Genomic DNA, 70,695 nt, shown 5'->3' on the forward strand with positions numbered 1-70,695 from the left:
GCGACCACATGAAAAGCATCTGCCGATTGCCTGTCTTTCTCCTACCTTATGTTTTCCTCCCTATAAAATGGGTAAAATTGAGCTTGCTTTCACACTGGAAACAAGCCCATAAGCTTCTCTGTGGATTTCAACACAGACAAAATGATGAAGTTTCCATTATTCAGGTGCCCCAGGGCAGCAAGGAAAGGAAATGCAGGGACGGGAACACCAGGAGCAGCAGCCCCACAGAGCAGCACGATGGAAAATGCAGGGTGATAAAAAGCCCCAAGGCTTATTTTCCTTCATCACCATAGAGTGAGAGACCAGAAATAATTATTGAGGAAAGCCTTAGTGCCTGTCCCCAGACACAGCCTGTGTGGAATTGCTCCCTGCAATCAGGTGCATGGCACTTCCCTGTTTTTTTTTCCTCCTCTCCCTTTCTGCAGCACTGCTAGAGGGCCAAAGGGCTGCTGCAGAGAGCAAATACCAGAGAACCAAGTGCACAATGAATGGAGAGCAAGGACAGCTTTCCCTTCGAGGAGCTTTCTACAGCACTGTTCTTCTCTTAACTGCTTCACAAGTGGCTGCTGGCAGCCTCCCAGACAAACGTGTCCACTGCACCGCAGCTGAGCTTTACCATTTAAGTTCCCTTGCATCACCTGAGCCTCCTGGGTGCTAACTCCAAGCACACATGGGACAAGACATGCCCTTGTAACCTTTTTTATTATGGTTTGCATGAGTTTGCCTTCCCTTGTGCTTGGAGGGAGCAGCAGGCACGCTGTTAGCCCAGCTGCTAAGCCTGCAGCCCAGACAAGCTGGTGTTCACACCACAAGGACTGATGGTTTGCCTCTCACACCAGTTTCCCTCCAGCCCAGGACCCTCGCAGGGCTGTGGCAGGACCCTGTCATCTCCACATCGCATGGAGCAGGCCAAGGAGTGCTGCAAAGCTGCACAGAAAACAGAGGAGATGCTCCTGCAGACCTACAGCTTCCTCACCTTCACTCCTGGCCACACATCAGGGATGCTCAGTCTTAACTCCCCAAAAAGCAGTACACAGAGGTTGCAAAAACCTCTATTCCTGCTCACTCCCAGCTGCTGCATGGTTCAGCCAAACCCACGAACCTGCCGGGAAGCAGCACTGCCAGCCCCTGATTGCAGCGAGGAGTTCATCGCATCCTCCCAGTAAATTAGGATGTTCTGGAGGACAGACGAGTAATTGATTGCTAAGTAACCTGCAGAGACATGAAACCGCTCAGCAGTTATCTAGTACTCACTAAGCAACACAAAAAGGTTATTGATGCAGTTGGGGAGTGTTTCTGTACGGCGTGCGCTCCCGTAACTCCTGACATCCGAGGCAGAGAAACGCATCACTTAGCATTTACAAGCAGCAAGCGATTCTTATTACAAAACCCAGCCTCCTGGCAAGGAGCCTCGCTGAGAGCCTGCAGAAACCAGTGGGAAGGGAGCGTTTACAGGAAAACCCTTTTTGTCCACCTGAAAGTGAAATTGAGGAGCCAGATCTCACAAAGCCCACACGTGGTCTGTGCCAGTATGATGACCCTCTGATATTACTGAGGGACACTGGTATTGAGTGGAAAGATTTATTTGGTCCTAACACAGTCCCCCAGCACTGAAAGCCTCCTCCTGGCTCCATCAGCTTGTCTGGAATTACTCACCTGGCAGGAGGGCTGGCCCCAGGGAGCTCCGTGCTTCAGAAATTGTTCTCTATGGAAGAGATTTGGTGTTTTCTTCCTCCCTGCTTCGCCTCCACAAGAATCTGAAACACCTTCTGTGATGTGATTGCCTAGAATTAAAGTTGCATCAATAGGATTTCAGTCTGGGAGCAGATTTCCCCCCCCACACACAGTGTGCAAACAGCATGCTGTGACCTGCCAGCTTCATTTCCCCAGGGAATTTTATTCTAGGGGGGTTGCTTTGTGGCTGCCTGGGATTTGGGGTCCAAATCAGGTATAAAGGGAGATGAATCAGGTCCTAATTATTTATTTTTGCCTCTCTTGTGGTTATTTCTGGCCCACATACTAAAACTATCCCCACCTTCATTTGCTTGGAGCCAAATGCCCATTACATCCATGCCCACGGGGTGCAGATGAGGAAGGTTGAGCAACTTGAAACCTCAATCCGCAGCAACGCCTTTGGGTGTATTTTTGTTTGTTTGGCATTTTACTACACACCGTTTCCTACTGAGGCTCGCCTCTGTTATGCAACTTTCATTTGCTCCATCTCATGCTGCAACTCAACGAGGATCACGCTTTCAAAAACTGAATTATCATTAGCAGGTATTTGGCTACACAAATTGCGATGCCCTAGTCAGGCAGGCACAAGCTGCTAAAATGAGCTGTAATAGATGATTTTCATTCAAAGCCGTGGAGTCAAGTTTGGCTACACTCAAACCCAGCCTCCTGCTTTTCCCTTTTTTTTTTTTCACCCCCAAATATAATTGATGGTATCAAGCTCGTAACCTGCTATCTTAGTTGACCTGAAGAGCATTCATCGAAAGGTGCCAGCTCTGTGCAATCACCCTGGAATACATTGTGCCAGAAGACAGATTTCATGCTTTTTTTTAAAAAAAAAATCTAAACAATGAACACTGTACAAAATATTAAAACATTTTTCTAAAACATGGTATTAACATGGAGATGAGTCATTTCTCTGTCATAACACCAGTGGGGAAGGGGAGCCGGAGTGAACAAAGCAAATTCATTCAGCAGCAATTTGCACTCCATAACCCTCCGATGATTAGCCTTTTAGGCCAGACGAGCTCTGCTACTTAAGCAGAAGAGGTGACACATTTCGCTGTTGCTTAGAGATATTGGAATATATTGCACAGAGCCTGCTCCCCAGCGAGCATCCCCAAAGAGCTTTGTGCTGGCTTTCTGCGGATGCATTAACCCCGTTGCAACGCCTGGGTTTGCGGCCACGCAGCTCTCAAAGCAAGACCTAGAGCGACAGAGGGTGACCTCCCAGAAGTGACATTTTAGATGTTAAAAAAAAAAAAAAAAAAAAAAGTGAAAGCAGCAACTTGTACCACCTAAAAGTGGCTCAGAGGCACCGAGGGCCATTAGCAGCTCTGCAATAAGTGGCTTAATAACAAGTAAATGAGGTACAGTTCCTGCACGGGGTGCTGGTGTGCAGTGTGGTACCAGCACGTGTGTCCCGCAGAACCCCAGGGCACCAGAAGGTGCCTCGTGGATGAGGAGCCAGGAGAAGAACAGCAAAACTCTGCTTCATCACACCCACTTCTTTTCCACCCATCGCTTAGGGCAGTTAACCTGCTTTTATTTCTCCTTCTGAAGTCATATTCAGGTCCTTTTAAAGTAGGATTGCTCCTTGTGCCTTGCTCACTACCTCTGCAAACCAAACAACTGTGCTGGAGAACCCCCAGGTACCTACTTTGTGCATATCTGCTCTGACAGCTGGGAGGAAAACCTAATCCTGTTAACTTTTCAGTGGTAATTGATAGGTTCAAGGGTTAACAGCATTCCAAGATGACTGTGAAAGCAAGCAATTAGCTGTACCCTGGAGCACCCCAGCACAAGGCACCGTCACACGATGTTTTTTTTTGTTTTTTTTTTTTGTTTTTTTTTACCTCGTGGGTACAGGTCCTGAAGCCAGCTTGCATGAAAGCCGTGACTCACATGGGCTGATGGAAGAAACCTGAGATAGGGAACAGCGAGAGCTCAAAGCCCAGAAGATAACCCCTGTCCTGCAGAAGATTTTGGGTTTATTAAGAGCCGTGAAGAAGCTCCTGGCCATGGCAGCCCCGCAGGAAGGTGCAGGCAGCTCCAGCCGCCCACCACCTCCCACTTCGGTGCCTTTTATCCCCCCTCACCACTGGCCCGAGCAAATTACTCACACAGCATTTATCTTAACCGCTCCCCTGCAGAGGCAGCTATGGAGCAGTTATTGATATATCACTCACCTGACAAGAACAGGCCATTTATAGGACTCATTACTCCTTTTATTTTTTTTTCAAAGCACCTCCAGTAGCGCTTTGCCTTCACTCCAGCTTGCGGCAGGCTGGATGTTGGTAGCTGCTGGATCCATCACAATCGGTATTCACCATTCAGAGGCACTTTCCTGACCCCCAGCTCACCAATTTCCCAATGAAGATGGCTGCTCCATCCCCCAGCAAAACCAGTACCCTCCACATGGCACCCAGGGATGTCCCACGAGGTGGGCACCATAACCCACCCAAGCCAACTTGTTTGCTTTGGCCCAGAAGGGATGGGAAGCTGCTGCAGATGTCCTGGCTCGTGGTCAAAAGGCAGAAACACCCAGCACATGGGTGATAAATAAACCTGGATTTCTCCTTTCCAGCTCACTCCACCACTCACTGACTGCTCCTCTACCAAGCCACTGCCACACAGAGGAGGAGCAGGAGGTTACTGGGGGTAATGGTGCCCAAACCCCACAAACACCCAGGCAGGGACCAGTGCAGCTCAGGACAAGCAGCTCCAAGGTGTCCTGCCATAAATAACCTCACTCTGTCATGGCTCACCAGAAACCATCCCTTACAGATGGTTTGACACAGTCGGTTTGGGGTATTAACCTGCAGTGCCACAGCATCTCGAATAAATATACAAATAAATCAACCTAATAACCAGCGTCTGCAAGACAGTCAGCAGAGAACATTTTGTTTTGGTGTGCAATCAATACGCTGCTCATTTGTGTCCTGGAGATGAACTTGACTCTTTGAAAGCAGCTGGAGCCCAGTGGAGCTGGATCCTGTCCCCATCAGTCCCTCAGAAGGGAATTGAATCCATCTTATCAGGTTGGGAACAGCCCCAGGACTCCTGGTGACTACAAGAGCTCCAGTCTCACCGCAGAGCTGCTGCTAGGCAAAAGCTGAGCCCAGCACTGCACAAATCCTCCTTCCAGAGGTGGGAAGTGAAGCTGTTCCTTCAGGTGTCCAGGAAAGCAGGAGTGACCCAAATCCACAGCTGGTCTGTGTGACTACACCCTCCCTGCAAGCCCCATTTTTTCCAGACACTTTCTTCATCATTTCTTCATCACTTTCTTTCCCTTTGCACCGCTGACCCCAGCTGCATGCTATCAACATGGGTTTCAGGAGTTAAAACCATCTCCATCACATGGATCTGGCAGGGCAGAAACCTTGTCCCTCTTGCACCATGCTGGTGACAGGGCTCCTTGCACAAGGCCATGTCCAAATAGCTCAGAGAGAAGATGCAGGAACTTTTCCTGCATCCTTTGTAGCAGGAACTTGAAACTGGTGCTCGGTTTCAGGGCTTCAGCACAAGCCAATTCTGAGGTAAGAGTGAGGAGAGTGAAAGGACGGCCCCTCAGCTCTCCCAGATCCCTGTGCTTTATGCTGGAAAATAGAAGGATTTTTACTGCAAACAATCTTTTGCAGTCTGAGGAACAGATCAGGATCACAACACTTCTTTTCAATAGCAACAAGCCATACCTCTGTCCTCACACCTCTCTGCATCACCTTAAAGTACAATTTTCAAGAAAGGAGGAAATTTCACTGGCCTCTTCCCTCCGGGGGATGTGGTCTGTGCGCAAGGGACACCCTGACCGTGCAAAGCGCTCACTGTGCAAACAGCTGCTCTAAGGTCAGACGGATAGCACGCACAAGATCCTCCGTATGGATTTTGCTTTGAAAGGCTTGTTCAGGCTGCCAGCCTCTTTTCTGGGAATTAATTTGGAGGCAAACAAGTCACGCCCTGTAAGAGGAGACGGTGACACTGGCAGAGCTGCGTCAGCTCCTCCGCTTCCCCTCCGTCTCCCGGCAATAATGGGGCTCCCCCTTGTCTTCACCCAGAGAGAATTATTCCTCTAAGCGTTGGAAATGAAGTGAGCCATAACTCGTAAGGCAGCAGCAAGTGCTCTCTAATGAGGGCACCACGTATCACAAGGAAGATCAAGGTCAGAGCCCAAGGAGTGGGACCTGGCTCACCCAAGCTCATCTCCAGGACGAGCTCATCCCCCAGGATCCCCAAGCAGCCTCGCCGTGCGGGTAGATCCAGCTCCCAGGTGACATTCCCACAGTGACAGCCTCATCTGAACATCAGCTGAACCCAAAGGAGCCCTGGGCATCCAGCCCTTACCTGCCTGCGCACGCTGAGCTCAGATCTGGGCAAGTTTCTGACAAGCTCAGGTTCCTCCTGTTAGAAAACATTTTTTCCCCAGAGAACCTCTGTGCAAACAGTAAATTTGACATTTCATTCTCCTGAAATTTTCTGTCTTCCTGGATTTATTTTTCTTTGACAATGACAACCGATTCCCCAAAATTACCTTCCCACTGCAGACCCATCCAAACCCAGCTTTCCTTACAACTGCTTACAAAAACTTCCCCAAGAGAACTCGAGGGCAGCTCTTGGGATCTGTGATCTGAAGTAACACCCCCATCATTGCTACGGATAACCTGTGGGCAAACTTCATTTTGTTTAATTTCACCAAGGTCTGATGGCTGATGGGATTTGGGTAGAGGCACAGAAAACATCTGCAAGGTCTGTACACCAGACAAGGTAAAAAAAAAAAAATAAATCAGTCTGCTGAAAAGTCAGTTATACCCCCGGCCTTTAAGGAGGTACTTCTGAGTGTAAAGTGTTTTGTTCATCCCAGTTACCGGTGCACAGAAGTCTTGCCAGAAGAGGATAAACATCCCCAGAAAAAGGAGTGAAGTCAAATGCAGCCCTTGGCTGCAGGGCTCGTTGAACCAGTGACTGTCTGGTTCAGGAACAACACTGCACGCTGGCAGGCAGAGCCCTGCTGGATGCCCACATTTCCTCTCCCCTGGTTCTAAAACAAAAGTCAGGCAGCCTCCAGCTGAGTGCTGCATGTAAAAGGCTAAAGGGAAACTAAAATCATCCTTGATTTCCTTTTTTCCTCTGTACAGGGACGTGAAAAGGAAGGGATCTTATGCTGTTCCTGGCTTTGTGATTTAACCTGAGTGTGTTTCTGCCGGGTTTTGCAGGACCCCTGCACCTCACCGAGCACATCCCAGGATTTAGCTGCTTTTCCAAGAGATGGACCCAGCTGGGGAAAGTCAGCTGAGCTCCCCCGGAGCAGCTGAAGCCAGCAGGGATCTGGCAAGGTATGTCTGTTTATTTGTTCATTACGAGCTCTGTAATGGTGTGTACCCTCCTCCCACTCCCTCCCTCCACACACATTTGTGCATCTTCCCTGGTTAAAAACAGCCGGTGCTCCCTGGTGAAACATTTTAACACACACACCAGCACTCCACACATCCCTCACTCAACCAGCCACAGCGTGACAGCCCCGGGTGCTGCCCGTGCACCCCAAAAACCTCTCCCCCATTCCCAAAGAGAGCCACCCTGGCGCAACGACTGCTTGCCAGCATCTCCCTCCTTCCTTCTTTAAACCACCCTGCGCGGACAGAACTTTCTCCCCCTCCTTTTCCCTGGTGAGAAGGAGTGCTAATTACCCCGACGTGCGATGCACACACAGGCACCATGTTGATATGATTGCAAGGACTGGTAACGTCAGCATCCCGGGGACCCTCCTCCGGCTGGGAGCAGAGGGAAGAGGCTCAGCCGTGCGGAGCAGCAGGTGCCGGAGGCAGCCGGAGCCGCTCGCCAGGTAAGGGGCACTCCAAGCCCAACGCTGCTCTTCCTGCTCAATCTCTTTGCCTTGCCACCAGGAGCAGAGCGAGGCACTTCTCCCTGCAGAGCCTAGGGACCAGTTGCCAAACCTTTGATCTTGGCAGGGGGTCGGCTCTTTGCTCGCTTCCCTGCGGAGGAATTCTCGGAAGCGTGGGTCAGGCGATAGCGGTGGAGGTGTAAACAGGCAGGGGGGGGTCTTGCTTTGACTCTAAAGCAGATTTGCTTTCAGGGTACTCCCCCCCACCCCCCTTTTTCAGTCTGGGTAGCCCTGAACTTTGGAGATTCACAGGTTTGTCTGCCCGTGCCAAGTTTTGTGTGCTGCCACAAATGCATGCGCTGAGCATAGCCTGATATAATAACCTATGCTTGATTTAAAAAGTTACTTTAAATGTGGGTTAAGCCTCTCTAAGTTTTGGAAATATTCCTTCAACTCTATTTTCCCCTTCTCTTGCTAGGGGACCCCTGGTGTAAGGAGCAGCCACACCAGAAACTCCCTCCCTCTGTGTGATCTCAGCTGGAGAAACATGTTTGAAGTCCCCAGCACAAAGAAAGGCACTAATTAAATACAACAACGCTTCTGCTCCGACATGGAAAAGAAAGCCCTGCAAGTGGGAGAGCAGCCAGCCCTCAAGTCCTCCGAGGGCTGAGAGAAGCCGGCCAGGCACAAAGCTCCCTCCCTGCCCTCCTCACTCCTGCAAGCCCCAGGACCTGAGCTGGGGATGGCTGAACGGGAGCCACTTCACCTCCCCAGCAGAGAAAAGCCACAGCTCACCTGCACGCCCTCCAAGAGAGGAGTTGTTCCACTTGCATAGGGAGATACAAGCCTTATTTGCTTTGTTCATGGAGCCCTCTGCATCATTCATTTTTTGTTTTCCCCTGCTCATTTCAAAAAATCTGACTTCTCCCATGGTGGCAGACAGAGGTAAGTGAGATTTACCCACGCTGCCTCAACTCACTTTTTGGAAATAATCTGATTGCAGATGATAGAGCAGCTTTTTAACTACATAGGATAAAAGGCTTTCCCTCCTGGGCTAGCAAGGCTTTCAGTGACTTTGGAGGGCAGCCTGTGACCAGCAGGCATGGGGAACAGCTCTCTCTGGGATGGTCTGAACAGCACCTGCAGCAGTGCAGGCAACAGCTGCTACCTGGACAGCAGCATGAGGTTCAACTTCTCCTTCCAAGAGCAAGCAGCCGATTTCTACGTTGTCCTCCCTGTGATTTACTCCGTGATTTGTGCTGTTGGGCTCACAGGCAACACCGCTGTCATCTACGTGATCCTCAAGGCTCCTAAGATGAAGACTGTGACAAACATGTTCATCCTGAACCTTGCCATAGCTGACGACTTGTTCACACTTGTCCTGCCCATTAATATTGCTGAGCACCTCCTGCACTACTGGCCCTTTGGAGAAGTCCTCTGCAAGGTCATCTTGTCCATAGACCACTACAACATCTTCTCCAGCATTTATTTCTTAACAGTCATGAGCATAGACCGCTATCTGGTCGTACTGGCCACAGTCAAGTCCAAGAGGATGCCACATCGTACGTACCGAGCAGCCAGGATCGTCAGTTTGTGCATCTGGATCCTCGTCACCATCATAGTTCTCCCCTTCATCATCTTCGCTAACGTCTACGTGGACGACCTGGAGATCAAGAGTTGTGGTCTAAATTTCCCCAAGCCCGAAAGGTTTTGGTTCAAAGCCAGCAGGATCTATACCCTCATCCTTGGCTTCGCCATCCCAGTATCCACCATCTGCATCCTCTACACCATGATGCTGTACAAGCTGAGGAACATGCACTTGAACTCTAACGCTAAAGCCCTGGACAAAGCCAAGAAGAAAGTCACTATCATGGTCTTCATCGTCCTGGCCGTGTGCCTCTTCTGCTGGACCCCCTTCCACTTGGCCACCATCGTGGCTTTGACCACTGACTTGCCCCAGACCTCCATGGTCATTGGCATATCCTACTTCATCACCAGCCTAAGCTATGCCAACTCCTGCTTGAATCCCTTCTTGTACGCCTTCCTGGATGACAGCTTTCGGAAAAGTTTCCGGAAGATGCTGGAATGCAGAACTTCTTAAGCACGGGGCTGGGACAACTTTGCAAACTTAGGGGAACACTTACTGAATGCACAACCCTTCTCTTTAGTTTACACGTAATGTATGTGTATGTCTGTCATCATTCCCACATTTTGTCCTGCTTACCTGCAAGTCTTGCATTTTCCCCAAACATCTCAGCATCGCATCGCTACGGTCTTATTTTTAATCACACCCCCCAAAGCACTAAGGACAGAACTTCCCTGTTAATGGTTTGCTTCTGCTCCATGGCAGTCCTTTATTGCCATCTGCTGTACAGCACGGAGAAGCTGAAGAGCAGCTCTCAGATTAAGGGGTTGTTCGGTTCTCAATTATCTGGGGGATGGTTTGATGCAGCAGAGCCAACACACACTGTCATAGCAAAACAGAGGATGCAAGATGAGTATTTGCAAGAGTATTTCGTGTCCATGTGTGCACAGGTATTATGGCCTTGGTTTTGACTGAGGGATGTATTTTTCACACCCACAGCCAGATTTCTTCTTTCCTGAACTGGCAACACAAGTTAAATTTAAACCAAAAAGCAAAACCTGTGTCTTAAAGTTGATACCCAACACCACATAAATATTTCAGCAACTGTAGTGATTTGTGTTAGAAGTTATTTTTAACTAATTGTTTCTGTTAAATGTCAAATATATATATTTATTTAAGAGTGACTGATGAAATAAACTTCATGGGGAAAAAAATGGTCCTTCTTTCTCTGAAGAAACCCTGTGCTACTTGTCCCACGTCATTGCTAGATGTATTGCATTTTATCTGCTGTAAAATCAGAAGTCATCAATTTGTAACGAATCAGGTGTTTTGTAAGCCACAAACAAATCAGGTGTTTTGCTGCCCTCACCATGGCTTTCCCCCAACCAGCTCAAAGCACAGGTGAATATCTCTCCATTTAATATCAAATACTTATAAATAGGTACCTCACTTGCCCCCAAATACCTCTAATCTCTTAGCTACGCTTCTAGACCCACACACTAGCTTACAGAAAAGTTTTTATGCATATTTGTGCACAGTGTTTCAGTGTTTCCCCCTGCTTAAAGGTCAGGGAGGGGACCCACAGGACCACGGTACACCGGGAGCAGCGGTGTAGCCACCAGAGCACCTTGTGAAGCGTGAGTGGAAGTTTCCAGCCAAAGCAATACTGAAAACCCACTGCACTCATTATCACCCTAAAAAAAACACCTGATACCAGCCCTGTGCTAGGGCAGCAGGCCCAGCTGAGCACAGCACTCAGAGTCCTGGAGGGCTGCAGGAAGGGGTCTGCCTGGGGCAAGCTTGGTCTCCCATCCTTTAACCTCCCTAGGAAACTATAATAACTGCCTTAAAATTTGCAAAAGAAGCTGTCCTCAAAAAAAAACCCTCACGTCTCATTTACAATGAGACACACTTAAGCTTTTTCTCCCCAGTTTTTCTTCACTTTCCCTTCTTCAGCTTGGGACAGGGAAAGCTCCCTGGCCCTAAAGGCACCAAGGTGGGTCCTGAGCTGTCTGCACCCCACCAGGGAGGGGCAGAAAGGGTGAAGCAAAAGAACAGGGGGCAGAGACAAGCTGCAACACACCTACCTGAGCCCATCCACGAGACAAGATACCAAGAACATCGGTTCTCCCAGAAAACAAGGACGAAGAGGAGGCTGCACCCCAAGGTCCATCTGGGAAAACGCACTAGGAAGGGAGGGCTCTGGTGGCAGCACCCAGCTTATAAAGGCTCCTGGAGAGGGTGGGGGCTTGGGGCAGCCCCCAGGTGAGGCTGTTCAGGGTGATTCAGGCCTGTCAGTGCCCTCAGGGTTCTGGCACCAAAACTAGCAGCCTTTGGTACATCACAAAGGCAATTCCATGTTTCCCTTTTAGAAAACCAGAAGAGATTTGTGAACACGAAGACATTTCTGTTGCCTTCTCCATATTAAAAGTGTTCATTTTGGAAAAAATTGGAGGGTTGGGGCAATGCAGGAGGCTGATTGTGGGCAAAAAGCTGGGGGCCGTGTCCCGACCATCTCCTGAAGGCAGGAGGTGGGTGCTGGCAGCAGCAGGGTGCTGGGGTGCCCCAAAGCCCCCTTGGAGCAGAGACTGGGCACCACAAGCACCTGGGCTGAGACAGGCACCCACCTCTTCAGCACGGCTGCCATCTGCTGGCAACAGGCTCCAGAGGGGGGAAAAAAAACTTGGGGTTCCCCAAAGTTGGCTCCTGGGGTGCCACCAAGCTCCTGGATTGTCTGCTTAGGTCCATCGCCACTGCTCATCGGCGTCAGGTCTGCAGGAAGGGCAGCAAAGCCTCTCTCCAGCTGAAATCACACTCGTTCAGACCTGAGCATCATTGATGGAGTTTTTCCCTTTTAATCTTGTGCCACGACCGCCACGGAATCAGCGTGGCTGAGGCTGGGGGCACCTCTGGAGCCTGACACCCCCGGCTCAAACAGCCCCTGCTGCAGTTTGCCCTGACCGTGTCCACCCCAGTTTTAAAGATCTCCAAGCATGGAGAAACTACAGCCTCACTGGGTATTGCACCACCCTTACAAAAGTGTGTTTTTTTGCTTTTTTTTCCTATTTTTGAATAGAATTTCCTGTATTTCAGTCTGCACCTTAGCCTCCTGTCTGAGCACCACCAAGAAAGGTGTGATCCCCTCTTCTCCACATCCTCAGCAGATATTTGGCTGAGCGGCCCCAGTGATCCCACGCTGTTGTCAGCGTCCTGCCTGCAGCCCTGCCTTTCTCTGTGCATTCAAGGCAGGAGCCTCAGCTCCGTTTTTCTTCCATGGGATGCCCCAGGGGAGGAAGGGGTTGCTCTGGCCGAGGTCTCCCCCAGAGAGGGGACACTCTAGAGGATGTCCTGCTGCCACGGGTGCAGGAGATGGTGATGTGCATGCCAAAAGGCACCCTGTGCTGCAGCAGCCCCGCGGCACTAAGCGGCACTCTCCGCTTCTTTTTGCAGCTCCGGCAGCTCCGCAGCACTGCTGGGCTGCACGCAGGGGAGCTGCTTGCGAGGCTGTGTGCTCGGGCAGAGCCTCTGAGCACGCACCCGGGGCCTGGCTGCTGCTGCTGCTGCTGCTGCTGGGAGAGCAGAAATCAGGGTGGAGGGGACCCTTCCCTGCTCTTCGCACAAGTTCACCCTGCAGGAAACCCTAATTCATCCGTCTCAATTGCATCGGGCTGGTTTGCTGCAGACAAGCTTTGCTGTGCTTTGAACACTGGAAGCAGGGAAATAAATGCCCTTAAAAAGTCACCTAATAAATCTGCTATCGCTCTGCAAACCCAAGCATCCTTCCCAGGGTCCCCAGGATCGCAGGGGGCTCCACCAGCGACCCTCCCTCCCTTCCAGCCCCTTCCAGCCGGCCGTGCATCAAGCAAGGAAACCAGCTCAGTCCCAAAGCCGAAGATGAGCTTCCTTCTGGGGTGCCTGAATGAGTGCAAAGGTGCTGGGCAACCTCACAGCTCCCAGGCTATGGCAGGAGCTGGGGGCTTTCGGCTGGGGGCTGCAGCATGTGGGGGAAATCAGGGGATCCTGCGTGTCCCCCACCAGCAAGGACATCAGGACATCACCTGCCCCTTGGGGACTGGGGGACTGTGCTTCGTCAGCCTCAGGAGATGGAAAAAGAGCCATTTTCCACCCCAGGAACAGGAATTGGGGCTCATATTCCCACCACAGACATTAAATGCAGGCACCTGAGACATGGAGCGGGGATCGGAAATCGCTATTGCTTTTAAGCCTTCATGCTGCAGCAAGAAATTCTGCTCGTCTTGGTCAATTGTGCCCACTGGAGTTATGTTGTAGCTCGATCCCCCACGAAGCTGTAATCCCCTGGTACCTGAGCAGCCTCGCGCCGTCTCCTGCTGCCGGTCACGATTTTGGGTGAGAAATGAAACAATTCTCCAGCGAGGAATGAAGGCCCAGCTCTCAAGCATATTTAGACGGAAAAAAAAAAAATGAGAAGAGAAATTAAAAATAGATGAGCAAAAACTCAATATAGAGGAATACAGAAGACATGAAGCAGAAGGGTCTGTAGCTGATGTTGTTAAAAGACGTATAAGAGAGAAAATTTGTCAATTTTCTGTACAGCCTGGCTTGTCCATAGCATATGCATTGTCACCCAGGGGATCCTGGGGGCTCCTGGGGGACATCTGGATAGGGACAAAAGGTGTTGATGAGCCACCAGCCCCCGATGCTCCCACTGCAAACCCAGGGAACCAGGGAGCCACCCAGGTTCTCCCCTAGTTTGGGGTGAAACGAGCCCAGTTTGCTGCCTTCAGAGGGTCCCAGCTCCTCGAAGCTTGGTGTTCCCACCCTCAGCTCACTTGTGCTGGGAGGGAAAGAAAAACACCAAGTGCAGTGGCAGTAAATATTGCCAGGAGTTTCTCACTGGCATTTGCTTTTGGTAAGCAAAGATGCAGAGAGAAAGATCAAAGCTGTCTGAATAGCTTTTAATTACGAGCCTCAATTGCTCTATTTTCTCTCAGAAAAGTATTACAATTATCTAACAAAGCTCTTCGAGTGGAATTAGGCACTAGCCTGAAGCTTCAAGAGCTGTTTAGCGGCTATTTTCCCTTTAAAAAAAAATAATATTTGATGTCTAGATAAAAAACAGGCACTCCTATAAGTGCCTAAAGCCAAATCCTGTGCTCGCTGCATAAAGAGGCAGCTGGAAAGCTTTCCCAGAGCGGAGGTGACCGTGGCTCTGGAAAGCCACCACCCCTGGCCTGTGTCCCCTCAGCACCTCCTGCATGGGGACAGGGAGTCCCCAGGGAGGGCAAAATAAACCACAGCTTTATCCCAGCAAAAGACAGCTCCCAGCAGGGACGTGTCTCCATTTTCAGCTCCTGGAGCTGGAATTTATTTCTCCCTCTTTTGCCAGGGCTTCTGTACATCATCATCTGCCCCTGCTCTGCGGCTTTCCCTGGGCAGCTCACGGCTGAAGAACAAGGCAGCTCGGGAGTTTCTAAAGCCCCAAACATCCCCCGGACAAAATTCAATAAGACAGACGAACAAGGAACGCCGAAAAAATAAGGATTCGGTTTCATAAACTTAACCTTCAGATGAGATCAGAGGCTGGTAATTAATAAAGTCAGATTTCAATGCAACGGAGCGTCCCGAGAGACCCAGCCTGCTGCTGCCTCATATCGATGCGATGGATGCGGGTGTAATTACATTTCTCTGCGCTGTGTGGTGGAGAAGGAGGGCAGCTCTGTGCTGCGGGCTGAGCTCAGCCAAGCTCCTTCCTTCCAGGCTGAGCAGGAGCCAGGCAGAGGAGGCTGGAGGAGCAGGGATGAGACAGGTCAGAGCCTCGCCACCAGGCTCACTTCCATCCCTAACACACGAGGTGGTTTTCCAGGCGAACGCATTGAAGCTAAACCCCAGAGAAGATGCCAAAGCAAACTGTGGGGAGAGCAGCCCTGCTCGCCTTTCCATCCCCACCGCCGCAGGAATGCAGGGAGCAGGGATGAATGCTAGCAGCCAGAGGTTGGGCTCGTTTTCTGCTCTTTTAAGCTTAATCCCTGGAGGCGCGCGATTATCTCCAGGAATTTTCTCTGTGGTTAAGCAAAGCAAGAACAGCGCAATGAGGAGACGAGGGGAAGTCCAAAAGCTGTGAACAAATGACCTGTGCGCGTGGAGAAGTTGCCATTAATGCCTAAAATTGAGCAAACGTTAAACAGCCGAGTCACAAGGCAGGATTCATTTCACATGGGGGAAAGTAGGCTGAAAAGCCATTAATCTTGATTACCTATTGACTGCATGGCTTGTGTTTTTGTTCCTCATCACTGAGTGAATCAGCATGGCAGGGTCCTTTCAGAGTACTTACTGCACATGGCAGGCTGAAAACACACACAAAAATCGATGTTTATAGCCTGGATAGAGCCGCTGCAAACTTTGCCGGGTCTCCTCTCTGCTGCCAGCAGAAAGGTGAGCTGATGTATCCAAGAACTAGATTGTGGGAACATGCTAATTCTGCCAGCGGTTTCCTTGGGAAAAAATAAAAATAAATAAATAAATAAAAATCAAGCTGCCTGCTTAGCTTCTTGCCAATTCATCCTTCACCTCACCGTGCTCAAAATCTGTTTGGCAGGGCTGGTGCTGCTCAGCTCTTGGCTCCAGAGCACACTGCCAGGCTGGGTGCCAGCGGTGGATGAGGGCAGGCAGGAGGGCTCCTCGCAGCCCCCAGCCCCACGGGAGCTACGGCCCCTTGCTCCAGTTACATGCACTGGAGGAAAAAAGCCTTTTGCTGCATTAATGGACAGGCTGAGTGCTGCCAGAAATTGGTGCCAGCACGGGCTCTGCAGGTCGGATTTGCCACCCAGCTCCTATATACTGCAGGAGGAGGCAAGGACTGTGGAGTCAAGCAGGAACAAGCAGCAAGGACATCATGGAACCACAAATAATGCAACCTGCACATTGCTCAGGAGCATCCCAAGCAGTGCCAGCACAGAGCAAGGGGATTTGCTTCCAGGGGCCCAACCAGCAGCTCAAAGACAGAGGAGCAAATACCCTGAAAGCCAAACAGGAGAGATGTTCTCCTAGGGCGAAGGTGGTCCTAGCTGGTTTGGGGTATTATTTTGCATTTTCCACTCCAAGGAGTGAGTTGTTTGGGTTGCTGAAGCAGAAATCTTGCAGCTGCTCACAGAGCAAGGCAGTGGAAAAGGCGACCTGGGTGCCCCAGGTTGCAGAGAGCCCCCATCACTCCTCTGCAGACAGCTGGGACTGCGCTGCTTTAAGGGAGAGAGAGAGCAAAGTCAGTTTACATGGCTGATTAGCATCATCGTTGCCAAGATACATAACCATGTTGTTCTATTTATTGATCATTTCATTCTGTCATGCAATTTATCCAGGCTTCGGGGTAGCGAGGAAAGGAACAAAGGGAGTTCAGGAGCCGTGGGGCTCCTTCTGGAGTGTACCCGCCTTGTAAGCAGTCCTTTTTCATGTCTCCTCAGTGCTCAGACAAATCCTGAAAGTCCTTCTTTCAGAATGAGTCGTGGCTTTAACCCGTATGATATTACGTGTTTGAAGCAAAGGAGGCATGTAGTCCTGGTTTAATGGGCAAGGCAGGGGCATGCAGCCACTCAAAATGGATGTGCATCAGCTCAGACATGGCAAGGAGGGGCTACAGATCCTCTAACATCACCTCCCACCCCCAAAAACCCTGCGCCAAACACCAGTTGGCATCACAGCTCTTATATCTTATAGCCTGTACATCTCTGCTCCTCACACAGCGCCGTGACTCTGGGGTTACTGGCTGATGCTGAAACCTCCAGACCTCATTTTATCTTCTCGCCCTTATTCCAGCCTCGGGGCATGGCTCAGAAGGTTCAGATCGGGGATGTGAAGCACCCCGGAGGAGCAGGGGCAAGCCCTGCACCGTCACGGCGATGGATCCACACGGAAACCTGGTGTGGAGGGGAAGGCACCACCAAGGTACAGCCCAGGAGCCTTCCAGAGGAGGTTCCCCTTGCTGGGGGAAGAATCCTGCTCACACATAAAGAGCCACAAAAATAGCTGAAGGGAAGCACGGCGAAATGAGTGGGGAAGCAAAGCAGAGCGTTTCTGGCAGAGGCTGCTTTGCTGCCAGGCTTCTTTCTGAGCAGGTAGCAAGGGCTGCGCCAGCACCAGCTGCTTCTGCAGACCTCCTGCATTAAAACACGGAGGCTGCAGCCACACAGAGCACCCATCTCCCCACAAAGCAGCACGGGACGAGAGGCGTCCTGCTCCCAGCACCCAGCCACAGCACCCCAAATACCCAGTGGAATATCAGAGCCCAGCTCCAGCTCCTTAGGGAGCTGACAAATCTTCCTCTGGAAAGGGAAAATAAATAAATAAATAGAGAGAGAGACATATTTGTAGTCTAGCTCCTCACGAAAACACTTCGGAAAAATAGCCTTGGCAACCTCTCAGCATTAGATAATGTCTTTATCAGGGTACGAGTGGCAGATGGTGAAGGGCTTTGCGGCTCCCAAAGGCGCTGGGCACTGGGAGGGTGACTTCAAGTGAACGCTGACCCGACCCAGAGACCCTCAGCCTCATCTGCAGCTCTGTAAAAGACAGCTCTGCCCTCCCCAGGTAAGTTCTTCCCGTGGCATAAAACCACCTGAACTGCAGCAAGGTGCAGATTCGGCACCTTATTGCTGCTTGTAGAAATCGTGATTCCTTTTTGGGGAAAGTTTTCAGCAGAACAGCCTGGACAAAGGCAAAAGGAGACGTGGTGCTGGCAGAGCGAAGCATCCCTCAAAAGCCAGAGCTTTGCCCAGAGGTGCCGGTGCCGTGCGCCAAGGGGAGTCCTTGGGGAGAGCTCAGCTCATCCCTCCCGGGGCCTCCACGGCCAGCAGCAGCAGGGAGAATGCTTAGGACATTAATAAATTCCATAATACTGAGTAAAGTGTTTTATTTTATGGCTTTGCCATAAGAACTCACTCCTGGGTACTTATAATTAACTGAACTAGAAAAGCAATAAAGATTTCAGTGTTGTTTTTTTTTTTTTTCTCACCAATTTTCTCTCTTTTTTTTTTTTTTTTTTTAAATATCCCCACTGTTAATAAAGAAACCTCTGCTGATATTTACCTGCCCGGGTAGGAATATTGATCTCCATGCAGAGAGAAGACGCTTTCCTTATTGCACATCTCACTAGATAATCCATCTAGTCAGGCTGCAGAATATTGCTTTGGCTTTGTTTTCGGAGCAGTGCTGTAATTCCCCGTCCTGCCCAGCCCTGTAAACCCAGAGAAGAGGCAGCAGGGGGTTGGGAAGGGCTTGTTCCAGCCCTAAACCCCAGCAGCCAGTGCCCCATGGGACCTGCCTGCAGTGGGGCTTTGGGTGCAGGCAGCTCGTGTCCCTCTCCAACCACCCTTTTTGTAGTTTCCTCACATCTTCTGCTTCCAGGCTGCCTCCAGACAAAGCCAGCGTAATAAACATCCCCTCTGACCTCAATAAAAAGGGACTGGGTGCTTCGGTGGTGTTGCATGCCCTCGGCAGTGCTTTGGGTGGAGAAATAAGCCCACGTGCGGGCACCCCAGCAAGCTGCTCCGTGCACTTCAGGCTTCCAGACTCCGCATCATTCCAAGTACACGGGGTTTTTATTTTCCTTTATTAAAGCGCACAAGTAGCCACCTAGGAAATTGTCACTTACACTGCGGTAATTGTAAAATCATATCAACACAACCATTTCAGAGGAGAATTAAAGAGCCTGTGCTCCAGCCGGCCAGCCGATCACAAGCCTTTAACTCTGTAGGCACGGTACAATAAAGCTTTTGCTTCCAGGTTTTGTTGTTCTTCTCATAACGAACTCCACTGAGCATTGAACAGAATGCCTAAACACGTTCACTGCAAGGGCCACGGAATTACCCAAAAGCTCAGTAAACACACATTTATTGGGTACTTGATTACGCGAGATTGTTGCAGCATAGTCATTATAACAAAATCCTTATAAAAAATGCCAAACACTGGGGTATCTTCAGAGGACATAAATCTATTTAAAAACGCAACCAGGAATTACGAAGGGAGTGTGGCTGCTGCTGAACCTGAACTAAGGAGCTCCCTCCTGCTCCTCCACAGCTCTGCAGGAGGAGCCCAGCAGCCGTGTCCCAACCCCACGTGCACCCAGCACCCCATGCCCAGGTGATGCTCCATGCTCATTTTATCGCAGGCACGGATGCAGCCTGCCAGCAGCGTGGTCCTGGGCAGTTTCCTTTACATACCTGGGGGCTGTACGAGATTTCCTGGTGAGTGCAAGGGGACAAACATCCATCGCAAAGTGCTTAAAGTGCCCAGAGCTCCTCCTCTCCCTTGGTTATTCAGGGGAAGTGCTACTTGTAAAGTTTTCTCTGGTACCCCTCCAGCTTCCCAATCAAACGCTAAACAGCGTGAAAATCCTTCCAGCTTGCACAGTTTGCAAGGGGTCTGGGTCCTATACATGGGACACTGGAATCGCATCTATATTTTATATTTTAAGCCCAACCATGGGGGAAACACTCTACATAGAAATATAACATCGGATTCTTTTGTACAGCATATATAAAGAACATGACAGCATCAAAATATTGGCAAATCAATACATTAAAAATACAGAATCTCATAGACCAGAGCACAAGAAATATATATTCAGGTGAAATCTGTACAGTTTGGCTGATGCTGCCGTTTCTTGCATTGGGGCTGACCTCCCCTCTCCATGCAGAGGTCGCTGCTTCACTCTCCCATCAGCACCACAAGCCACCACTCCCCAAGGCTTCCTGGGGCTGTTGTGCTACAAAAACACAAGTCTGCTGTCCCTGCCAGAGCAGAGGGTGCTCAGTGGTTAAACTGTTTGGGAATACTTCCCAAATTTCATTTTACAATGAAATTTTTCACCTTTAGGAGAGGAAAATCAGTCTGGTTGGGGGTGGTGCCTCAGCAGCGTTTCCCCAGCTCTCTCAGCATCACGTAAGTCATTTTGCTTAAAAAAAATAAACTGCTTTTTGTATGGTCTGTACACTGTTTATCTGACACAGAGCAGGTAGGACTGTTTTAGGCTGCCCTTCACACCAGAAACATCTGTGTCTCCTGGAGGAGCTGCCAGTGTAATGCTTTGAGCTGGCTTTCCCCTATACATAAGTACGTGTGTACATAAGCCACCTCATTGCTTTCCCCTCTCAGTGAGGAGGGTCACCAAGGCATGCTTGGCAAGCCAAAATCCTATGCCATAGCTGTACCCATAGCAATATTGAGATGCATATGCGTATATACAGCCATTCTGTCCATTATTACAATGGAAATACAGTGCTTAAAAAAAAATAAAATTATAGCAGCATGTAAACAAAGGTGTGTTCATTTCATCTGTCTTTTCTTCTTCTTCTTCTGAGCTGTGCTCGTCAGCTTTGGCAGCCCCTCCTCAATGCCCAGCTCGGGCGGAGGATTTTGCCGCAGAGCTCCGTCCCCAGGAGCTGCCCTTGTCCGCCTGAGGCTTTGAGCCCCGGCTCCTGGCAGCTTGAATTTCCCTTTCTGCCAGCTCTGCTCCCTCCTCTCCCTCCTCGCAGCCTTCCCCTCGCGGTGACTCATCCTGGAGATGATCTTGGGTTTGCTCCGACAGCCGTTGCCCGCTTTGGCTTCAGCGAAGTCTCATTTCAGAGCAGTGCCGCAGGAATAAAACCGCACACGAGCTACCTGGTGAGCCACGCGAGCCGAGAGTCTTAACTCAGGGAGGAGAAAAAGAAATGCAATAGTCTGCGTTTTGTCTGTCTCCCAGCAGCAGAAGCGTAAGGTGCAGGAGCAATGCCTGTTTTAAACCCTTAAATCCTGAATTCTCCGTAGTGTTGCAAACCGTCAGGGTTTCACAGGAATCAAAAGGCTGATTTTAGAGATGTTCCTCAGTGCAGCGTGCACCGGAATTAAAAATACATCAAACTGCCTTTTTTTCTTTGCATGCTCTTGCAGTGTCCAATTTTCCCAACCCCCAAAATGATTTCCTTGGTTTCTTGCCTCTCAGTCCCGAGGCCCTGCTAAAGGGCCGTTATCTGAGTTAGCTCTGACGTGGGGGTGGTTGGACTCTGCTGGGCGACAGCCACCATGGGAATTTCCATGCCTAGTCAGGCCGGATTGTTAGTCCCCTCCGAGTTCTTGCAGGCATAAGCCACATCCTTGGCGATGCTGCACATCCTGTTGGACATCTGCAGCTCCGTCCTGAAGGCGCTGGGGAAGCAGAACTTCTTGAAGCACGCCTTGAAGTTCTCATCCAAAAAGGCGTAGAGGACGGGGTTCAGGCTGCTGTTGGCGTAGCCCAGCGCCGTGCAGAAGCAGGAGATGGCCAGCTCGAGCTCGCTCTCTGCCTTGGCGCCCAAGCACTGGACCAGCACAAAAATCTGGATGGGAGTCCAGCAGATTATGAAGACGGCCACCACCACCAGGACCATGCGGGTGATGCGCCTCAGGTTTCGGTCCTTCTCCTTGGAGCCTGAGAGGACGCGGACGTTCTTGAGGCGTCGGATCATGAGGCTGTAGCAAATGGTAATGATCAGCACGGGGATCATGAAGGAGAAGAGAAAGACGCAGATGCCAAACACTGGATCCCAGTAATCCACGGGTGAAGGGAGCTTAATTAGACAATCAATTTCTGCAAGGGAAAAATAGAAAGGAGAGGAAGATCAGCAAACCCATGTCAGGAACAGAAACATCTGCACTTTCAGTTTGGTTCGGCATGCTTGATACAGGAAAAAAAAATAGCAGTGAGGCAAAGACAAAGAGGCAAGGGATAAAAAGGCTGTACAGCAAGGAGCTCAACCCACTGACTGCTCCCTCCAGTGCCTCCCCAACCCATGGCCTCTCCTGCCCACCACCATCAAACTCTCCCACCCCAGATGTCTTTTCACTGACCATTATTTTCATTTTCTGCAGATCCCATCACCATCGCTGGGATGCCAAAGACAGAAGCCAGTGCCCAGATGCAGACGTTCACCACCTTGGCCTTGTGGGGAGTGCGGATGTCCAGGGCTTTGATGGGGTGGCAGATCGCGATGTAGCGGTCGACGCTCATCATTGTCAGGGTGAAGGTGCTGGTGAACATGTTGTAGTAGTCTATAGAGATGGCAATCTTGCAGAGGACATTGCCAAAGGGCCAGAAGCCCAGGAACGTGTCCGTACCCTGGAAGGGTAAGGTCATCAGACACAAGGTATCGGCCAGAGCGAGGTTAAAGATGTAAATGTTGGTGGCTGTCTTCATCTTGGTGAATCTGAAACGCAGAAGTGAGCAAGGGTTAGAGCTCCAGCTGCCCTTGATGAGCGATGGGTAAGGCACCACGGTCTGATGAAGAGGGCACTCTGTCACGGTAGGAAGGAGACGTTGTGTTTTTCTAACAAATAAATAAATAAATAAATAAATAAATAAATAAATAAGGAAGAGAGATTGAACACTGCTCCTTCCTTTCTATTTCCAACGAGCTCATTCCCAGTTCCTGCAGTGATGAAAATGGTGCTTCCACACACAGTCTCACGGGCAGGAAAAGCTTATTCCCATAGACCGCACGGAAGGACAATGAAAGCCTGAGGCTGTCAACTCCTATCATGCTTTTTGAAAAATGACTTCAATAAGACTAATCTAGAATTTCATCACATATGGCTTCATTATCTTAAATACTGGTGAGAGCTTTAGCCAGTAAGCTGATTTGAAAGGCTTCATATGGCCCAGGGATAAGTTGATTAGCCACTTTGTATAGGCTCATAGCCAAAGACGATGGCTAACGTGAACTGTAAGACCTGGGTGAGATGGCCAGCCCTGGTGAGGAATGAGATTTGTATCAGACATCAAAATATCACAGTGGATCTTCCCAAGGAAAGAGACAGTTTGGAGATAAAGACTTGAGCCAAACTCCAAAGGGTTTTTGTCATTATTATATTGCTTTTATCGCATGAACTGAAGGCCCCAAAAGATTCACCTTGCTCTAACGTTGGTCATCTCCTTTTCACAGATGGGAAGTGATGCTGGGAAAGATGTGATCAGCTGCCCAAGGATGCATGCAGAGCGTGCAGAAATGGAAACTCAGCTGTGACTGAGCCTAACCTTTCAGCTCCAGGATGCTCATCTCACGGACACAGAGAGCTAAAACGTTGGCATATTTTAAAACTTCAGTTCATCCATCATTTACTATACTAATGGCCTTTGCAGAAGTGTTGCCAGACATGGCAGACAATGATATGTTATTAATCGAGGGCAAGTTCATTCGGGAGCAACACTGAAACCCATAAACTACTGCGCTATTTCCACTTCGCTAGGCACTAGAATATTACAGGGTCTGATTTGACCTGAAAAGCTTTTGGTCAAATTAAGCCAGGAGAGCAAAGCCAAGGAGCAAAGGAGCCCACCTTTGACCTTGAAAGCCAAGGGAAGGTTTTGGAGGGGGTGAACATTGGCAGAAGCACCTGATGGTCCCACGTGAGCCTGAGTCAGGCTCCTCCTGGCCCAGAAATCACAGCCGCCAAGCAGGTGATGGGTTCTTAGAAAGCCTCCTCAGATCAAACTAATTTATATAACCAAAAGCAGTAAAGGAAAAGTACCGGTGTCTTTGTTGTTGTGAAGGGATGACCAAGCAATACACTTTGCAAAAACAATTCAACCTGGAAGCTGCCAGGGTTTTAACACCTCGGGATTTCCTGTGCAATTCTGCTTTAGGAAGAAAGGAGCCTCCAGTGCCCCGTACCCCAGAGCAGCAGCACCAGGGTGGGTTGGTTTTGCTTTCTCATTTTTGGTATAAATGAGGTAATTTAAGTAGTGGAAACGTGATGGATCTGTGACTGGATTCAGACATTTTCCCTTCTGGGTCAGCAGCTTGTGTCAGTGGTGGGGGGAGAGAAATTAAATCATTTTTCTGTATCAGCACATAAAAATACATAAAAGTGTTGTCAGCTCAGGCTTCAGGAATTTATTCAGTCACCTAAGACAGTCTTAGCAAATGACTCCTAGGAGCTGTAGGCTGCCTCTTTGCCCTCAGACCAGGCTGATCTTGCCTTCCCAAAGGTCAAGCTTGTTCCAGTCCATCCTTACAGGATGCGAGGACAGAGGCAATTCATCACCACGCCTCTAACTCCGGCTTCTTTCACTGATGTTATAACTTACAGGAATAACAACTGCATTAAAAAATAATGATAATGATTAAAAAAAAGGCCCGCTTAAGCACATAGAGGGGAAAAAATTAAGAAAAGGAATTCTGAGCAACTTGAGAAACAAGCAACAATCCCTTTGCATCTACCACTAAGGCTGGACCCATCCTCCATCCACAGAGGACAACACTGTCCCCATCCATGCATGCCCCTGTCCCCATCACAACGAGAAGTCTGGGGCATCTCAGCCAGCCCTGTCCAGGCTGCAAACCTCAGCTCTCCATCCCAATCCCTCCACCCAGGAGGCCTCGCTGTCCCCTCCCTGCTGTCCCTGTTGTCACCCCCTCCTCAAGGTGACAGCAGAGCCACCTCCCCTGGCAGGGAGGATGTGCTGGGGGCAGCTGGCCCCACTGCTTGCCTCCTTCAGCTGACCTTCAAGTGGATTCTGAGCCCTTTTTTTTTTTGCTCTTAACAGGTGGAGAAATTAATTTACACCTAATTAATTACTTGTAGCTCCACTTCTCTCCGCACGCTGAGAGCCAACAGTCATCATCCCAACAAACCAATGTTCCCAAACATTTCCAGAATGTTCAGTACAAACAAAAATCAATTAATCATTTCTCTGTGGATTAACCTTCCTTTTCTTTTTCCCTGGGAACTGAGAGTGTTCTCTTTCTTAATCTGCACAAAAAAAAAATAAAAAATAAAAAATAAACTCTCAGGCTGTAGGAGGCACCTAAGACCCCCTCCCAGCACGGCTCTGACTTGGATAAGCCTCTGGCCCCCCTGGAGGACATCACCTCCCTGCTGAGCCACTTTCTTGCTCTTGGTCACAGAGGCAATTTCCTAATGGAGCATCTCCTGCAGGGCAGCCCAGCCAGCTCCCAGCTCTGCATCCTGCTCCACCTTTGCCACAGATGTAATCCCTTTTGCTCTGCTCTCGTGCTCTCCCAGCTATTGAAGCCGAAGAGAAAAAGCATGGAGACAGCAGCTCAGCGCTTGGTTTCCTCCTGCTTTTTGCTAAGTGAGCCCCCAGGCAGCGTTACACGGGGCAAATCCTTCAGGGGAGGGAACGAGGTGGGAAGGCAGCAGCTCTTCTATGTGCTGGGCTTTGAGGTCTTGTTTTCGGCAGGGATGGATGGATTCTGCCCCTGGCTGAGCCTCAGGGCAAGCTGCAAAGCTGTTGTTTTGGCATCGCTCCTCCTGTCCACCCAGCTACGGCAGAACAAGCTGCCCCTGATGCCCCAGGGGTAAGCACCAGCCAGTTGCAGCAACCCCAGAAGCTGAAACGGGGCTGCAGACACCAGGGTAGAGGGGACAGAGCAAAGCCTTCAAGCCCAGGGGAGCTGTGAGCATCACCTCCAGGCGCCCTCTGCCTCTTCGAGCCTTTTGGTGGTGATGCTCTAACTCCAGCTCATTGGGATGCAGACAGTGCTGTTCCCTTGAGCAGCTCCCTCCGTCCCCACCAGCCTTCGCTGCCCTTCCCGGACACGCAGAGGTCTGCAGAGAAGCAGGGAAGCAAAACACAGCAGAAGAGGCTCAGGAGGGTTTTTGCCGAGCTGCTCCAACCGTGACGGTGGAAAACAGCAGCGGTCCAGTGACAGCTCTGCTCCCAGCCTGCCCGCAGCCCAGAGGTTGTACAAAGCTGGTATTTGATCTGGCACGGACCATCCTGGTTTGTGTCACCCCTGCTGCACACCCACGCGGTGCCCTGCACGTCCCCGCCGCTGCGATCACTGCTTCAGAGCCAGCTCATCCTGAAATTCCTCCCCAAACTAAGCCTGATTGTTCCTACTGGTGCAACAGGCCACAAACAGACAGCAAATTTATGAAGCGAGCTTAAAGCGTTTTGGACTACGAAGCCAGATGCTCCCACAAAAGCAGCCAGCACCACTGGCACATAAAAGCCTGTTAATTACCTGGCAGGATGGTGGCTGACGAGCAAGGGGTTAAGGAGGCTGCCGCCAGCACCACGGCTTTGGGACAGGCGATTTTCTTGCCCTTTGAGTCTCAGCTTGGTGTCTGGGTGACAGCTTTGACAAATGAGCCGTGCTCCCCTCCAGGAGCCTCTGGGGAATGGTGTCAGGAGCCAGCACAGACGAGGACAGGGACACCGCGTGGCCCCAACTGGTGCCATGCCGAGGGCAGAGGCTGGGCTGCTGTAGCAAAAAAAATCAACTCTACAGCTCACCCAGGGTCTCACAGGGGGGCTCAGGGCTGCCTTCAGTTTCAGGAGGGTGTTTGCCAGTGCCTGCTCTGCAGCAGGATGCTCTCATCCCCATATGCAATCTGGATCCACCCCTGCTGCATTGCTTCAGCCCTAAATGCCACCCCAGCTCCTGGGAGCTGCTCAGTCCCTAAAAGCGCTAGGAACCAAGTCCCAAATTAAGCATCACTCAATTACTGTTGCACATGGGTGACTCCCTTCATCTCATCCCACCAAAGCCAGGGGAAAACAACAGCACGGGCCTTGAAGCTGCAAGCAGGAGATGGGGAGAGCTGCCACGAGCCTTGTGGCCAAGTCCCTGGCCTGGGGGACAATTTGCCCAGGTCCGTGGGGACCTGCAAGGCAGGGGACTGCACATCCATCCCCCACAGCCTCTGCCACGGGGACTCTCCCTCCCGCTCTTCCCATTCTGTACAGACCCCTCAGCACGGGTTTCCCTTCTCTGCACAGTGCAACAATTGTCTTTGTTCTGTTTAACCAGGGAAAACTAAAAAGAGGCAGCTCCAGAGCGAGCGGAGGTCTCAGATGGCCTCGCTGGCATCCGCTGGCTCCGCACCGCATTAAACACTCACTCAATTTCAGCTCTGAGACATGCAGCTGGTCAACGTTCTCCCATTAGAAAGCTTTCTATTAGGAAATCAGCGTCTCAGAAACCTCCTAATTAACTCCATTTTCCCTGTCTCATCACAACCAGCTGCCCTCACCCCCCTATTCGCGGGGATCGATGCAGGTTTCCAGCAGAAGAACGGATGGCGCAGCCCTGCCCGTGCTCCTCAGCATCCTGCAGCATCCCAGCCCTCATCCTACAGCCTCACCTGCAAGCAGTGAATAAAGGGTAGGGGTCTGAGAGCCCCAACCTGCCTAAAGAGCTGCCTGAACTGCTCTGAAACCACCTTCATCGCCAGGGAGAGCTGAGCAGCCCCAGTGCTTCGCCAAGGGATCTGGGCCCTGCTGCACCAGGAGGGAGCCCTGGCACAGAAGGAGGGAGCTGTCCTGCTCCACCCCATGAAGAACCCATGGCAAAGAGCCCTAGAAATGAGGCGTCACTCCCAGGGAGGTTGACCCAGCTGAGCAGATCCAGCACTGAGGAAGGGAGTCCTCCAGACAATCACTGCTGGGCATCGCAGCAATGGGATGGAGAGGGGACAAGAGGGCTTTCCCAGGCCAGCAGCTGCATGGTGGCCCTGCTCCTTTTCCCTGGCACACCAGGGGCCATGGAGATTTGGGGTCTTGGTCCCTGCACTACAACGCTGTGGTTGTCCTCATGCCCCTCGAGATGCTGGGCAGCTGGGTCTACATCGCCCCCAACCCATGGCCCAGCCTCAGCAGCACCACTGTGAGAACACCACGTCTCCTTCTTTTGGAGTCATCTCCATCTTTTCTTCCTGAAAACAAAGATCTTGGGCATCCAGCATGGCACAGCTCAGTTACGAGGGATCCCAGCGGCCTGTTTTCCCCCACTCCCTCCCCAAAACCCTACCCGTGCCGTGCTGTTCAACTCCTCGGTGCACGTTCATTAAAAGCAGCCCAGGAAATATATGCAGAAGAGAGCAGACAAACAGCAGAAGAAGGGAGGGAGGGGAGGCATTATCTCAACGGGCAAAGGAGCTCCACAATGAGCGAGCAGAACAAAGCCGCAGACGAGGCAGATTTCCACAATAGGCCCTTTACTGTCCAGGAAATTGTGCTCCTGACAAGGGCCCTTCTCGGTCTTATCCAATTAGTTCTTCAAGCACTAGGAGGGGATTGGCAGTCACATGGTGACTGTCACTACAAATTAATCATTCCAAACGTTAAACGACTCCAAATATAATAGAGATGTAGGTTGGCTTCTACAGCAGAGGGGAAAACCCAGAGGAGGCTTGGAGTTCTTATTTTGTCTGAAATACCAAGAGATTTTAAACTTTTCCCCGAGCTGCAAAAATCTCATTCAAGAGGAACAAACAAGCCTTCCTGAAGGCTCCAATTTTCTTGAGTGCTGATATTAGACTCTGTGTTTCCCTACTCCATGAAAAACAGGAAACAATTACCGTCTACATCACCAAATCATTCCATTTTTGTGGAGGATAACACGCCAGTTTCTTACAGCTTGGGTAGCGTGTTGAAGTCTTGTTATCACTGCTGAAAGGAAGGATGAAAACAGTTTTTGTAGGATCCACTGTAGTGGGTTTGCCATTTTTTCCCCATTAATGGAAGAGAAGATATTTTTGAGAATCCCCAATTCCCACGTTGGCTTGCCAGCAACCAGCTTTCAAGCCCAAAAGATGCAATTTAAAGCATGAAGCCCAGGAAGCACTCAGGCTCCAGTCCTGGGAGAAAACCTGTGCTTGAGAAGTCAGCTGGGCCAGCAGAAGACACGCACGTCTGCTAATTTGGCATCTCTGCATGAATTTACATATTTGACCATGGTTAAATTTGAGATACTGAGTTTGGTTTATCACATCTTACCCAAGGGTAAGGGCAAGGAAAGAAAAATCTTTTTCAGAGGTAACCAGAAGTGGCACCTACAGATGCTTTAGTTCAGTTATAACCTCCCCAGTACATGATTCAAGTGGTCCTTCAAGGACCACATAGAAATACTGGGGGGGGGGAAAAAACACAGATCAATACCAAAAAAGAGTAAATGAAGAGTTAAGTCTGTATATATATAGGATTGTACTGGGTAAAATGGAACAGGGAGTAGGGGAAGAGGCCTGGGTGGATGGGGGTGATTCTTGCCTTGAGTTTTACTCATTTTAAATGAGTAAAAACTGAATACAGAAGTTCCACGGGAAATTCCAGGGCTAAATTCTGCATTTTCTTGGTTTTGTTTATCCACCTGCAAGGCATCCAAGCCAACAGGATCAAACCTGAAGCCACCATTTTGAAAGCGTGGCCCTGCACAGGCACAGCACGCGTCCACCCTGACCAGGGTGCTGCTTTGGGACATTTTTGTTCCTGACAAGAGCGACCACAGCCCCAGAGCAGCAGCCAGCAAGGTCCAGCCATGGGGACCCTGTTCCTTAGGGGAAGGAGGGATTCTTCTCCCCAGGGGCCAGCACACACCCACGTTCACAGCCAGCAACGTGGCATTGATATTTGGGAACAGAAACCAGTGCCCAGCCCAATTCCACGAGGATGAAACGATGGTGGCTGCTTACGTCCCATGGGACCTCAAAGACTGTGAATAAATTTCTGCCAGCGCTTCTCCTCCTGACACACATCTGAGGTTTGTAGGTGCTCTGGGCGAGGAGCCCACCCCTTCCCCTGCCTGCACAGCAGCTCAGGCACCCCTGGGAGCTGCATGCCATGGACGAGGACTTTTCCCTCACCCAATCCCTCCGACTGCTCTCACATGTGCCCACTCGGATGACTTTACTACGGTAAACAACTACAAACTACCCAGATGTGGCACTGCTGCACTGCCAGCCTCCTCTGTGCTGATGTGAGCCCTTCTCCCTGCCGTGAACTCGTCCCCGGGAAGAGCTGACAGGCAGCCTGATGAGCAGGAACGTCCCTGTGCCCTTGTAGCAGAGATTTAGCCTCCATCCGCTGACCTGTGATCATCTTTGTGAAGGAGAAAACAAGTTTACCGTGCCTTTTCTGTGCTGGCAGCATCCACCTGCACCAGGAACCCGCTAAGATGTGTATACAGGATGGAAGCTGGCTCCTTAGCACACAGGGCACGGAGATCAGAGAAGGGTGGCTGGCATTTGACATAATCATAGCCCTGACAGTGGCAGGAACTCATTTTGCACTTACAGGGGGGAACAGGGTTTCTGATCCCAGGGCAGGGAGCGTTAAGGTGCCAGGAGCGTGCAGGGAGGTCAGCCAGTGCCGCTGGAGCCCTTTGCTCCATCCCTCTGCCAAGGTCCCTGCCCTCCCAGCTCCAGAGCGAGGAGCCCATCTGAGCCAGAGGAGCCATCCTCATCTCCACAGCACCCTGACACATCTTATTTATTTTCCCAAGGAATTGGAAGAGCTGCACTTATTGTTTTCTCCCCTGTAAGAGTAAGACTGAGCCTCCCAGCAGGTCCTTTCCCTTGGAATTAAATTCAGCCTTGGGAAAGGGCAGCTCCCAGACGGAGCAGCTACCTGCAGCTGGGTGCCAGACATCACACAGGAGGGAGATGTCCCATCGAGGACCAGGCACATCCCAGCAGCTGGATGCTCCCAGCACTTTGCCCTCCCCGGGGACATTCAGCTCCCTGCCCAGCAGCTTGCAAGAAAAAAAAAAAGCCCCCTTTTTTGAGCAGATCTGCACGCTCTGTTCCATTCTCTGGCTTAAACTTTAGGAGGCACCAAAGGGCAGCTGAAAGCTGGTGGGAACCTTCATCACGCCTGGGGAGGGAGAAAAACAAAATAAAACCAAAACAATGCAAGAAACGCCACATCATTGCCCCTGAAGCACATCGCAATTAGCGGGGAAGCACCTGTCTGCTCCCACCCCCCCGGCACGGATTGAGAGGGGGGAGACGTGCCCCAGCGGCTCCCTGCGGGTCCTACCTGACAATCACGTACATGACGGAGCAGTTGCCCACCAGCCCCACGATGCAGACGATGGAGTAGACGACCACGATGGTGATCTTGATGCTCAGCGGCAGGAAGCTGTCCCCGGTGCTGTTGTTGAACCAGTTGGTGGGGAGGAAGCTCAGGTTCAGCATGGAGGAGTCGTTCAGCAGCTTGCGCAGGTCGGGGTCTTCCAAAATGTGGGCAGGGAAGAGCGGGTCCATCCTGAGCCTCCAGCCCGTGCCAAGGACCTGGAGCACCGGAGAGACGGCGTGAAGCCTGCTGATGAAACAGGAGCACAAAGCTAAGGGAGAGGGGTGATGTGTGGATCGCTGGGGAGGGCACGGCCCCCCTCTGACCTCCCCAAGAGCATTTTAAGGGGATGCAGCCCCTGGCGCACCCCGAGCACCCCGCGTATCTCCACGCTGCCGGCGCAGGTTACACTGCACCACGCCAGCCCTCCCAGCTCTGCATGCTCCAAACCTGCCTCCCCCAAACCAGCCGGGACTGGGTGACCCCACAAACAGCTTTGTGCCCCCCACACCTCCCCCCATTTGAGCCACCGCAGCCTCCAACCGGGGCTGGGGGCTCCCCCCGGCATCCCCCCGACCCCTGCCTGCTGCAGCCCTGCGGCATCCCCTGCAAAGCAGCAGGAAAAGCTCAAAGTTGGGGGAAAAAAAGATAAATAAAATAGAATACCAAACCTTACCTGCGTGCGGGTTTCCCCTCTACCGCATCCAGGCACCCCGGGGGGGTTTTAGGGGGGGGACACAAAGCCGGGCTGGGCACAGCCGCAGGGGCAGGGGGCTGCTCGGTGCAAGGCAGGGCTGCTGCCAGCGCAGGGGGCTGCACCCCCGGAGCCCCCGTTTTTAAGGAAAAGGGAGGGATGGGGGGAGAGAAAGAGGGAGGGTGGGAGGGAAAGAGGGAGGACGGCGGCTGGGCAGAGCCAGCCCCGGCTGCCTGGCTGCTGCCACTGCGTAAAACCAATGCGGGGGGAGTGGTGGTGGTGGGGGGGGGGTGGAAGGAGGAGAAAAAAAAAAAAAAAAGGAAAAAAAAAAAGGAAAAAGCCAAACCCACACCTGCGTCCTCCCCCTGCCGCTCGGAGCTGCGGGCTCCCGGCCCCCCCTTTGCAGCTGGGGGGGCTCCAGCACCGGTTCCTTCCCCCCCCCCCCCCCACCCCGAGGACCCCGCAGCCTTACCTGGGGTGGGATCCCGCAGCCGGGCGACCCGGCAAATCGCCCCCTGCCCTGCACCCCGAATGCTGTGCTAAGGGGAGAGTGGGAGGCAGAATGGGGAATTTGTCCTAAAATCCGGCAAAAATGCGAGGAGGGCTGGGAACCGGAGCGGGGGGGGGGCGTGTTAGGAGCCAGCATCCTGCGAGCAGGGTTCGCTAAGGGGCGTTTGGGACCCGCAGCATCCTCCCCGTGGGATCGCAGCTCAAAGGATGCGGTCCCGAAGAAGCCGCAGTGGTGGGATCAGTGTGGAAGGGGTGGGGGGGAGCCACGCGGACCCTGCCCCTAAATCTGGCCCTGGGGGATCGGCACCAACAGCCTCAGGTCCGAGCTAAGCTCTGCCACCCCACAAGCAAGGCACAAAAAGGGTTTTGGGTCTGGTGCCTCACGCTCCGGTTCGGTCATCTATCAGATTTCCCTGCAGAAGCCACTTCCCAGCAGTTTATTTTGGGGGTGCAGTGACACAGGGGTCGGACCCAATTCGGGACACGTTGCTACTGCCCAAAAGGAGATGGAGAAAAAGGAAAATGGGATCCTGAGGAATGCTGCTTCTCTTCCAGAACCCACAGAGAGCCTGACACAGAGTTGATTGCACCCAGCAGACATTGCCCTTCCTGCTCTAATCCCACTTTAAAGCTTGTCTGGGGATATTTAGCACAGAAGCTGCACCTTCCTTGCGAGTAATGGAATGGTGAGGGAGCGCATGGTAATTTTCCTGACTGCTCCCATAAAAGCAGGTCCCTGCTCTGACAAGGAGCAAGGGGGAAAAGCACGAAGAGGAGACGCAGCCCTCCTGTGAGATACAGCAGTGTTTGAAGAAGGGCTTTATGGTCAGTCCATTAATGAGAGTGTGAAATAAATACTAGCCCAGACATTACTTTAATTGTTAATGGATTGATTTTCGGAGGCTGAAGGAAGGACAGCAGTAAATCAGGGTGAGAGCCTGGCTGGACAGCACAGGAATCTGTGGGAAACAAGTGCTTGTAAATTCAGCTCTGCTCTGCTGGCTCCCACCCCGATAAGTGCATTTAGCCCTGCTCATTTTATGCTAATCCGGTGCAGCAAAGACGGCATGTTTATTTGTTGTGGGGCTTATTTTGACCTCACAAGCCTTGTGTTTCGGAATAAGGGCTGTAAAAGAGGATGTGGATTGCTACCTCAGACTACAGAGAGCCAAGACGTGTTTTGTGTCTGGGACAAAACTCTTCCAAAAATCATTCTCCTCCCCCACACTGCTCAGCCACGTCCTCTCACGCAGGAAAGCCCAGGATTTTCATGCTGCACCTCCAGTCCCAACCCCTCTGTTCCTATTGATTTGACCCCAATCTTAATTCAATCCTGAAGAGTGGGATTTCCAAACACCTCACTCTATCTTGCCTCCTGCTCTTCTCAGCACCCCAGGGATGAGGGAGGCAGGCACCATTTCGAGAGGAGACTCGACAGATTTCTTCCTCATCAGAAATCTTCCCTACACCCACCTGGGACTCTGCACCAGGGCTGAGAAGGAAGGCCACCAGGGTTTCATCTGTGACCCAAAAGAACTTCTCCCAGCCTATTTCTTGGAAAAAGCCATCAGCTCTTCCGCTTGAGGGTTTCTATGCAGACAGGAAGGTAACAAAAGCCAAAAAAAAAATAACAAGCCAAAAATGTAGCCCTTCTTCCAGGTGATAATTGCCCAGAAAGTGCACATGAAGGCAGCAGATGACACTAGGAACAGATGCTGGATTTACAGAAAGCATCCAGAGCATCAATACACGATTCAAAAACACATTCACACTGCAAATACTGAATTTCCCCCTCCAAATTTCCACTGAATATCTGCAAAATAAGATTCAAACCAAGAGTGCACATAAACTTGGTGATGAATTGGGTAAATAATTTGAATACCCATAGCAGATTAGAACTGTTATGGAAGTGACCTTTGTGCATATTCAGTTTGTTTGCTGATTTCCAGAGGATTATAGATGCACAGCCAGGGCCTGGGCATGCCTGTTCTCTGCTTGTTTGGTGGACACGTGCTGGTGGAGGCAAAACCCTGGGTTTTCCCTGCGTACCTACACCATCTGCCTCAAAACTCCCAGCCTACCCATAGCCTACACAGTCATGGGCAAACAAATCTCATCTATTCCAACCTAATCTAGTCCAAGTGCCAATATTTGCAGTCACTGTTGTTTCAACTAGGTTAACTTTGCACACTGTTCCTCATCACAGAGGATTTTTGCTGCTTTTGCACAAAACAGCCCACGGCCACCTGCACTCCGTAATAGCAACAGCCCACAGCTTTCTGCCTTCCCTTTCAGGAGGTGAAGATATCTGTGTCAAAGCTGTTTTGCCACCTTCAGCACAGTTTGCTGATCTGTTTAATCAAGGCCATCATGAGCAGAGAATTAATTTTGCAAGAAGTGAAATCATTTCGCACAGAAGAGAAGTGCCTGAGCTGGAGAGGCAAGGAAGGCAGGCAGGGGGCAGGCAGAGTGCCTTGGACCAGCCCGAAAGCAGAGGTTCAGAAATCCATCCATCACTCCTGGGATGATGGGCACCTGCCAGATGCTAATCAGTAAAAGTTTACACCCTAACCATTAGTGGTGAGTTAAATTTGTTCTTTGGGCATTAATCATTACGTAGAAATTCAGCAACCACCACCAGCATGCACACACAAGGACACAGCCTCATTCCTCCCACCACTGCCCATACCATGAGCACCAAACACATCTCTGGTCCACTTGCATGCCTCTCTCCCACCAGAAGGGACAGCACTAGCAGCACATCTCCCTTGGTCAAGCCACTTGCTTCAATCATCATAAAACCAGTGGTGGGATGAGAAGCTGTGATGGGCAGGTAGATTTCTTCTCTGCCATTAAACATTTGTAAGACCACAAATCGCTGTGCCTGCAGCTGAGCAGGGAGAGCAGCTCCAGCAGCTCAGCTGCACCACAGCTTTCAGCTAAACATCCAACAGCAAGGAAAAAAACAGGCCAGGTACTCGGGCTTAGTATAAAAAGGCTGCGTGACAGCTAGAAATTAGAGCAAGAATTTTCCAGAGCAGGAAAACCTGCAAGCAAATACATGAAATACCTACGGTGGCCGAGCCATGGAAAAGCACAGGGAAGTCACTGCTCAGCCCTACACAGGTTGCACAAGAAATTCTGGGTTCAGTTATGAACAGACTGGTTTGCATAATGTCACAGATCTATGGCAAACAGAAAAGCCCCAGTGTTGTTGGCAGGAAGTAATGAATGAAAAGTCAGGACAGAATGAAAAAATAAAATTGCCTCAGGCCGCAGAACACCTCCCCAGAGTCCCTTCTACAAGGGGATTCAGCGTCACTTCAGAGGTGGTGCTGACAAATTCTCTTCCTTTGGCTTATAAATCATGTAACAATGTGAGGCAAGGAGGATTCCAGAAGTGGATTATCTACCTTCCATTGCTGATGGACTAGTCTGAAGCATGAGAAATAACATCTATTAAAGAAGGGGGACATTGACTTCTTCAATATTTGCAATCATATGTATTCATTACAGCTCCTGTACTTGCTCCATCAGACTCCTTTTGGAGGTGGCAGAAGTCTCTGCAGACCCTTTTTAGCAATGCTAAGCATCAGAACTAATACATTAAAAAGAAATAACTTTTTGCAAGGTACAAACAAGGGCCTGGAAACAAACTCACCACAGGGAAAAAAAATAAATAAATGTTCCTTCTGACTTCAGCTTCCATTGGGATGCTCCTTAAAGCACATGAAGGGAAACAGGACCAGCAGAATGTCCCCAGCCATACCCTCACCATGACAGATTCTCAGGGAGAGCACATTTGAGACGATCTCAGGACACCCAGTGGGATGATGGTGGGGGTCCAGTCCATTGCACAGACAACAGATCCCGGTACATGCCACCTACTCTTGGACCTAGCCATAAACAGCCCATATTTTGAAGCCTATCAGCTGCCTGTATTTTGAAGGATAGCGTGTGTAGTGGGGAGCCTGATCCTTGCTGCTTACAAATAATTCGAGTGGCTCACGCTTTTACCAAAAATTCATTTAGAGCAAAATCCCCGAAGCTCTAACAGGAAAAAGAGTACATGATGCTACCCACTTCACTGATATTTTATTGTTTGCTATCATTATTTGCAATTTTCCAGGGACTGATCATTTCAGGTGATTGTGAACAAGGCCATTAACAATCCTCTCTGCAACATTATATTCCTTTTTACAGCCTCATTCCTTTTTCCATCTCAGACCCATCAACTTTAAAGCGAGCAAACCCTTCTAGTCCTGTAACAGAAACCCTCCTGCCTCCTGCCGTTCCCTCACCTGGGAGGTCGCTGATGTTTCTCACCATTCTGGGTATGGGCACCCAGCCTCCAGGGCTCACTGTTATGGTCCACAGCCCATATGCCAGCAGAGGAAGGGTTTAGGAAAAAGAAATGCTGTATGATTTACACAGGTGCACAGTAAGTCAGAAGCAGATGACAAATGCAGAACCTCCAAGCCCCATCCCAGTATTTTAGCCTCTTGTCCCTTAGGGAAAAACGCATCTCTGTGCTCAGGTGGCAATCTTCACAAAGTCTTTCTGAGCAAGGACCTGCTTGTCACCTCTGCACTGATGTCATTTTACACAGTGAGCAACACATTGACCCAAAAAAAAAAAAAGCCTAGCATCAAGGTATTCAGTGTCCATTTCCTTCCTTCTGAGCTTGCTTTCCTCAAGGTGGTGTCACTCAGGTTCTTGCTGTTATTGGGATCAATAGCAAGAGATGCCTGATAACTTGCTTTGGGGCAGTTTGCTTTCGCAGTTCTGACCCAGCTGAGCACAGTGTCAGAAGTGCTCCCTTGCCCCTTTTTCTAGGGAGAGGAAGCTATGGATGTTTACTGAAAATTCCAAGCAACTGCAGAGAGAAATACATTCTCATCAGTTTTTGAGAGGTTTGAATTATCTGCCTTGAAAACATTCCAGTCTCTACAGTCTCTAACAAATCTATAACTAAGAAGGAAAAAAAAAAAAAAAAAAAAAAAAGGAAGACAAATGCCTTTGAACCATCAGCTAGGTATAGAATATGTATGTAAATAATATGCAACAAGCAGCAGATCCGCAATGCCTTGTCCCATATGCTATTTATGTGACTGTCATGCTCGCTCTGAGGATGTCATGCAAAGAGCCATGCCAGCAGTGCTGCGCATATGCTCCAGCTCCCCATAATTTTATGTGGGATTGAGAGGCAACTGCTCTGCCGGGATAAGTTGGTTCCAGCAGAGCCGTGCAGCTTTGCAGAAGCCAAAAAAACAGGGCCTGAAGGCTTGACAGAAGAGGAAAGCGTTTCTAAATTGTGTCACAGAGACACCAGCGATGGCACCCAGGCATGCACAGCAGCAGGACCCATGCATTGAGCAGGCAGAGGCACAGCACTGGAGCAGGGCCACAGCTCGGTGGGCCCCCAGGATCAAGCAGAGACCCCCCAAAGCAAACAGACCCCCATGCTTGGGAGCCATATGAGTCCCATGCACCATGAGGCCTACTCCCCTGCATAGCCAAGCCTAGGCCACTTTCTGAAAAATACTCAGCTGCCCTTTAGCAAACAACCTCCCCATTGATCTACCATTGTCTGCTGCTCAGGCACCTTTTCCAGAAAAATTACATTACTATTCAAAAAAAACAATAACCTGCAGCAAGAGCCTCTCCTGCCTTGCCTCCAGCCAAAAGCTTACCTAGGAATGGCTTAGTCCCACCACAGATTACACATAGCCACACACCTCTCACCCACCAAACCTCCTTCCCCCAGCCCACACAGCCCTTTTATCCCTTTCCTGCCCATCCCACAGCTGGGACCAAGTGGTGGCACCTGGGGCTGCTCATCCCTCCTCAGAGGGCTTCTTGTGCCTGGGAACTGGGAGAGGTTTGGGATCTGGTTCGGCCAAAGCACCAATGCTGGGACCGAGTGCTGTGATTAAGCCAGGCCTTTGAATGTGGAAAATTGTGTGAAAAGTCCCCACGAAACAGATATCCTACTACAATTTCCACTTCTGAATGTGAAAAATAGTGTGAAAAGTCTGTAAGAAATAGATACCCTACAGCAGTTTTTCACTGTTGGGCTCTCAGGCACACAATGGGAAGACATTAACAACAGCCCTTAAATAACAGGACAGCTCTTTGTTTTCTAGCCAGGAGGCATAAGGCTCCTGACAGGCCCCTAGCCATGGGGCAAGAAGCAAGGTAGCGTGGTCCAGGTCAGGCTGGGGAGAAAATCATGGAAACAAAAGGTGTCACGGGAACCCCTCAGTGCTGCTGCCGCTCAGCCCATTTCTGGGCCCCTCGTTACATCCCACAGAGCACCCACAAGATCATTTAGCTTCATCTTCTCTCCTTTTTCCATGCCTGTAGCCTCCATCACCTTCAATGAGGTGGTGAGCACCTCCATGGGCATCCTGCTCCCCATTCATCACAGCCCCTCGCAGCACAACCTCTGCTGGCATTTCATTTTTTCTGTTCCAGACCGTCCAGCTCCAGTCCAAACCAGATCAGATTTCCCCTGGAAACCAGCCCAGATTGCTGAGAAATTCGGATAGCATCCGCAAATGCTAATAATGCCTTCTCAGCCCATAGCCATGCCCAGATATCATGTTGCTCAGCTCTTAGCAGCATAAAGGGGTGGTACCGCTGTGACACAGGAAACTGGGAAATTTCACACGCTTTTGTGAAATCTTTCTATTATTTGGGTTACTTTACACTACCTGGAAGTGTAAAGTAAGAGAGTTTTTCTAAAGTAAGTGAGTTTTTTAAAGGGAGTTTTTCGAACCATTCGGCAATTTATGTGGGACAGGAAAATTATTTCTTCCCCACATTTCGTCTAGTCATCTGAACTCCAAACCTCTGTGCTTTGGAGTGATGAAGTAATGGCAGAGCTGCCTTGGAGAACTTAGAAACAGCCGCAGACATCTAATTCCTCTGGGAGCTCAATGAACTATTTCTGAGGACACCCTGGGAGACCTTTGCCATGTCTCTCCTTGTTGTTGTTGTTATTACTGTATACGTTGACCACTTCCAGCTACCAGCCCTGATATGTGATTAAAGCTTTCCAGTTCTAATGTAATAAAAACTGCACAAGTCAGGGACAACCCTGGGAGCAATTTCTCTTCTCTGACCCAACACCCTTTGTCTGATGGCTTCTGAGCTGCCCGAGCTTTCACTGCACATTTATGTATCTCAGTATTTCCCCAAGACTGGCTATTCCAGGAAAATGTTCCTAAGAGTTCTTCCCAAGGTTTCCCCGTGGCTGAGGTTTGGTACAGATGGATTAGATCCCTGTTCTGCATTGAGGGTCAATCCAGGTGAGAGGACATGCTCAGGTGCAAAAGAATCTCCCAACTGGTCTTTAAATTTAAAAAATAACATTAAAATAATAATAAATAAAAAAACTGCCCCAAAATTATAGGGCTATGTTGAGAGCTTTTCTTTGTATGAGATGAACTGATGAGATGGAGCAACACCTCGTGTTATCAAGTGGTTTTATGAAAATCTAAATGAAGGCTGAGGAAAGGGGAGGGAAAGAGAAGGGAAATGGCATTTTTAATACTTCTCCTGGAGCTCGGGGTCAGTCATGCTTCTGGAGGTTTGTGTGTGTGCTTTCCTGCAGACTTTTTTCTTTCACAGAAGATAGACTAGGTTATACAATGTACTTGGAGTTGCCTCTGCTAACTTTAAACTAAATACTGCGGCAGTTCAGTGCCGCAGTCACCAAGGGTGGGCTTCGGTTTTGCACAGGGATGCCTTTTATTGCCTCCTCATTGTGAATCTTGGAGTGCAACAGTAACATTTAAATGATTTACCAGTTCTGGCTTATTCCACTCTTTCTTGACCTTGTTTCTGTCATTTATGCCTTCAGGTGATGAGCCATTATGGAGCGGCACCTACACAGCCCATTAAAATCCCCAAACCTGCAAAATGGGTTACTTTGTTCCTTCTGCCCAGTGCCTCATGAGCGTTTTCATCAGTTTTGCAAATCCCATTGGAACCAGCAGGTGATGCTGAAGCAGAAAACATGGAGTTCATTCTGCCTTCTATTAGGCTTTTATTTTCCTTCCATATAACTCAAAAGTGAGAAAAATACTGTGATCTTGGTGGGGGATTTAGAAAGTGTAGGATATAAATGATGACATGCAGCATATGGCTTTGTTCTCACTATCTAGTCAACTCTGCAATCCCTGCAAATACACATGGGAGTTTTCACACCTACCATGGAGTGAGGACACCTGAAAGAAAACAGGGAGATTCCTCTCGTGGAAGGTTAGTGGGGTCTAAGCTTTCCTTGAGCTGATGTTCTCACAGCACTTGCACTTCCCTGACCTCGCTGTGACATTCCCGGTGCATGGCAGACACCACATTTCCCCTTGCAAGTCTGCAGGTGTTGGAGCAGTCCTTGCATAAAGCAGCTGTGTTGGGGAAAGGGACTCGTGTTCAGCATCTTCCTAGTTTCTAGTGCACTCCTCTGCAAACATTTGTTCTATTCCCCAGTCCGTGCCTTGGTTTTCCCTTCACTGGCAGCTCAGGCATGTGATGTGTGCTAATTTTGTTCAGACAAAATCCAAAAATCAAATCAGTAGATTTACCAGAAACATTACACTGTGGGGAAGAGACACTTGATAGGCAGCCTCCACTCCAGGGGATGGGAAACGCAAAAGATCTTCCTGACAGGCAATGACATTTGCAAGTGTTGCCAAACTTGAGTAGCTGAAGGAGAAGCAATAATCCTTGGTATTTCAAGGGAATATTTAGACACCTTCAGTCCAGTCCCGTTCGCTGCCAAGACCAAAACCCAAACGCTCAAAGGAGCATGGAGGTGGGCACCAGCAAATTGGCTGGTGGCTCCCAGCACCCCAGTTTCTGTATATTTGCCCCATTGCTTATAAATTGGGAACTGCAATGCACTGATCCAAGCATGAGTGTACACACGGATGGGTGTGCAAACAGTGTGCATACACATCTTCATCTTGTCCTGCCAGATCTGACGGACAGGGCATGTTTTGCTCCCTGCATTCCTCATTGACTTTCCTGCCCAAATCCCATACACCTTCTTTTAAGGAAGTTCATCACTGTACCCAGGTGTCTTACACATAACTCTAACAGTAAAATCTGGTAGCTGGGGGTCTGTAGGAAACTTTTATTTCTAGCATTGAAATGTACTGGGCTTAATGGTTTTGCCTGATGAATATATTTGTGAGGGTTTTAGTTCCTTTCATTTTCCTTCCTCTGAGGATTTAGTTCAGCTGAAGTGCACTGATTTCTCTGAAAACACATACATCTTGAGGATACAAACAGAACAAAGAAAGACCCCAAGTTCAAAGAGAATTATCACATCTCCTTTTCATGCCTTGGTCAATCCTAGATGAATTCCACCCAAATTTATATGCAGTTTCAGTCAAACTTATGTAGCCTTTTTCCCAGAAAGACTTGATGCCACTAACATTTTCTTGAAAGCTCCAACTAATAAGGGCTAAAACCCTGGGTAAGAGACACGGTGACCTTGATGGAAAGCAAACAAAAGAAACGTGAAACGGAAACACCCGAAGTCCTCTGTGGCATCCTTCGGTGACGTTGGCTATCTCAGGTATGGAAAGTGTCACCTCTGGCAAGCAGATGGCATGATGGAAAACTGATTTCTAGGAAAGAGGGAAAGGAAAGGAAAGGAAAGGAAAGGAAAGGAAAGGAAAGGAAAGGAAAGGAAAGGAAAGGAAAGGAAAGGAAAGGAAAGGAAAGGAAAGGAAAGGAAAGGAAAGGAAAGGAAAGGAAAGGAAAGGAAAGGAAAGGAAAGGAAAGGAAAGGAAAGGAAAGGAAAGGAAAGGAAAGGAAAGGAAAGGAAAGGAAAGGAAAGGAAAGGAAAGGAAAGGAAAGGAAAGGAAAGGAAAGGAAAGGAGAGAGAGGGGGAGAGAGAGAGAGAAATAAAGAAAGAAAGAAAGAAAGAAAGAAAGAAAGAAAGAAAGAAAGAAAGAAAGAAAGAAAGAAAGAAAGAAAGAAAGAAAGAAAGAAAGAAAGAAAGAAAGAAAGAAAGAAAGAAAAAAGCAAGGAAGGAAGGAGAACAAACCATGGCCCTGCATGATGGCTGAGAACTCTTGAGAGGCAGCCACAGATTTGGGAGTGCTCAAACCATTTCTGGCAGCTGCAGAGGCCAGCAGTAAACACGTGCTGCGTTAAAAATGAGCCCTGCTAGCACTGCAATAAACACGCACAGCAGTGACCTCCAGCTTCTTCCCCCTGCAAGTCTACACTCATCCACCTCTTCCCAGCCCGCGCGCAGCCACCGCTCGCTTTGTGCAGCAGGGTTCTCCCTCTGTGCGGGTCTGCCAGCACCATCCTGCCTCTTCCTCCCACCCCAAAATGATACAAGGGAGCTTCATCATCCTCGGCAGTCCCCCTGCCACTCCTGAGCCTCCGCCAGGGGTGCACCCACGTGCCAGGCGGCTCTCTGCTTCTTCACAGCTCTCGGTGATGGGGTGTATTTAAAAGGCATGGAAGACCTTGAGGAAGGCAAATTGATAATACACAACCACGAGCCCTCTCGTTGGGTCATTCTCACCCCTTCTGACATCCTTAAGCCTGCCCGAAGAAGCCAGTCCCAAACCTTGGAGCTCCCCATTAAAATTTTGCAAGGGCAGAATCTACTCATTAGCCCCAGTTTGCCACCATGGAGCTCACCTACTCCTAGAGAAGAGCACCAATTTACCTGGGACTCCTCCGAGGGCTTCAGACAGGGATGTAGATGGCCAGAATCACATCTTGGGGTCACACACTGCCCCCAGCCCTGCTGAGGGACATCTCCAAGCTTTTCCCACCCCAGCCAGGCAGCCGCTGCTTTCCCTCACCTTGTTATCCTTCCCCTCAAGGGCATTATGTGCCTGAAAAGTGCCATGCATCTTTTTTTTTTTTTTTCCTTTCTTTTTCTTTTTTCTGGGTAACTCCAGTTTTTTTCTTTTATGTGTGAAGTGAATCTCGCCCAGCTCTGACTCATAGACTCCTGCTCTCCCTCCCAGATTCCTGTCTTTCAGCAAGAGCAGTGCACAAGTCTCAAGGTTGTTCTTCATATCACGCATTTGTTTGGCTATGGGCTGAATATTTAGATGGACTGTTCAGAGGATTTCATCCTTAGATGTTTACATGCAAGTGCATAAATACAGCTCCTAATTTTTCTTCCCTTTTTTTTTTTTTTCTTTTAATGAAAACCGTAATTTCTGGGGACAGCTGTTGTCCCTACGACTGACCCATTTTGAGAGTACAGCTGTATTTTCCTGGCCTGTGTTCTTTTTTTTTTCCTCTCCATGCAATATTTGTTTCCTGAGAGAAAACAACAGATCAATTTTGCTTCATTATGCTCACTGCACATTTTTAGAGATTTCTTACAAAATTCACCACACTGTTCCACCCTGTTTATCTGAGAGGTTGCAGGAACTTTAAGCATCATTAGGTCCTTGACAGGAATTATTTTTTGCCTGCAATTTACCAGCCCTGCTTGGAGAAAAGCCTGGAATCAAAGGCAGATGAGCTGCCCTGGAGCTTGTTAGCGGTGTGAGCCTAAGCCCTCTGTCCACATCACATCACCGAGGGCTCCTGAAACCTCCTGGTGTGCTGTGAAAGAAGCCCCCAGCCCAAGCCATGCTACAGGACAGTCCTTGCTTTGCTGCCCACTGTCTTCTCCAGACCATTTCCTCCCAGCTCACAGCTCTTGGTGCTTTTTTTTCCAGCACCGAAGTCCTGGTGGGAAAATCTTTCTTTCACCTCTTGGCACACTCCATTTTTCACAAAAAAGCTCCCCAAAACCAACTGGATGTGAGCACAGCCAATACCATTGCTGAAAAACAGGTCCTATTTCGCATCGATTCCTCCTTTTCCCAATCCTCTCCCTTTTTGCTCTAATTTCAGCCTCTTTGAGGCACATCCTGCAGCTCAGTTTGTCTTTGAGCAGCATCCTTCATGGGGTGGCTGGGGATGGCCTTCTGGATGCTGCCACACCACAAAAAAATGCTGGGAGCTGTGTCCCAGCACCTTGGCTGCCAGCACCACTTCACCCTTCCCTTCAAGGGGAACAGCTCGAAAACACCACGCTTGGTAATTCCTTCTGCTTGGCCAGAGCATGTCACTGAAACAAGTTTCCCTTTTCTTTGTAATATGTTCTTAAGAGAGAGCACTCAGGCATTAAAATCATCAGCTACCATGGACTAAAATATCTCCTGTTTGTCATCTTGGAAGAAATGACCTTAAAAGACTCATTCATTGATTCACTCCTACTATCACTGGGTCACTGCCAAAACAGCATTTAACCTGAAATAATGTTACATGGGAAACCGGAGGGAAGGTAAACCAGACAACTTTTTTTATGTTATGCTATAACTAGGTTTAACTTGAGAAATTAATTAAGATCCTTGGAAGCCCACAGAAATGTCACGAGCACTTGGTTGCACACCCAGAAGGGTCAATGCCTGCTCCCCAGTCCCAGCTCCTCTTGGCATGGGTCTCTTCACTTTCTGCCCTTATCTTCCTCTCCCCATCTTCATGGTCAGGACATGAAGGGCTTCTCCACTCTTTAGGGACAGCCCCAAAAAATTCAGGCGAGGTCTCTGATGGCCAGCTGAAGAGCGTTGGCCAACTTCTTGCTATCATTGAGCTTGTGTGCCACGAGCAGCTCCACCGTGGGGTGGTAGGGGCTAACCCAAGGTGTGTCCTGAGCTGAGCACCTCCAAGGTGGTTCCTGCCTCTCTGGGCCACCCCCAGTGGGAATAACAAACCCTCAGGTGTTTCAGGCCTGCCTAATAACCATGACTAAGCTAACGAATTCAGACTTCTTCTAAAGACCCATGTCTCACAAACCTATTAGCTTTATTCCTAGCTTTGAATTGTTCATCAATTAAATTCGCTTTCACCTGTTCTATTATTTTGTCCGTGATTACTAGCCTGTAGTTATCTGGGTCATAATAACAGCCTTTTTTAAATATAAACTAGCCTTTTCCCAGCTTTTCTGTTGTTGATTAAAAATGATCATCTGCAGACCTCAATCTTCTAAGCCAGCTCTTCTGAGACTCTCAAATACAAGTTATATAGACACTGATTTCTAAGTGTACCCCCTGACAACACAGATATAATTTACTACTCTGCTGATTAAGGATAGAATGGGAAAGATTTTACTGCCCATTAGAGATATAAAGCACTTTGTTCTGTCTTTCCAAATGCCACAAAGAAATACTGACCGAATATTATTGCGCTGATTGAACTGTGTCATCCAGTGATAAACCCACCACCTGGTACCTTTTTTTTTTTTTTTATCTTCGAGGGTATTTAAAGTTTTTGTCCTTACCCTTGATAGCCACAGTTTCCATGTTCTTTTAATAATTGTCCTTCATCAGCTGGCTAAGCTTCATAATTTCTGATACACATCATTTGCTCTCTAGTCCCTTTTTCACACCACTGCTTTTCTCTTATCTTTTTTAATACCTGCTCTGACTTGGCTCCTGAATCTGGGAGATCTCTAGGCAAAGACTTCTTTGTGATGAAGTCCAAGGGCTTGCACACATGATGATCTCTGCCTAAAAATTCCCAATATTTGCCCACCCTTCCTGCCCAGATCTTTGCTCCCACTCAGCTCCAAGCAGTTTCCCCAGCCCTGCAGATTTGTCCCTTTGGAAGCAGCCGTAGGACCATATGGCTGTAACAATGACGATATTGATGAAAATGCACACGAAGCTGCCCTTTGTCAGCCTGTATTGGATGTAATCAGGCTCCGATCAGCAGTTCCTAGGCAACCACAAAATTCCTGTCCAACACCGAGGTCCAGAACAGGCTTGGGGCTTGTTTTGGTCAAAATACCTTTTGTGTTAGAAAATTATTAGTTATTGTTATGAGAAATACTGACGGTGTTTTAATTACTGGATGCATAGGGCTTCCAGAATAAGTCACCCTCAGCACCCCTGCAATGATGCTTTATTTCTTTCTGCAGATCAGCAGCCAGACCAGCAGAGCCTCCACATCTCTGGGGCACAGGACCCCTCACTCGGGGGTCTTCACTGGGTTCATTAGGCTGCACACGGATGCATGTTCATTCTTCAGTCCCCCAGCATAATGCTGGAGATCTCACAGAGCTGCAGCAAAAGCAACCCCTGCTGCTGGATATGGCAATCTCCCTTCCCATGCAAGTGGTTCCCAAATTTCCTGCTTCCCAGCATTTCCCATCACGTTTTTGAGCAAGCAGTTGTTCACAGGAGTTGGATCTCCGGAGGTTTCTGCACCACTCTGCCTGTCTTAAGCCATTCGTAATTTCTCCCCAGATAGAAATTAAATCTGAATAAGGAATTTTTCGGTGCTTGCTGCTTTTTCAGCCCAGCAGGCAAAAAGCAGGACAAAATATCCCTGCTATAGCCCCGTTGAACCAAAACTCTGTGTGATATCCCAGGTCGGTGACAAGCCCCGAAGTCCTTCGCACTAAACATCCCAAAGCTTTGTCTGCTTGTAAAGGACTCAGTTCCAAAGTGGAGATGTGAAGATTTTTCTGCGACGCCTGAGAGCACTTCCCACTATTAGAGCCGTGCGTTTGGAAGGCAAAAGCCTGTGCGCTTTTGAATTCAGCACAATGTTATTTATCTAAGCAGAGAGCAGTAATAACACGGCAGAGATTTCATTTCCTTTCAGCACATAAGAACGCTGCTGAGCGAAGGTGAGATTAAATAATACAACAGAAAGAAAGAGAGCTAGGCAAAGGGAGGTTTTAAAGATTTTTTTTTTTTTTTTCCTTTGCCAGGAGTTATGAAAACCTTACAGCAGCCTTCACAGCTGGGCTCAAGGCAGGACCTTGCTTCACACCTAATGGAGCTAATAAAATGCAATATGGACTGCTTTGGGTTTTGCCACCCAAACCATTCACCCAGCTTCTTCATTATCCTGCAAAGTTGCTTTTTTTTTATTTTTCTTGTCTTTCAAATGTCAGGGAAAAGGCACTGCTTGGTTCTGGAAGATGAGGAGCAGATAAAGGATTCCAAATCCTTCACACTGTTCCCAGCAAAACAGAACAGGTCTGCTGCCATGGGCTTTGTGGGCGCAGGACATGGCCCATGAGCCTCAAGGAATTTTTGTTGAACGAAGCACTTAGATATGTGCTGAAGCACATCTCTATGCAAGGAAAAAAAAAAAAAAAAAAAAAAAAAAAAAAAAAAAAAAAAGTGAGATTTAAGCATGTTTAAGCAAGCTTTGCCAGAGAGGGCGGGCAGCTGAGTCCACGCAGGGCTGACAAACCACGAAGCAACTGATGCACACAGAAGGGGAAGGAATATGCAAGCAAGAAGCACAGAAGGAGGAGTGACATTTTGGCACTTCATTGCAATCAAAAAGCTGGGTTTTGGCTGTGCCTCACGGCTTTACTTTCAGCCAATACAACAGAAAATGCCATGCCTCCTGTGCAAGCTGTGGCAAGGGCCCATCAGTCTTATTTGAAGCCAAAATGCTCCTTATCGCCAAAGACTTCTTGAGATCTGAATGCGAGCCAAGAGCTGCAATGAAATGTAGGACTTAATTATGTCTGACAAAAGCAAATCAATTAAAGGCTGCTTCACATCTGTGTCATTTGATCAGGGCTTCTGCTTTGTCATTTCTTCTCTGCTCCCTTGCAGAAATCTGAATATTTATGGCCAGGAATTAGGTCAAAACCCAGGAATGAGTAAATGTTTGTTGCTCTGTGCAGGAGACAAGGAAAAATTCAGATTGCTAAACATGAAGCAAATAACACTTTCTCTCTCCAAATGGGCAGGTAAAACCTCTACCAGTAAAGAAAGCAGCTGAGCAGAGTGTGTGCAGTACCTGGGTGGGCTGAGCTCTATGGAAGCAGTGGGACCAAGCCAGAAAACACCCAGAGGAAAGCTGTTTTAATGCACAGAGCCATTGCCTGTCTTTGGGTGTTTTATTTCTCCGACATCCATTAGATTTGTTTTTAAAACTGCTGTTAGAAATGGCCTTTCTAGAGGAGCCCGGGGACTCTGCAATTCGCTGGTTTGGAAGTTCCCAGCTTCAAAGCTCAGGGAGCTGCGTTTTGGTTTGGGCAGTGAGAGCTCTTCCCTGCTGCAGGGCTTGCGTGCAAGAAAATCCCTCTGCTCCCATCTCTCCGTCCTTCCCGAGAGCTCCTCTCACTTCAGCATCCTTGACCCCCATCATCCAAACAAAGGAATAGAAAACTGCACAACAAAATGAGCAGTTTTTTACTGGGCCCTGAAACAACCAGAATTGGTTTCATGTACAGCAATGGTAAAATTTGGGTGCTTGGGGCAGGAGCTCATCCAGCACACGGCCCTGACCTCATGCAAGGCATCGTGGGGATCAGGATCGTGTCTTCAGCCCCCACCTGCTACATTCCCTATTGATCCATAGCCAGACCTCCTCATTACTTTTGAAAATTCAGAGGTAAAAAGTGAAAAAACAACTTTTTTTTTGATGACTAGTAGCTATTATTTCCCTATATACCTAACCACAGGTGCTGTATTAAATTTGGCAGAATCCTTTTAAATGAATGTATTGAAATATAATATTTATTACTCCTCATACCATTCAGGGACTGTCTTTCTCATATGCTTTTGCTTGACACTTCAATATTTACGCTTGCATTAAACTATTTACACTGCTTTTATGGGATCTTCTGCCATCACTCAATCTTTAATAACTTGCTCGCAACAAAATTGTTTCCAGTACAGTTTTTAATCCTACAGCATGGACTCCAGTGCAAGGTACTAAAAGCTGACACTAACGGTTGAAACTTTGGACCCATAAGTCCAGCAGGAAGGATCATCATGCCCTGAAGGAATTTTAGGACCTCACATAAATACAGATCAAACCCAAATCACACTCTGTCTCCTGGCTTTTATCTTCAGCGAGGAGCTGATGGCAGGAACCCTGTGGTCATGCTGCTGCCAAGGCACTCTCAAAGGAAAGGAGAGCAGCATCTTGTAACACCCCAGCCCCGTGTCCCAAATATACCACCAAAATCACCTGGCGAAGGTGGTATTTTCTGCCTTGTTAGGGGTTGTAATGCACAGAAGATGCTGGCTTTTTGAAGCCATCTCCTTGCTAAGGTTATTCTTCCACATTACATAAGGAAAAAGCAGCTGAAACTTCAGAAAACCTACCTTTGTAAATGAACTTCAAATGAAATTAGCACTCAGTCCTTCTGGAGCCACCCATAAAGTCGGGAAAAAATCAATTTTTCGTGTGGCTTTAATTCCAGCTCCTCCGAGCTGAGGTCACCTTATATTAATCACAAATGGTCCCTGCATTACACAATGGGCTAAGAAGTAAAAGCTTTGTTGCCTGCTACTTTTTCTGTCGTCCTTTGGAAAAAAGCAAAGATAAACAAAACCCTTTTAGTCCCCCTGGCAGTAAGAGCAGCCATGTCCTGACAGCCCGCAGCAGCCTGGGGGGGAGATGCTCCAGGCTCTCCAAGATCGGCCACTTCAGAGCTGCCTCTCTCTGCTCAGCGCATGTTTCTGACCACCTGCCTTAAAGCACATCCATTTTGTAATATTCTTTTTAAATTACATTTCTCTTCTCAGTAAATAGCTCAAGTCACGGCAGGAGAAAGAAGGAAACTAAGTGCTGGGGGCTCAGCTAGAAACGCTGCTGGCTGGAGCCTCTGGTGTAAATCAGAGCCGCTTCCCCGGCTGTTCCCATGCTGGGAGATGCCTGATTGCTGGGTTTAGCTTGTATTTTTGTGATTATTTCAAGAGTTTTCCATTCACCCAGCTATTCAATCCTGATGCTCCTGGGGGACAAGATCCCCACAGGACGCATCGTCCCCTTAAGTGCCACCTCCATCGAGGTCCTGCTGCCAGGCACCACCAGCCCCTGGGGTGCTGGCCCCTCACCGATAGCCCCCATGGTCATGGGGGAAATAAACACACCAAATGTCCCAGACACAGCAAACAGAGCTCAGATACCTTGGCAGATCCCAGCTCCACAGGCGACTACATCCCCTCTGCCCTGCTGCCCCCTGGCAGCCCCATTTTATGCCCGCTTTGCTCTTTCTGGAGTTTTTTTTTAGCAAATGACTTCGTCAAAAAGCTGTGGCCGATGCATGAGCTAATGCTGAGGAGGAGGCAGTGGAACGCGTTACACCAAAAAGGAACCAGGAGTGGGTAAATAAAGGCAAAGGTTTTTCTTTTTCTCAGGTGTACATCAGCGATAAGGGGTGCCTGCTTTATTTGTGCCAACAGCAAGTGAGCAGTCACGGAATACAAGTAAGGTGGTTGGTCCTTTTTTAGCTCCAAGCTAAAAGGTCTCTTTTATATCACTAGAAATCTTTCAAGGCAAGAAACCAATTTTTTCCCCTCTATTCATCTCTCTATTGTGGCATTTTCCATCCCTCGTAATTTACAGCTTTCTCCATCCCAGCGGGAACGAAAATTAGCTCTGCCACCTTGTCCGTCCGAAAGCATTGTGCAGCTGGCAGCAACACCAATTGCCCAATTTTCTTCAATAGTTAACTCCTCTGCCAAGAGGAGCAGAGTGATTTGTGGCCGTGCTGCCTATGTATTTTCTGAGTTTATGTGTTTCTCTGTCCTTGTCTAGCACTGTCCTGAACAAATGGGAGCTGGTCCCTAACTGGTGGTGCTGTCTCCTACAAGAAAGGCTCTGCAGCCCCACGGTGACACCGGGGGGAAATGGTTGTGAAAAGGGTTAGGCAGGAGTATGTCGAGGTTTTGGAAGGGGACCAAAGAGTAGCTCATAGGGGCTGGGAAAGGAAAGGCTGAACAGGCTTAACCCTAGAAAAAAAATATAGCAAGGAGGAGCCAAATAGCCATGGGTACCAACGTGCTGCTATTTCGGGCTCCTTCCTGCTCCCGAAGCCATCTGCAGCCTGAAGCACTGCACCCAGAAGGCCATTTTAAGCTTGCATACAGTAAGGCCATTTCAGCTAATTAATCCCCTTTAGAATCTGAATTAACAGCCTTTAGTAAAAACGAATCACTTCTGATTCCTGCTCGCTGATAAACAACCTGCCAGGGACCCCAAGAGTGCCGCAGCCCCACCAAGCCTCCAGTTTCTCCTGGGACTCGCCTGCCCCGGACACGACACAGCTTTAGGAAACTGCTGCTGCTGGCAGGAGGGAAATCAGACCCATTTTAATCCCCAGGAGGCAAGAGGCAATATTTATGGCACTACCCGTAATTAAACTCTTCGTGATTTATCCCAGCTTCCCCTTCCATAGATCTGACAGATCTTTACAGACACGTTTAAGGGATCCACCAGCACCAGGAGGACCAAGGGTCTCCGCTGCCCCCAGCCTCCTGGGCAGGAACGGGCACCCAGCTCCAGCCTCCGCAGCCGCTGCCTCCCTCTTCACAGCATCTGATGCCTTTTTGTCTAAACCTTTTAATCTATCCTCCCTGCTGCTCTAATCTAATTGCCTCACTCTTATTTAATTCTGAAAATTGCTTTCGGAAGTCTTTGTATGTAAAAACCCGAAGTTACGTTCCCTTCTGCTCAGCGAGCTGTTTCCCTGCACAAAACCCGCATCTTTAAAGCTTTTGTTTCTATTTAGCCATCCCTGGCACCAAATCATCACGTAAATGGACATTTCCTAGGCTGTAGATCCTCTCCAAGCCCTGCTTTCCCCATCACATCACAGGGCTGAGCACTGCCTGGGTGTCCTCTCTGCCTCCCCACCACCGGTGGATTTTTTAAGTAAACCAGTCCCTGCGACTGGATTTTTTTCTGTTTTCGAAAACGGCAACAAACAGTGCCACAAAACCCAGCTCTGTAATTACGGCAACACTTGACTGTTAATCACAGCTTAATTGTTTTGTACCTTTTGTTAAGTCCTGAACTACTCAGATGGTGATAATTCTTGTCATTAATGTACGAACCTCGGGGCAATATTATTCTAACATCTTAACATTTGCGCACTCTCGGTTTAGAACAGCATCAAATATGCAGAAGAGAAGCCAGGGTGGAAATGAAAAGCCTCATTGGAATAGCAAATGTCCTAATCAGAGCTAACGATCTCCCTCCCACCGCAGCACAAGGCATGCGGAGGACAACTCCGGAGCTGGGGCTGGCACCGCTTTGCCCAGGGCGCTCAGCCAAGCAACATCTGCACATCTTCTTCCCCAAAATCCCACAACCAACACCCTCTAACACCAGCACCATCCTCCAGCACCAGTGGGGAGAGGTGGGAGAGCCCACCACCAGCCGTGGCACCGGGGGAATATCGCCGCCCCGGGCTTTGCTTCGCCTGCTGGAGTGGTGTTCGCAGGCTGTGGCTCAGAGCAATTTGCAGCCAGAGGGAAAATAACAACTCCAGGCTTTGGTGCAGAGCATCCAACAGCCCTCTGGAAAGGTGCCAGAGCTTTTTAACCCAGCTCTTGTTACGTTTTTGGGATGATCGGGTAACGCAGCTCAGCCCACACGGCCACACGGACCGCACCATCTGCAGAAACCCAACGCAGGGATCCAGCAGGATTTCTCTCTGTTAAAATGTGCAAACAGTAATGCCCTTGAACTACAGCTGGCAGCAGCTTGCTTTAAATCTGCGGGCTGAGCAGCCAGCTCTGGGCCCCTGCATCTGATCTGAAAATGTGCTCCCAATGCTCTTCAGTGCGTCTGTTGGAGCCCGAGCAGGCTGCGAGCCTGCCTCCTGTTATCGGGGGCATTTCAGCAGTCCTCGTGCCAGGGCAGGACAGCATCCAGTAGTTGTTTACTTGGTCGTCCATCAGCAAGGACCAGCTGCATCACAACATTTGGGTTGAAGGCGATGAAGGAGGAAAGCCAAGCTCCATAACACCCAGCAAGGAGGTGGGACGGGGACGTCTGCCAGCAGGACGGCTCTGTGGTCACATCACCCCCTCTTCCCTTTCAAGATGACAAAAAGAGAAAGATCCAGGTGAGACATCTTTTTGCCCTCGATCCCGCTGTTTTCCCTCCCCACTTGAGTTGCTCAGAAAGCTTCGAGGCCGCAATGTTCTCACCCAGATCCACCGCCCACAGACAGGAGCCGCCTGCAAGCCAGAGATCCCCGCGGGCACCGGTGTCCCTGCAGGTCTCCAGCATCGTGCCAGAGACAACAGATGACACAGCCAGACCAAAGGCCTTTCCTTTAGCAACTTCCCTCGCTCTTGCTGGGGATGTATTTTCAGCTGCCCTTGTACTCACTCTCCCTTTCTGCAAAGCAATCGGCGGCCGCTTTTATCAGAAAAATCTGCAGGGCATGTACGGTCAATGGCTTCTTAATAACATTTTTAGCATTATGTTCCCAAAGGCTCATGTAAAAAAAAATAAAAATAAAAAGAGTGGGGAAAAAAAATAGAGCAAAACAAATGGCTTGTGCATGGGCTGCTTGGATTGCTTAATAATTCCCCCGGTGAAAGGCACCGCGGGGGAGAGGCAGGAGCAGCACTCCCAATTACACCCCGCCTGTCCTAATAAACCTGAAAAATGAGGCTATTGCTGGTAGTCGCCAATCCTAATGCTGCTCAGCCACCTGTATTTGCTCTCGGTGGTTGTTATCATGGTTTCAAAGGCCAGCCCCTGACTCAGGTGAAGGCACACGGGAGGGTGAAGTCCTCCCATGCCGTGGTTTCCATTGGGGCTTTCAGTTGCTTCCAGAAACCAAGCAGACAACTCTGCCTCCCGAGATTTTGCCAAGGGGAAGCCTGGACCTGTCCCAAATCAGCAAAACCTGCAGATGACCCTGTGTTGGCTCCCTTCGGCTGCAGGGAAAGCTGGCACGTTGGGATATTTCCAAGCAAAAAGTGAAACCTCTCCAACCCGGTGATGCAGCACCAGGACACGGCTGCTTCTGGCCACCAAATCTCCGTCCCTGGCCTCAAAATATCCCAGCTCGGGCAGAAACATCGTGGTGGGCACAGCTCTTAGCAGCCTGGCCCGGCAGGACCCGATGGCTCTGCTCCCATTTCACAGGACCTGAAGGGGAGACACCGACATTTTCATTGCTCTTTTGATTCATGACATGGTCTCCGTGGGAAGGCCGCACAGCAGTGCACAAATAAAGTTTATTGCAGCTGATTTCTCTCCCGATTACCGTAAAAATCCTGCAGATGTGGCTCTCTGCACCTCACATCTTGGGGCTGCTTCGTGCAAATTTTAGTGCTCCAAATATTTTTAGTTTGAAATCCCTTGGCCTGGGTCCGGAGATATAAGAGGGGATAATGAAGAAAAAAGTCAGTTTGTTGGAAAATAACTTCAAGCTTCCCTTGGAAAGGAGTCATCTATCATTTGTACTGGACTAAGTGAGCAAGGCGTTGTGTTACACAGACCTTTTAGGAAAATTAAAGTGCTTTTGCTCCTCCAGCCCTCTGCAGTGAAAGCTGACACCGTTACTTACTAATAAGCTTAAGGGATTTCACAATTTCGTTGCAGCTCCCTCAATACCTGGATGTTTCCCCAGTCTCAGTCCCAGGTACATGCCAGAGTTACTTCACGCAACCGAGAAGGGTAAAATTAATTTGCAAATTGAATGAAAGCCCAGAAACCTGCCAGGAAGAGCTCCCCTGGGCCCAGCTGCTGGTGGTGCTGAGCAGAGGAGCTCCCCAGCCTGCCCTAATCCTGCTTCCCCTGCTGCCCACTTTGTCAGCCCTTCAGCTGCTTATTCATACAGGAATATATATTTTTATTAAATAAAAAAAAAGGGTTATTTTTGTTCCATGCTGCTCCAGCACTTGAAAAAAAAAAAAGAGCACGGGGGAACCGATTTGCCACGGCACATCACTTGTTTTAAAGCAGCTTGTGGTGTGTCTCAGTCTTACCCCAGACAGGGAGAAAACCACTTCCTTCAGCAAAACGCACTTGGAAAAGAAGCGTAAAGGATCTGTACCAAAGCAGGACTGTTTGCTGCATTTGTTGGGCTTTTTTTTTTGAAGCAAGGACACATCGTGCCCTGCACGGCCCCTGGCATCTGCCGAGCATCTCTCACTGTCACCCCCAAGGCTCCTGCTGCAAATCCTGCCGGCTGCTCCCACCCCACAGCCTCGGGGCTGCTAATTGCAGGATGGCAGGGAGCTCGCCCAATTAGCTAATTCTGTTAATTCAAAACATCTCAGCAAGGCGAGCCATACCGCGTAATTCGACCTGCCCTTGCTTTGGCGAGTTGCTTTATGGATTCACTAATTTGTTTTCCAGCAGAATTGGAAGCAAGAACCACCCAAGAAAACCAACAATTGCCTCCCCCTCACCAGGGTGCGTGTGCTTCACTGCCTTAAACACTTGTGAAGTCCAAGAAGTTAGAAAAATAGGTGAGACTGGCAAAAAACTCTTGAGTGGCGGCTTGTTTTTGGTGTCTCTCTGCTATGCATTTTGGGCCATCCTTATTTATATCTCACAGATCCGTGCAGTGCTATAAATAGTAATTTTTTCACATTATGTCCCTGCAACACGCAGGTATTTGGCAGAAGGACCCCGTGTATATGTCAGGTACTAATGGGAGGGATGGTTAATGCTGGCCAGGCTGCAGACCTCAGGACAGAGCTTCCACATCCCAACTAAAAAAGGATTTTTTTTTATTGCTCTCTGCCTCTTCTTCTGTCTCCAGCATTCTTGACAGCTGTGTTGCCACACCCCAGCGATATATTTAATGAAAGGAGATGTGCTGTGATGAGAAAACAACAGCCACCGAGATGCTGGAGGTTCCAGAAGGACATTTGTCCTGCCAAAGGGCCAAACAGGAACAATTACCAATTATCTCCTCCAGGATGAGCACCTGGACATGGAGGTCATTGTCCACCAAACGTCTCCTAGTGAAGATTCTCCTTTCACCTCCAGAGCACCAGCTTTACACCCCATGCACTGGCTTTCTCCTGCCCTCAGGGATTTCCCAAAACACCCTCCCTAGAGCTTCATTAGCTGGCCCAATTGCTAACGAGCTTGTGCCCAGCAAGCAAAAGAACATCATTGCACCCAGCTGTCCCTCGCTCGGAGGGTGCCTGATGCTTTTCAGTTGCAGTTAAGTAGCAGAAAGACTGAAAAGAAGGAAAAATAAAATTAAAATAAAATAAAATAAAATAAAATAAAATAAAATAAAATAAAATAAAATAAAATAAAATAAAATAAAATAAAATAAAATAAAATAAAATAAAGGAAAAAAAAAAAGCAGCCTTGAGCTGGGAGGCTGGGAGTGTGGCACTGTTGCCCAGCCAAGGAGCAAATCTGAGATCCTGCGCTGATAGCAGAGACAAAACTTGGGAGCCAGCAGCTCACCGAGTGGCTGCTTTCATCTGTCTCGCAGTAGGCCTGGAATTTAAATCAGGTATTGCAGCCCGCTCCTGCTTTGGAGCTGTAATTGCATCAGAGAGCATCTCACGCCTGCTACATCAAACGCCAAGCATAAAGAATTGCCAAAAGAGAATTAAGGTGGAATTAGAGCCGTAAGCCAGCACGCGGACGAGTAGCTCAGGCAAAGATCTCTTTTCCAGACCCATTTCTCACCCCGGAGCCACACCTCACCTGTGCATGAGCCAGGGCTCCAGGGGTGGAAAATGTCCCTAAAACCTCTCCTTCCCAGCATCAGCTCTTCCCATTTATTCACACAGTCCCCAGCTCAGAAAAGCAACAAGGAGCTCATGCAGGTGGGACAGACTCATCCTCCCTCCATGGGAATTTGCCAGCCAGGTCCACACGACTGGCTCTTTTTTTCCCTATTTCAGCTATTTCAGGTCTTTTGAACTTTGCTCAAGAAATACCCAGCGACTTCCTTACTGTCTAAACAGGAACGTGAGATTCGTGCTGTTGGGTCGCTTGGTTTGATGTTTTTTCCCCCAATTCTTGTCGCTTTGGAGAAATGCTATTTCATTTACAGATCCGCGTTAAAATAACCTTTTGGAGGGCTGTGATTTACTTGGATGCGTGAAGCTATTGGCATCACAGGCTATTTATCAGCTCTTGGCAAGAAAATACTTTCCATGTGATGAATTCATCCCTTCCATATGAGCCAGGACAGCTCAGTGTCACTTCACTCACATTCCTAAGAAAACCCTGTTTAAAGTAAATTCATTTCATTAAGTCTGAAGGAAAAAAGCTGAGGAATGGCCACGGTGTCCCCTCCAGGCCCCAGGTAAGGAGCGGGATCTGGCTCGCCCCACCAGCACCTCCCTGCCTGGGGCTGGGAGCACGGAGAGCTAGGAACAACATTTACACGCAGCACCAACGGAGGAGATAAAATATTAATGCCAGTCAGCAGATTCCATCACTTTTAAGTGCTTTCCCTTCCCAACTGCTGCTGCTGGCAGAGGGGAGCGTTTGGGGATGTTCCCAGCTCGCTCATAGTAAATAAATCCCTCGCCTCTCCATCTGCCGTGCTGCCACCGGGCCCCCCCTTGCAAGAAGCCCCCGTGGGCAGGACACGGAGCCAGCTCACGGTGAGCACAGGGCTGGCAGGGGTTAGGGCATCCCCAGTGGCCTATATCCAATAGCCAGACACATTTGGGGAGGCACAGCCACGTCCTCCTTCAGCAGGGACATCAATCTGCCCTGTGCCCCAGCCTGGCTCTGAGAGCGATGTCACGCTCTCAGAAACACGAATATGCAAAGAAATAAGCCAACAACCCAAACGTCAGTCCCTTACACGCCTCTTTGGTAGGTGCACTGCTCTCCATCCCATCCCTCCTAGCTCGCAGCCTACGCTGCAGCCTCGGAGCTCTCTGCCCAGACCTCCCCGAATTTCAGACCTGCCTTCTGCAGCCGCCATCTGCTCCCTGGCTGCAGCACAGGCTGTGCTGTTCTAGCCACAGGAATTAATTTCTAGGAGATAACGGGGTGGTCAGAGAGGGCAGGGCCCCAATTTGGGCAGCTGCACCCAGCCACCAGCTCCCTGTGTCTCCTCTCGGTCCCAGCAGCGCATCCCCATGTCCCTAGGGCAGCCAGAGGCAGAGTGGTGATTCCCACCTCCCCAGGCATAAACTTCAGGATTTCACAGCCGTTTTCCTGCATTGGTCTATTCTGGAGAAACTAGGATATTTTTCTCCTCTGGAGGAATTTTTGAGCCCATCTGCAGCAAGTTTCCAAGCCCTGCTGAGCCGTGAGCAGTGCAGGTGTACCCGCAGCATGGCTTGGCAGGGGGACGCACGAGCTGCTCACCACAGCTCCTTTCCTAACGCTTACAGAACACTTGCAGGCTCCTCCAGATGCAGAAAACAACCCCTGAGAGAGCCAAAACCATTCCAGCCCCATGCCCAGCGGTGCTGGCAGCAGGGGTGGGTGTCTGGCAGCTGGCATCCCCTGCACACAGTGCAGAGGAAGACTTCTGCTGCTCACTTCATCATCACAACGGGAAAACAGAGGAAAGGCAGCACGGAAAGTGCCCACAGAACCACTAGAAGCAGCTCTGGTGCCATAAGCACCCTTTCTGCAGAGCTCTTTCTCCCAAGCAGAGCTCCTCTCTGCACCCTGCTTTTGGTACAAAGGCACCGCAGGGCTCCACGTGGGCGCTCTGCCTCCGATCCGGGCAGCAGGTGCACGGGGGCAATTACCTGTCCCTGTCTGAGAGCAACCTTCCTTGCTAATTGGTCTGGGAGAAGAATTTCAATTAAAAAAAAATCAAGTCCGAGAAGGTTTAAGCGTGGTGCCTCTGAAGTACAAGGCAGGAGACCTTTATCCAGCAGAAAACACGGTGTTTGTGTAGCATCCCTGGGAGCCGCGGGCTGCTTGGTGGAAATTAAAGGTCATTCTTTTTTATTGTTTTTTATATAGGTGCAGCAGAAATATAAGATTTTGAGAACAGAGGAGTGATAAAACCACAAAACTACACGAGCTGCAATGCTCAAAACACACCTTGTTCCTCGGTGCTCCTCCTCACCATAAATACAGGGAGGCAGCACAGCTCGTGCAGGGGCTGGAAAGGGCCCGAGACCCAGGAGCTTCATCTCGGTGGCCCTGGGGACCACAAGATCTATTTTTCAGTGCCAGGATTTCCAAGGCCATGGAAGCAACAGGGCAGTGCTGGGGGCTGGAGGCAACCCTGCCCCGCGCCCCCCTGCTCTCCCCACGTGCCCACTGCATCTCCTCGCCTCCTCTGCCGGCTCCCACCTGCGATGTGTTTGCAGGAAAACTATTTTCTGCAAGCCGTCTGCCACTCCAGAGCCATTAGCATCCTCCCACAATTTGGGCTGTCATTTTCCCTAATGATGTATTTAAAGAAAATGATACCGCAGGCACAGCATTTCTCGGTGCTCACAACACATGGCAAGTAACAGCACCAGGCGTGAGTCAGCCGCCGCGGCTCTGTTTCACTGCTGGCTGCTCCTCCTGGAAGGCATTGCAGGGCACAGCCGTGCTCACCACGCCACAGCAAACAGCCCAGGGCAGCCCGTGCAAGGATTCTCCCCAAAACCCACTGATTTGGGTGGATCCAGCCCCGTGCAGGGCTCCCACAGGTGCACCCAACCCGAATTTCTGCACCAACAGGAGATACAGCTCGAGCCTGGGTGGGATGGGTGCTGCAGGGAAACTGCTGCCTGGTTAAACTAGGGCAGGGCTTATGTGCAGTGACGTCTGGTGAGGGTTTTATATATGGCACAGCTACGGCTGGTGCGTTTGCTAGATAGTTGTTTTTTTTTTTATTTCTCCCTTTATGGCTAAGCTATAGCAATTGCACGGTGAAGCCCAGGGACCGGATCGCACATCTAACCCATCCATCCTCGGAGCTGCAGGGCAAACAGAGGCTATTTTAAACCTGAACACCAAGAGAAAAACAGAAAGAGAAGATAACTCCGGCTCCCCAAATAGCTCCCAAGCAGAAATACATCCCAGAGACGCTGTTAAAAACACCTGGGAGTTCATTTATTGCCATTAAGTTGATGAGCAGCAGCATGAAAAGCAGAGACAGACAGCTGTCATGTGCACCTCTCATTCAAAACCGACTTTTCTCAATGGCAGCTCCCCTCCAGAGAGCTGCCAAACGCTCCATGCTTGTCGTGAGCATTTCATGTAAAATACAGGGAAGGACAAAACGCTGCCTCGCGTCCCAGCGGCAGCAGGGAGCCCACCGGAGCAGACAGCTCCACGTGGAAAGCTCAGCACATCCCCTGCCTTCAAGCTCACAGCTTCCCAGGCTGCTTCACCACCTCCTGCCGTGCACGTTCCTGCAGCTCCTCTGCCATGGCACGGTTTTTATCCCTGCAGGTGAAGCCTGGTGCAATTTGCTGCTGAGCTCGATGCACCGGGCAAGACCAGCCAAGCTCTTCTGAGCACACCTTGTCATTCCTCACAGCTCGCCCGTTTGGGTGAAAAACCTCACCATTGATTAGAAAAGAGGAAAAACTTCTCCAGTTCCTCGTGGCATTTCTCACCAAGAAGTACATTTTAACTGCTGGGGGAAGTGACAAAGCCCGTCAGGATCAAACCCGCTGCACCCAGCGCGGATGGGAACCAGGCAGCTGCACACGCTGAGGGTGAGAGCTGGCAGCATCCCCGCCTGCAAGCTTCCAGATGGGAGCAATCTGGGAGGAAACAGCTTCCTTTCCACCTGAAACCCTGCAGGCAGCCCGGGCTGCTGTATCCCTGTGTCCTGGCACGATCACCGCTCCCCTTGTCATACAAATTATTGCACCGCAGCTTGTACAAGCAGGAGTGGAGACACATTTATTGCTACCCATCAGTGGGCATTTCCCTCTCCATAGGTGATGCAGAGCAGAAAGGAGGAGCAGGGGGGACACACGAGGCAGATTCTGAAAGCCCAGGGACAGAAGCAAAGTGCCCAGAGCCTTTGAGACCTGCTTGTGCCCAGCTCATCTCAGCCCCACAGGCACCCCTGGTTGTACCCATTGAAGCACTGGTGGCACCAGAAACCCACCAGCTTGAAGGCAAACAGGTGGGCAAGAAGGACCTGCATCTGCTTAGATGTAGGATCCTGCGGGGGGACACAAGGAGGAGCTGCACACCCTGTCCTGGGGGAGATCTACCCCAGCTGGTGAATATCGGGGGGGAGAAGAATGCAGAGCAAGTGGTTGCGATTCAGTTTCCAGGATGCGTACCGAGCCTCCTGTCTGCTTTCCAGCACAGGTCCAACAAGCCTTCCTCTTGATTAATCTTGCCTTCTGTCGCCTTGGCGAGCTTGGGATGCCACATTGCATGAGGAGGATGGGAAGAGACCCCCAGGCTCTCCCCAGCGCAGATGGAGGGGGGCTCTCCACCACTCATCCCCCACGTTACAAAAGCCCAGATGATCTGAAAAGCAGTTTTCCTTCCCCACTCCCCATGGTTTTGCAACCTCAAACTGCCACAGAGCATCACTCAACACTTTCCTGCCCTCCCCTTTACCACTAATACCCAAAGTTCTTAATTACCAAAGGGGGCGGCAGCGAACTCTCGATCCATCGGCACGCTGAGTGTTTGCCCTTCTCAGGCATTAATTTCTAATACGTGAGTAATTTAGAAATTTCAAATGTACCAGGTGTGTAATTTGGAGCAGTGTGTCACTAAATAGAGAGCTCGTAGCCGGGTGGATTTCAATCAGATCAGAGCAATTTAACTTGCAAAATACAGGTTGCAGCTCTGGGAGGAATGGAAACGCCGCCTTTTGTCTGAAACGCCGCGCTCGTGTCTCTCACCAGGAGAGGCTGTTGTCAGTCACTCTGATTCCAGCAGGCATTGTTATTGCTAAACTCTGTCTTCGCTATTTCTGGAAGAAAAAGCAGAATTTCCATCAGGCTCTGCAATGGCATCCGTTTATGAATGCTGGCAAAACAGGCTGGGGAGCGGGAGCGTGGTTTGCACCAGGCAGTCTGCAAGCCAGGAGACAAATTTCCCTCCACATGCAGTGACACAGCCCTGACCTCATCCCGGCTCCATCACAAATGCAAAGTAAAATCTTGGCCAGAATCTAAGATTTGCCCCCAAACCAGCCGTGCAGCCCCTGGGGACCCAGCTGAAGGCAGGGGCCGCAGCCAGGCACACATCCCCGGGGAGATGCTGCTCCTGCTGATAACAGCGCAGGCAGGTTTTGAAGCATGATAATGAGGCAGGACAAGGCTGTTTTGCATTTCTATGGCCTTGTTTGGATCAACTTGAATTTTATACACTGTGTTTACGCCGATAAGCGTGTGCGTGCACCCATGCACGACTCCGTAACGCCCCGTCTCCCTTTGCTTTCCCTCAATCAAGCTGTCTGAGAGACAAAGCCAAGCTCCAAGAGCTCCTAATGATCTCCAGAAATAGCACCGAGACGGCTCCGCTAGAAGCTAAGAAAAGCATCCACCACCAAGACGAACGGCAGAAGCGAAGGCTGGCAGCCTCTTGCAGTGGGCTGGGGGTTTGGGGGGGCTCCCAGCAGCCGCGGTTTGCTCGGTGAGAAGCCCCCCTTACCGCACAGCACAGCTCCCCCCAGCGCTCCATCCTGGGGTGATCCTGCAAATAACCCATTTTCCCATTGCTCTGCCTTGCTGTTTCCCATAGCATTCCTGTGGATGCAGCAACCAACCTCAGGAAAGCCTAATTTCACATAGGAATAGGAAGACAAGGATGCCAGGAGTTGCTAGCAGAGCCACGCAGAAGCAGGAGGACCTTCTCCGTGTCCCACCTTCAGCCCAAGGAGAGGCTGCAGGCACCTCAAGGGGGTGCTCACTGGGGCCCGCAGACACATCTCTTTGCTCTCTGCCTCCGTCAGGCTGTCAATATCCCAAAGGAGCCAAGAAAACGCTTATCTGGGCTTTATTAGGGCAAACTATGAAAAAAAAATAAAAAATAAGAAATCCAAATTGGTTGCTTAGGAGCTCTGGAGTTTAGGATTAAAGACATATGGCTGGAGGACAAGAGGAAAGTGTTTCCACCTCCAAGCACTCAGGCTTCACCTCTTCCCGATGTGCCCATCCACTAAAATCAGGCTGTTACTGGGAGCCCTGTCCCTTTTGACTGGCACAAAGGCATTTCAATCTACTCGTTGTGGGCTCTCTGCTGCTGGTGATGGCAACGGGGCGATCCTGCCCTCTGGCACTGCACCAGCAGCATCCCAGAGCACAGAGACAATTTTTTAACACGGTCTGGTTGCTGGGGGGCATTTCACAACCAAAACCTGGATTCGGCAGCCCAGCACCATCACCCAGTGCTGCTCCACCAGCTCAGCCCACCTGCAGCACCTTCGTGCAGGCGAGCTCTCGGTTAGGAGGAATTTAGGGCTTTTTAAGGGAGAATCCCCCCTTGTGGGACAGCTTCTGCACCTTCAGCATCCCCCAGAGCTCCCAGCAGCAGCCCCATCCCCTGCGGCACAGCCACTGCAAGCCTGCACGTGTGGCACCACAGGTCCCAGCACGGGGGAAGACGACGGCGTGCCTTCTAGCTCCTGGAGCAGAAAGCTTCTTTTCTTCTTGTGGAAAGGGTAATATATACAGCGAGGCTTTCTTATCAGCTCTGCAAGTCAGCCACGCCGCCGCAATAAAGGCTGCTTGAAAAACCGAGGACAAGGTTCTGAAGCAGGAGCTGTTGTAAATCCTCCTCCTCGCTATCTTATTTCTGTCCCCAGCAGACAGATTCATGGCTGGTTCGGGCCAGGAGGTGCCCTTCCCTACCTGCCAGGAACAGCTTTAAAGCCAGATCCCCCTCATTTTTTTTTTTTTTTTTTTTTTTTTTCCAGGAGATCTCATTCAGAGCCAGCTGCTGCTTTCTGCCCTCGACCCCCCGCGAATATTTTCCTGCCACTTACATTCACTCCTAGCCCTGATCCCGCTGCTGGCACGGAGTTTATCCCGCTTTGGATAATCACCAGGCGAGTGACATGTTCTGTTCTCGGTTTTGTTTGTGAGGCTGACTACAGAAGTGAAATCACGTAGCTGTCATGCCTAATGCCAACAGGTTTAGCACAAGTGCTTCTCCCCAGAGCTACCAGCAGAGCTCATTTCTAATCCGCTGCGCGCTCACGCCTCCCCAGGGATGCGGGGTGGCTTTTAAATCCCTGCTTCCAGGGCTCCTTTCCCTGTGTCAAAATAGGGTGGAATAATTTGACTTTGATATCCTTGAAGTTCCCCGTTACTTGCTTCCACCTCCAGGTCCCACGTCCAGCCCCTGGGCTCCACCGCTAGGTGATGTCCTACCCTGACACGCCGTGATGGATGGCAGGAAGATCAGATGGCAGGGAGGAAAAAAAAAAATTCAATTCCCTTGAATATTTAATATTAATTGAGGAAGTGGATGGGAAAAAGCGGGTACACTCTGCACAAACACTTAATAGGCCAGATGGGTTGGAGTAATTCTAAGCAATGGTTTAGTAAATGTCTTAAGAAGCAAATGAATGCAGCCACAGAGCTGCATAAGTGGCATTCAATAAATACTTCAATCAACATGCATTAAAGACCAGAATAAAGGCTATTTACAATTTTCAGTAGGTAAAGAAACCACTATGATTTTAATGAGACACGAGGGCTAATTAGTAACCGGTACTTAATAGGACAGCAATAGCTGAAGGAAAAAAAAAATGGAAAGCACCCATTCCTGTTTGAAAGCATTTTTCTTTTAGCATTGGTTCTTGAACAGTTTCCACCAGGAAAATTGGCAGACAGATGGGTTTTACTCGTTTAAGTGGCAACGAGGAGCAGCCAGGTTTAAGCTGCACGGGGGCAGGGGTCGCCTGCTCAGCACCGCGTGGGGATGGCCGGAGACACGAGGCGTGTTTGCATGCTGCTTTCCCTGCAGCCCCCAGGCAAACCCAGCCTTCCTGCAGCAAAAAGAGAGGGCACGCATCGCTAGCATAGAGACACTTCTCCTTTCCGTGGTAGGCAACCTGATTTTCTCAGCCTCGCTGCCTTTGAAGCTCAGCCTCATGTGTCAGAGGACGTAAGCGGGTGCTGAGAAAGCAAAGTCTCTCCCCAGACTAATGGGCTCCGTGCCATTTCCCGTCATTTTCTGCATTCGGCTGTGCAAACAATTGTACTCCTGCTTCTATTTCGGACCGCATTGTTGCTGTGCTGCAGATCTCCTTCGTGGCAGCAGCGCTCCACGTGGAGGAGAAGCCACCTGTGGCTCCAGCAGGCGGACATCTCCTCCGTCTTCTAGTTATAAACAGCCCACACGGGGGGAAAAATAACTCTAGGGGATACAAGGCAGCCACAGCTCTTGCTCAGATGTTTCTTCAAGCAAAGCCAGCCCGTGTTTGCATCTCTTTGGGGGCCTGGATCCACGTCAGGGGGCTCCAGGAGGACTTCATGCCCTGCAGGTCACCTTGCCATGGTGGCCCTGGGCTCACCACGGGTCCCACCCTGCTGCTCGAGAGCTTTAGGGGAAGGACATCACAGCAACGTTGACAAACCTCTGAGAATCAGCAGCCTCCCCAAAAACCCTGTGGGAAACAAATGAATCATTTAAATGAGAAGAAATAAGGACTACAAAAGCTGTCACTTAGGCAAATCTGTGATCTAATCCCGTGAGTCACAGCAGCTGTGCCTGGAAAGCAGCACAGGCGCTGCCTCAGCTCCTGGCGAGGCTCTGCTTCCTTTTACCACTCATCCCATTGACCTCCCAAAATCCTAACGAAGCCCTGGGAGGTGCAGCCACCCAACCCTCCTGCCCTTTCAGCCAGAAACTGGCACCAGTGGGTAGCAAGACAAGAGCGCACAGGGGTAAATCACCACCCTGCATCCTCCCCACGTACGAGCCATTACCCAAAAAGTCACCCATCCTTCTCTGCCGCAGAGACACGATGCTGCAGGAGGGATGCTCCACCAGCAGACAGCAGCTGCACATGTGAAGCATCCCCCTTTGGGATAACAGAACAGAAATTGTTAATTCCAGCATGCAGAAGCAAGTAAAACGAGCACCAGGGTTTCCATTTGCACCTTTAGGAAGCAGCGCTGCAGAACAGCGGAGACTTGCACGACACGGGGAAATGTGAAGGGAGAAAAACATGTCAGAGGGAGCGCCCGTGGGGTGCCAGCATTCCTGGCAGTTCGGCAAGGGTGGAGGATCATCCTTCAAGAAAAGGTTAAAATTAACATCCCGATTAACTTACAGCTCATAGAAATCAGCACACAGAAACAGGGAGAAGAGAATTTGAGTAATAACGGAGTAAATGTTAGACATCTCTTGCCTCGTCCAGGAAAAGGGAATATTCAGCTGACCTCGGTATGGGATCCCAGCCACTTGGTGGACAACCATCTTCAGAGCTGAGACAGGGAAAAAAAAATAATCTTTTAACCAAATGGAAGCAGAGGAATGTGTCAGCAAGATGCTACACCATTTTCCTAGGCTCCATCCTTCAGCCTCTTCCATTTGCTTACAATATGACGGTTTTGGAGCAAATCATCCTGGATTGTCAGGGTTGTTTTTAGGGTTGCAAATTCCCCACACACCCCACACCCTGCCCTGCTGCACATGGGGAGCTCTCGAGGCGAGGCGATGCAGTGGTGCTGTTACAGCCCCAGTTTTTTTTGGGATAACCGGTCTCATGAACTGTTCTGAGAGACTCACAGAAAACAAACATGCCTTCAGCAGAATTAAATCACCTCCTTCCGTGGAGCATCGCTTATGGAAAATGCCCTCCCAAAATCTGCAGCAGGGCACTCGGTCCCAGCGAGGGACCCCCACAAGTTTTAATCGTCGCTCATGATGGGACACAGCGCACAGGATCGCTTTCCCAAACAATTTACTCAGGATATTCTAATAAGGAGTTCATGATCAGAAAACAGATCAGGGATGCTGCGCAGGAGGGAGGAGGAACTGGAGGAGAGAGAGGAATAAAGAGAAGGAGAATTGCTTTAGAGCCTAGCACAGCTCTCTCTGATGCCAGTAATTAGCACAGGGTTATGATTATCATCGCGAACAGATCATACGGTGGGATCATTCCACAAAAGCACTCGAGGGCTCACGGTAAAATTTAATATCAAATTGCAGCGTGGAGAGGAACAGCTGCACAAGGCAGGCCAAAGAAGAACTGCCAGAGGATGCGCAGATATTAAATAAGCCCTGTGGAAACAGTCAAAGGGACTACGGGTACAGTAAATCCTGAAGCAGAACCTCTCACACACACACACAAGAATAAAAACAGCAAGAAATAAAAAATCTCCTTTAGCCTAATCCCCGTGGAGCACAAGGGCAGGCAGCAGCACTTTGCTCAAGGAGTCTTCTCGGCATCACCTCAGTGCCTGCGCTGCGTTTCTCCTCGTCTAGACATCTGCTCTCTGCATGCAGAGCGAGCGCTGCTTACGACAGAGGGGAGATCTGACTTGCATTCCCCATCCCCGTTTGCAGGCATTTTGCAGAGACACAGCCGATGACGCACGCTGCGAGCCTGGGAGGGAGGGGGTCGGGGTTTGCTTCACGTTTTGCTGCAGAGACGTGCCCCGAAATCGCTGCAGCCCTTGCGAGGACCCCTGCGAGCAAGCGGGCAAAGCAAAGCTCGGCAGTGAGAGAGGATCTGAGCCCCACAGGGATGCAGATGGGTGGGTGAATGGGCTCCGTACCTGGGGAATTGCGCAAAAGACACCCCTGGGGATACGTTTCCCCCTTGCAAGTTGCGCTGCAAAGGTGGAGAGGGGCAACAAGAGAGGGGGGAGATCAGTGGGTCCCCAGGGAACCCCAAAGGGGCAGAGCAGCTTGCTCCGAGCTGCACATCCTCACCCAGCTGGGAGCCCCAGGCTCAGGACCAACAGCAAACAGACAGACAAGAAATATCTCCCCTTGGGGTATTAGGGGTGCCAGCCCTGCTCCCTTCTCCCCATTTTTCCTGCTCTTAGCAGGCAATCAATGGGCCCAGTGCAGCGCCCTCCTTGGAGGAGGTTTCCTCCCCTGCTAACTGCACTAAGAGCAACGCAAGCTGCCCCTCAGTCGATGGGAAAATGACTCAGTTGAGCTTCTTCCCTTGTCGTTAGCGGGCATCGCATTAAGAAACACGGCAAATCCCCGAGGAGAGGCAGGAGCACTTGTGCTAATCAGATTCCAGCAGCCACCAGCGCATCGGAGCAAGCTACAGGCAGCAGAGAGGGGATGGCACCCCCCGCCTGGTGGAAAACCCCCCCTACAAGGACCAAGCCCCTCTGCATAGACCATTTTCTCAGCAGGTGAGCACCAAAATCCTCTCCGCAGCCCAACCAGCTCACGTGCACATCAGGGAGAGTTTGGGTTAAATAAGAATGAATGCGAAATTAGGCACACGGGTGACTGAAGGGAAGAGCAGAGGGGATGTGTCTGCAGGTCCCTCAAGCCCTGCCCAACCTGCAGCATTGGCTCCAGGCTGGAAAACCTCAATTCAGCACAGGGCTGGGGGGCACAAAGCCCCTGGGGGGGTTCCTGAAGAGCCCAGGACACCTGCAGACAGCAGCTGCTGCAGATGAAATCATCGGCACCATCCCTGCAAGACTCCAGGCTTACAGGAAGGACAGCACTCTGCTTCCACGGGGGATCAAATTTCCCCAAAATCTGGGCTTTGTGCACTCCCCAGGGTCAAGTCTCTGCTCCTCACATCTGCCACCGTGCTTGCAATCAGCAGCTGGGAGAGCCCAGAGCATCCCCTCCCATCCATCCCAGAGGGTCCGCAGCATCCTCACGGCGTTCACCAGCCCCCGGGGGAAAACGGGGCAGAGGAAAGGGCCCCCGTGAGGCTGAGACACTGCAGCAGCCTCAGCACATCACAGGAATGCTGCAGGTGCTATTGATTCCCGGAGGCAGAACAAGACATCAGCTAAACAGCAACGTAGCAGCCCTAATGAGGTGGGGAAGAAACAGAAGGAAAAGCAAAGCAGGCTTAAGACTGCAAGTGGTGGCTGGATGTTGGCACAAATCTGGGATGTTTGCAATGCCCAGCAGCACCAACTGATGCCCAGAGCATCCCAAAATGTCCCCAAAAACCCAGATGATTCTGGGGCACTCCTGATAACAGAAGCAGAGGAAGCCACCATGAGTTCCCCGTGCTGGAAGCTGAAGCAAAGTAAAAGCAGAGCTGGGAACGGCGTGGTTTTAATTGCAGGGGTAATTTCCATACCTGAGAAGGACATTCAGGGGGTTGTTATTGTGCATCACTCAGCCTTGAAATTAAGATGCAAGATATGCAAGAGCTCGAAGAGATACAGGCTTGGGGCCACGGCTCATGGGAGGCCAGATTCGATCGGCTCCGATCCCTCCTCGCTCCAAAGCCGCCGAGTTTCCTCACCTGTGTCACATCAGCCGAGCTCAGCAGAGCACAAACCCCGTGAAATTAAACCAGATCAGGGCTTTCTGAGCAGAAATGCTTTCATCTAGCCCAATTTAACACCAGCCGCCCTTCCGTGCAGATCTGCAGCCTGCACCCGAAGCCCTGCGCGTCCCCTCCTCGCCTCGGTGCCCGCACGCAGCGAGACAGGACCAGACGTATCGGGTCTCCTGGATAACAGGAGACACGAAATATGGAACCTGGTTTTTAAAAGAAAAGTTAGCAGGCATTAAAAAAAAAAAAAAAAAAAAGCACAAGACAAGTCCAGGTGCCTGCGGTGACAGCGTACACGTGTTTTTGCTGACAGAGCCCCGACCTAGCACTATTCAAAATTGCCATCAGCTGCATCTGGGCTTGCAGTAGGAAATCCAATTAGGTTCCAGCTCCTTGTCACCCCAAATAAGAAATATTGACATCCTGCACCCCCCAAATCATCCCAGCACAGTGGACAAGCCCCCTCCCCTTCCCATGCCCAGTGCCCCTCCAGACTCAGGGCGAGCTGCCATGAGATGTCCACGGGCTTTGCATCTCTCCTGCAATACAGGGCTGTAACTGCAGAGCTTCTGATTTATGGGAATAATGGGAAATTAAACCGATATATCACCTGTTATCTAGTGGCATCGTATACTGTTAATCCTATAAGCACCAAGCAAGGAGAAGATGCAGCTGCGCACAGCCAGCCCATAGCCCAGCGATCCCTCAGCCCTGGTGATTGCATTTACCCCAAGCATTAAATGGGCTGAGAAAAATGGTGTGAAAGTAAGAGTTCTGCAAACTCACCTGCCCTGCTTTGTCCAGCTTTCAGCCTGCCAAGAGTTGCTACCTACAGCCACCAGAATTATTTATCTTCAGCAAAACCCACCTGCATTGGGGCTGGGGTGCCCCTAGTGCCATACAGATATACCCCAGGATGCCCGTGGTGAATTATCCTCACCCACACACCAGGAAAGATGGAAAAGCATGCAAGGCTCAACCCTAAAATCCTCCACTTCTCAGCCAGAGCTTTGTGCATGACCTGGGCCCAAACACAGGCTGTGGTTTGGTGCAGAGATTTAACCCAGCCCCAGGAGCCACGGTGGCCGTGCTCCTCTCCAAGCTCACCCAAAGCTTCCAGGGAGCCTGGGGCACCCTCAGGACCTGGACCAGTCCCCAGACAAGTTTCAGCAGGTGACACAAGCACTCAGCTTGTGTGACAGTCACTCTCAGCCTAGGTATTCTCCAGGCTTTTCAAGCAATTCCCCGTGAATTCTTCACATCTCTTCCTGGTCACTTGGGGACACTGCATTCACCCAGTTCAGCTCAGTAATAGGATTTGCTTTGTTTCCTTTATTCAGGGGATCCAAGTACATTTTATACATTAACCTGAGCCTTTCATCAGCTCAATTAATTCAGCAGGCTGGGCTATTCATAGGGCCAT

The 70,695-nt window shown here is 50.0% G+C and overlaps 2 protein-coding genes across 2 annotated transcripts; one reads left to right on the forward strand and one right to left on the reverse strand.

Moving 5' to 3' along the window:
* Window positions 1-7,462: 7,462 nt before the first annotated feature.
* Window positions 7,463-10,270, forward strand: NPBWR2 (neuropeptides B and W receptor 2). Its single transcript, XM_032198335.1, has 2 exons — window positions 7,463-7,567; window positions 8,046-10,270. Exon 2 carries the CDS (start codon window positions 8,670-8,672, stop codon window positions 9,666-9,668), a length of 999 nt encoding a protein of 332 aa, XP_032054226.1. The 5' UTR covers window positions 7,463-7,567; window positions 8,046-8,669; the 3' UTR covers window positions 9,669-10,270.
* An 8,451-nt stretch (window positions 10,271-18,721) lies between these two features.
* On the reverse strand, window positions 18,722-31,810 carry OPRL1 (opioid related nociceptin receptor 1). The gene is made up of 4 exons (XM_032198444.1): window positions 31,637-31,810; window positions 30,925-31,209; window positions 21,993-22,348; window positions 18,722-21,732 (listed from the first exon to the last, which is right to left on the reverse strand). Exons 2-4 carry the CDS (start codon window positions 31,149-31,151, stop codon window positions 21,209-21,211), a joined length of 1,107 nt encoding a protein of 368 aa, XP_032054335.1. The 5' UTR covers window positions 31,152-31,209; window positions 31,637-31,810; the 3' UTR covers window positions 18,722-21,208.
* Window positions 31,811-70,695: the final 38,885 nt, after the last annotated feature.

Source organism: Aythya fuligula, chromosome 16 (assembly GCF_009819795.1).
Source record: "Aythya fuligula isolate bAytFul2 chromosome 16, bAytFul2.pri, whole genome shotgun sequence".
In the NCBI taxonomy this organism is placed as follows: Eukaryota; Metazoa; Chordata; class Aves; order Anseriformes; family Anatidae; genus Aythya; species Aythya fuligula.

Coding starts and splice junctions, on each gene's coding strand:
- NPBWR2 (XM_032198335.1), top strand. CDS start 8,670: ATGGGGAACAGCTCTCTCTGGGATGGTCTGAACAGCACCTGCAGCAGT.
- OPRL1 (XM_032198444.1), bottom strand. CDS start 31,151: ATGGACCCGCTCTTCCCTGCCCACATTTTGGAAGACCCCGACCTGCGC. Junction 22,349..30,924: donor GTCATGTACGTGATTGTCAG/GTAGGACCCGCA, acceptor TCTGCGTTTCAG/ATTCACCAAGATGAAGACAG. Junction 21,733..21,992: donor TGCAGAAAATGAAAATAATG/GTCAGTGAAAAG, acceptor TTTCCCTTGCAG/AAATTGATTGTCTAATTAAG.